The 70,508-nt window shown below is 47.2% G+C and overlaps 4 protein-coding genes across 7 annotated transcripts; 2 read left to right on the top strand and 2 right to left on the bottom strand.

Annotated features, from left to right (window-relative positions):
- Nucleotides 1–22,277: 22,277 nt before the first annotated feature.
- On the top strand, nucleotides 22,278–26,535 carry LOC109742900 (eukaryotic translation initiation factor 3 subunit B). Its single transcript, XM_020302005.4, has 11 exons — nucleotides 22,278–22,665; nucleotides 22,834–23,074; nucleotides 23,553–23,699; nucleotides 23,802–23,930; nucleotides 24,046–24,174; nucleotides 24,246–24,329; nucleotides 24,404–24,528; nucleotides 24,626–24,824; nucleotides 24,910–25,445; nucleotides 25,785–25,893; nucleotides 25,995–26,535. The coding sequence occupies exons 1-11, from the start codon at nucleotides 22,544–22,546 to the stop codon at nucleotides 26,337–26,339; spliced, it is 2,166 nt and encodes a 721-aa protein (XP_020157594.1). The 5' UTR covers nucleotides 22,278–22,543; the 3' UTR covers nucleotides 26,340–26,535.
- A 4,688-nt stretch (nucleotides 26,536–31,223) lies between these two features.
- LOC109742892 (endonuclease III homolog 1, chloroplastic) lies at nucleotides 31,224–41,424 on the top strand. 4 transcript variants are annotated; one of them, XR_012181346.1, is made up of 14 exons: nucleotides 31,224–31,560; nucleotides 32,575–32,699; nucleotides 32,980–33,088; nucleotides 33,642–33,763; nucleotides 34,018–34,126; nucleotides 34,432–34,479; nucleotides 35,370–35,482; nucleotides 35,927–35,993; nucleotides 37,008–37,099; nucleotides 37,460–37,597; nucleotides 37,676–37,780; nucleotides 37,855–37,938; nucleotides 38,113–38,325; nucleotides 41,168–41,424. XR_012181346.1 is itself a non-coding variant. In XM_020301991.3 (13 exons), the coding sequence occupies exons 1-13, from the start codon at nucleotides 31,440–31,442 to the stop codon at nucleotides 38,251–38,253; spliced, it is 1,380 nt and encodes a 459-aa protein (XP_020157580.1). In that variant the 5' UTR covers nucleotides 31,242–31,439; the 3' UTR covers nucleotides 38,254–38,492. The 4 variants fall into 4 exon arrangements, 2 of the variants coding, with proteins under 2 accessions (XP_020157580.1, XP_020157581.1); XR_002227956.3 differs by having other exon boundaries at nucleotides 31,254–31,560; nucleotides 35,364–35,482; XM_020301991.3 differs by lacking the exon at nucleotides 41,168–41,424 and having other exon boundaries at nucleotides 31,242–31,560; nucleotides 35,364–35,482; nucleotides 38,113–38,492.
- On the bottom strand, nucleotides 38,604–43,983 carry LOC109742891 (chaperone protein ClpC2, chloroplastic-like). The gene is made up of 9 exons (XM_020301990.3): nucleotides 43,111–43,983; nucleotides 41,655–41,770; nucleotides 41,426–41,554; nucleotides 41,145–41,330; nucleotides 40,650–40,865; nucleotides 40,344–40,561; nucleotides 40,136–40,211; nucleotides 39,950–40,039; nucleotides 38,604–39,866 (listed from the first exon to the last, which is right to left on the bottom strand). Exons 1-9 carry the CDS (start codon nucleotides 43,718–43,720, stop codon nucleotides 38,685–38,687), a joined length of 2,823 nt encoding a protein of 940 aa, XP_020157579.2. The 5' UTR covers nucleotides 43,721–43,983; the 3' UTR covers nucleotides 38,604–38,684.
- A 1,440-nt stretch (nucleotides 43,984–45,423) lies between these two features.
- On the bottom strand, nucleotides 45,424–55,519 carry LOC109742897 (chaperone protein ClpC3, chloroplastic-like). Its single transcript, XM_040386609.2, has 7 exons — nucleotides 54,056–55,519; nucleotides 53,777–53,966; nucleotides 47,753–47,967; nucleotides 47,448–47,662; nucleotides 47,211–47,289; nucleotides 47,020–47,109; nucleotides 45,424–46,887 (listed from the first exon to the last, which is right to left on the bottom strand). Exons 1-7 carry the CDS (start codon nucleotides 54,104–54,106, stop codon nucleotides 45,841–45,843), a joined length of 1,887 nt encoding a protein of 628 aa, XP_040242543.1. The 5' UTR covers nucleotides 54,107–55,519; the 3' UTR covers nucleotides 45,424–45,840.
- Between the last annotated feature and the right edge of the window lie 14,989 nt (nucleotides 55,520–70,508).

Raw genomic sequence — 70,508 nt, 5'->3', positions numbered from 1 at the left:
CACCGTATGAATTATGGTTTGGGAAGAAACCTAAGCTGTCGTTTCTAAAAGTTTGGGGATGCGATGCTTATGTCAAGAAACTTCAACCTGAAAAGCTAGAACCCAAGTTGGAAAAATGCGTCTTCATAGGATACCCTAAGGAAACCATTGGGTATACCTTCTACCTTAGATCCGAAGGCAAGATCTTTGTTGCCAAGAACGGGTCCTTTCTGGAGAAAGAGTTTCTCTCGAAAGAATTAAGTGGGAGGAAAGTGGAACTTGATGAGGTGATAGTCACCCCTCCGAACCGGAAAGTAGCGCAGTGCGGGAAAATGTTCCTGTGGTGCCTACACCGACTGGGGAGGAAGTTAATGATGATGATCATGAAGCTTCGGATCAAGTTACTACTGAACTTCGTAGGTCCACAAGGACACGTTCCGCACCAGAGTGGTACGGCAACCCTGTCCTGGAAATCATGTTGTTAGACAACGGTGAACCTTCGAACTATGAAGAAGCGATGGCGGGCCCGGATTCCGACAAATGGCTAGAAGCCATGAAATCCGAGATAGGATCCATGTATGAAAACGAAGTATGGACTTTGACTGACTTGCCCGATGATCGGCGAGCCATTGAAAATAAATGGATCTTTAAGATGAAGACAGACGCTGATGGTAATGTGACCATCTATAAGGCTCGACTTGTCGCTAAGGGTTATCGACAGGTTCAAGGGGTTGACTACGATGAGACTTTCTCACCCGTAGCGAAGCTGAAGTCCGTCCGAATCATGTTAGCAATTGCCGCATACTATGATTATGAGATATGGCAGATGGACGTCAAAACGGCATTCCTTAACGGCTTCCTTAAGGAAGAATTGTATATGATGCAGCCGGAAGGTTTTGTCGATCCTAAGAATGCTAACAAAGTATGCAAGCTCCAGCGCTCAATCTATGGGCTGGTGCAAGCATCTCGGAGTTGGAACATTCGCTTTGATGAGATGATCAAAGCGTTTGGGTTTACACAGACTTATGGAGAAGCCTGTGTTTACAAGAAAGTGAGTGGGAGCTCTGTAGCATTTCTCATATTATATGTGGATGACATACTATTGATGGGAAATGATATAGAATTCTTGGAAAGTATAAAGGCCTACTTGAATAAGTGTTTTTCAATGAAGGACCTTGGAGAAGCTGCTTATATATTAGGCATCAAGATCTATAGAGATAGATCAAGACGCCTCATTGGTCTTTCACAGAGTACATACCTTGACAAGATATTGAAGAAGTTCAATATGGATCAGTCCAAGAAGGGGTTCTTGCCTGTATTGCAAGGTGTGCAATTGAGCACGGCTCAATGCCCGGCCACGGCAGAAAATAGAGAAAAGATGAGTGTCATCCCCTATGCCTCGGCCATAGGGTCTATTATGTATGCCATGCTGTGTACCAGACCTGATGTAAACCTTGCCGTAAGTTTGGTAGGAAGGTACCAAAGTAATCCCGGCATGGAACACTGGACAACGGTCAAGAATATCCTAAAGTACCTGAAGAGGACTAAGGATATGTTTCTCGTTTATGGAGGTGACGAAGAGCTCGTCATAAAGGGTTACGTCGACGCTAGCTTCGACACAGATCTGGATGACTCGAAGTCACAAACTGGATACGTGTATATTTTGAATGGAGGGGCAGTAAGCTGGTGCAGTTGCAAGCAAAGCGTCGTGGCGGGATCTACATGTGAAGTGGAGTACATGGCGGCCTCGGAGGCAGCACAGGAAGCAGTCTGGATAAAGGAGTTCATTACCAACCTAGGGGTGATTCCCAATGCGTCGGGCCCGATGACTCTCTTCTATGACAACACTGGAGCTATTGCCCTTGCGAAGGAGCCCAGATTTCACAGGAAGACCAGGCATATCAAGCGTCGCTTCAACTCCATTCGTGAAAGTGTTCAAAATGGAGACATAGATATTTTTAAAGTACATACGGACCTGAATGTAGCAGATCCGTTGACTAAACCTCTCCCTAGAGCAAAACATGATCAACACCAGGACGCAATGGGTGTTCGATTCATCACAATGTAACTAGATTATTGACTCTAGTGCAAGTGGGAGACTGTTGGAAATATGCCCTAGAGGCAATAATAAATGGTTATTATTATATTTCTTTGTTCATGATAATTGTCTATTGTTCATGCTATAATTGTGTTATCCGGAAATCGTAATACATGTGTGAATACATAGACCACAACACAATGTGGCCCTAGTAAGCCTCTAGTTGACTAGCTCGTTGATCAATAGATAGTCATGGTTTCCTGACTATGGACATTGGATGTCATTGATAACGGGATCACATCATTAGGAGAATGATGTGATGGACAAGACCCAATCCTAAGCATAGCTCAAAGATCGTGTAGTTCGTTTGCTAGAGCTTTTCCAATGTCAAGTATATTTTCCTTAGACCATGAGATCGTGCAACTCCCGGATACCGTAGGAGTGCTTTGGGTGTGCCAAACGTCACAACGTAACTGGGTGACTATAAAGGTACACTGCGGGTATCTCCGAAAGTGTCTGTTGGGTTGGCACGGATCGAGACTGGGATTTGTCACTCCGTATGACGGAGAGGTATCTCTGGGCCCACTCGGTAATGCATCATCATAATGAGCTCAATGTGACTAAGGAGTTAGTCACGGGATCATGCATTGCGGTACGAGTAAAGAGACTTGCCGGTAACGAGATTGAACAAGGTATTGGGATACCGACGATCGAATCTCGGGCAAGTAACATACCGATTGACAAAGGGAATAGTATACGGGATTGATTGAATCCTTGATATCATGGTTCATCCGATGAGATCATCGTGGAACATGTGGGAGCCAACATGGGTATCCAGATCCCGCTGTTGGTTATTGACCGGAGAGGCGTCTCGGTCATGTCTGCATGTCTCCCGAACCCGTAGGGTCTACACACTTAAGGTTCGGTGACGCTAGGGTTGTAGAGATATTAGTATGCAGAAACCCGAAAGTTGTTCGGAGTCCCGGATGAGATCCCGGACGTCACGAGGAGTTCCGGAATGGTCCGGAGGTGAAGAATTATATATGGGAAGTCCAGTTTCGGCCAGCGGGAAAGTTTCGGGGGTTATCGGTATTGTACCGGGACCACCGGAAGGGTCCCGGGGATCCACCGGGTGGGGACACCTATCCTGAAGGGCCCCATGGACTGAAGTGGGAAGGGAACCAGCCCTTAGTGGGCTGGGGTGCCCCCCTTGGGCCTCCCCCTGCGCCTAGGGTTGGAAACCCTAGGGGTGGGGGCGCCCCACTTGGCTTGGGGGGGAAGCCACCCCCCCATGTAGATGGGTTCCAGGGCCGGCGCCCCCCCTCCAGGGGTCCTATAAATAGTGGGGGGGAGGGAGGGCAGCAGTGTTGGGGAACGTAGCAAAAATTCAAAATTTTCTACGCATCACCAAGATCAATCTATGGAGTAATCTAGCAACGAGGGGAAGGGGAGTGCATCTACATACCCTTGTAGATCGCGAGCGGAAGCGTTCAAGAGAACGGGGTTGATGGAGTCGTACTCGTCGTGATCCAAATCACCGATGATCCTAGCGCCGAACGGACGGCACCTCCGCGTTCAACACACGTACGGAGCAGAGACGTCTCCTCCTTCTTGATCCAGCAAGGGGGGAGGACAGGTTGATGGAGATCCAGCACCACGACGGCGTGGTGGTGGAAGTAGCGGGGATCCCGGTAGGGCTTCGCCAAGCACTAATGGGAGGGAGAGGTGTCACGGGAGGGAGAGGGAGGCGCCAGGGCTTGGATTGCTGCTGCCCTCCCTCCCCCCCACTATATATAGGGCCAAGGGAGAGGGGGGCGCAGCCTTGGCCCTTCCTCCAAGGAAGGGTGCGGCCAGGGAGGAGTCCTTCCTCCCCAAGGCACCTCGGAGGTGCCTTCCCCCTTTAGGACTCTCCGTTTATCTTATCTCTTCGCGCATGGGCCTCTTGGGGCTGGTTCCCTTGGCCCATATAGGCCAAGGCGCACCCCCCACAGCCCATGTAGCCCCCCCGGGGCTGGTGGACCCCCGGACCCCTTTCGGCACTCCCGGTACAATACCGATAAAGTGCGAAACTTTTCCGGCGACCAAAATAAGACTTCCCATATATAAATCTTTACCTCCGGACCATTCTGGAACTCCTCGTGACATCCGGGATCTCATCCGGGACTCCGAACAACTTTCGGGTTACCGCATACTAATATCTCTATAACCCTAGCGTCACCGAACCTTAAGTGTGTAGACCCTACGGGTTCGGGAGACACGCGGACATGACCGAGACGACTCTCCGGTCAATAACCAACAGCGGGATCTGGATACCCATGTTGGCTCCCACATGCTCCTCGATGATCTCATCGAATGAACCACGATGTCGAGGATTCAATCAATCCCATATACAATTCCCTTTGTCTATCGGTATGTTACTTGCCCGAGATTCGATCGTCGGTATCCCGATACCTTGTTCAATCTCGTTACCGGCAAGTCTCTTTACTCGTTCCGTAACTCACATCATCCCGTGATCAACTCCTTGGTCACATTGTGCACATTATGATGATGTCCTACCGAGTGGGCCCAGAGATACCTCTCCGTTTACAAGGAGTGACAAATCCCAGTCTCGATTCGGGCCAACCCAACAGACACTTTCGGAGATACCTGTAGTGCACCTTTATAGCCACCCAGTTACGTTGTGACGTTTGGTACACCCAAAGCATTCCTACGGTATCCGGGAGTTGCACAATCTCATGGTCTAAGGAAATGATACTTGACATTAGAAAAGCTCTTGGCAAACGAACTACACGATCTTGTGCTAGGCTTAGGATTGGGTCTTGTCCATCACATCATTCTCCTAATGATGTGATCCTGTTATCAACGACATCCAATGTCCATGGTCAGGAAACCGTAACCATCTATTGATCAACGAGCTAGTCAACTAGAGGCTTACTAGGGACATGGTGTTGTCTATGTATCCACACATGTATCTGAGTTTCCTATCAATACAATTCTAGCATGGATAATAAACGATTATCATGAACAAGGAAATATAATAATAACCAATTTATTATTGCCTCTAGGGCATATTTCCAACAGTCTCCCACTTGCACTAGAGTCAATAATCTAGTCCACATCACCATGTGATTAACACTCATAGGTCACATCACCATGTGACCAACATCCAAAGAGTTTACTAGAGTCAACAATCTAGTTCACATCACTATGTGATTAACACTCAATGAGTTCTGGTTTGATCATGTTATGCTTGTGAGAGAGGTTATTAGTCAACGGGTCTGAACCTTTCAGATCCGTGTGTGCTTTACGAATATCTATGTCATCTTGTGGATGCTACCACGCGCTATTTGGAGCCATTTCAAATAATTGCTCTACTATACGAATCCGGTTTACTACTCAGAGTCATCCGGATTAGTGTCAAAGTTCGCATCGACGTAACTCTTTACGACGAACTCCTTTTCACCTCCATAATCGAGAAAATTCCTTAGTCCACTAGGTACTAAGGATAAGTTCGACCACTGTCATGTGATCCTTTCCCGGATCACTATTGTAGCCCTTGACCAACTCATGGCAAGGCACACTACATGTGCGGTACGCAGCATAGCATACTGTAGAGCCTACGTCTGAAGCATAGGGGACGACCTTCGTCCTTTCTCTCTCTTCTGCTGTGGTCAGGTCTTGAGTCTTACTCAATACTCACACCTTGTAACACAGCCAAGAACTCCTTCTTTGCTGATCTATTTTGAACTCTTTCAAAATCATGTCAAGGTGTGTGTTCTTTGAAAGTATCATCAGGCGTCTTGATCTATCTCTATAGATCTTGATGCCCAATATATAAGCAGCTTTATCCAGGTCTTCCTTTGAAAAAACTCCTTTCAAACAACCCTTTATGCTTTCCAGAAATTTTACATCATTTCGGATCAACAATATGTCATTCACATATTCTTATCAGAAATGTCGTAGCGCTCCCACTCACTTTATTGTAAATACAAGTTTCTAACAAACTTTGTATAAACCCAAAAACTTTGATCACTCCATCAAAGCGTATATTCTGACTCCGAGATGCTTGCTCTAATCCATGGAAGGATCGCTGGAGCTAGCATACCTTTTAGCATCCTTAGGATCGACAAAACCTTTCTAATTGTATCACATACAACCTTTCCTTACGAAAACTGGTAAGGAAACTTGTTTTGACATCCATCTGCCAGATTTCATAAATGCAGCTAATGCTAACATGATTCCGACGGACTTAAGCATCGCTACGGATGAGAAAATCTCATCGTAGTCAACTCCTTGAACTTGTGAAAATACTCTTTGCCACAAGTCGAGCTTCATAGACAGTAACATTACCGTCCATGTCCGTCTTCTTCTTAAAGATCCATTTATCTCGGAATTCATGGCTTCTAACCATTTGTCGGAATATGGGCCCACCATCGCTTCTCCATAGCTCATAGGTTCATCGTTGTCCAACAACATGACTTCCAAGACAGGATCACGTACTACTCTGAAGTATTACGCATCCTCGTCGTCCTACGAGGTTTGGTAGTGACTTGATCCGAAGTTTCATGATCACTATCATAAGCTTCCACTTCAATTGGTGTAGGTGCCACAGGAACAACTTCCTGTGCCCTGCTACACACTAGTTGAAGTGACGGTTCAATAACCTTATCAAGTCTCCACCATCCTCCCACTCAATTCTTCCGAGAGAAACTTTTCCTCGAGAAAGGACCTGTTTCTAGAAGCAATTACTTTTTCTTCCAGATCTGAAATAGGAGGTATACCCAACTGTTTTGGGTATTCTTATGAAGATGCATTTATCCGCTTTGGGTTCGAGCTTATCAGCCTGAAACTTTTTCACATAAGCATCGCAGCCCCAAACTTTTAAGAAACGACAACTTAGGTTTCTCTAAACGCTGTCGTCTCAACGGAATTGCGTGGTGCTCCCATTTAAAATGAATGCGGTTGTCTCTAATGCCTAACCCATAAACGATAGTGGTAATTCGATAAGAGACATCATGGTATGCACCATATCCAATAGGGTGCAGTTATGATGTTCGGACACACCATCACACTATGGTGTTCCAGGCGGTATTAATTGTGAAACACTTTCCACAATGTCTTAATTGTGTGCCAAACTCGTAACTCAGATACTCATCTCTATGATCATATCACAGACATTTTATCCTCTTGTCACGACGATCTTCAACTTCACTCTGAAATTACTTGAACCTTTCAATAATTCAGACTTCTGTTCATCAAGTAAATACACTCAGCATCTACTCAAATCATCTGTAAAGTAAGAACATAACGATGTCCACTGCATGCCTCAGCACTCATTGGACTGCACACATCAAATGTATTACTTCCAACAAGTTGCTCTCTTGTTCCATCTTACTGAAAACGAGGCCTTTCAGTCATCTTGCCCATGTGGTATGATTTGCATGTCTCAAGTGATTCAAAATCAAGTGAGTCCAAACGATCCATCTGCATGGAGTTTCTTCATGCATATATACCAATAGACATGGTTCGCATGTCTCATTCTTTTCAAAAACGAGTGAGTCCAAGGATCCATCTACATGGAGCTTCTTCATGCGTTCCATACCAATGACTCAAGTGGCAGTGCCACAAGTATGTGGTACTATCATTACTATCTTATATCTTTTGGCATGAACATGTGTATCACTACGATCGAGATTCATTTTAGGTGCAATACCATTGAAGGTATTATTCAAATAAACAGAACAACCATTATTCTCCTTAAATGAATAACCGTATTGCGATAAACATAATCCAATCATGCTCAGCGCAAACACCAAATCTCGATGGTAGAGGGAGCATGCGATGCTTGATCACATCAACCTTGGAAACACTTCCAACACATATCGTCATCTCACCTTTAGCTAGTCTCCGTTTATTCCGCAGCTTTTATTTCGTGTTACTAACACTTAGCAACCGAACTGGTATCTAATACCCTGGTGCTGCTAGGAGTACTAGTAAAGTACACATTCATATAATGTATATCCAATATACTTCTGTCGATCTTGCCTGCCTTCTCATCTACCAAGTATCTAGGGTAGTCCTGCTTCAGTGACCGTTCCCCTCATTCTAGAAGCACTTAGTCTCGGGTTTGGGTTCAACCTTGGGATTCTTCACTAGAGCAACAAACGACTTGCTGTTTCCTGAAGTATCCCTTTTGCCCTTGCCCTTCTTAAACTAGTGGTTTTACTAACCATCAACAATTGATGCTCCTTCTTGATTTCTACTTTCGTGGTGTCAAAAATCGCGAGTTGCTCAAAGATCATCAATCCTTGATATGTTATAGTTCATCACGAAGCTCTAATAGCTTGGTGGCAGTGACTATGGAGAACCATCACTATCTCATCTGGAAGATTAACTCCCACTCGATTCAAGCGATTGTAGTACTCAGACAATCTGAGCACATGCTCAACGATTGAGTTTTTCTCCCTTTGCAGGCTTAAGAAACTTGTCAGAGGTCTCATACCTCTTGACGTGGGCACTAGTCCAAAATCCCAATTTCAGTCTTCGGAACATCTCATATGTTCTGTGACGTTTCAAAAATGTTTTTGGTGCCACAATTTTAAACCGTTAGCATTACGCACTGAACTATCACGTAGTCATCAAAACGTGTATGTCAGATGTTTCGTAACATCTACAGACGACGCTGAGGTTCAGCACACCGAGCGGTGCATTAAGGACATAAGCCTTCTGTGCAGCAATGAGGACAATCCTCAGTTTACGGACCCAGTCCGCATAATTGCTACTATCAACTTTCAACTAAATTTTCTCTAGGAACATATCTTAAACAGTAGAACTAAAGCGCAAGCTATGATATAATTTGCAAAGACCTTTTGACTATGTTCATGATAATTAAGTTCATCTGATTAATGAACTCCCACTCAGATAGACATCCCTCAATCATCTAAGTGATACATGATCCGAGTCAAACTAGGCCGTGTCCGATCATCACGTGAGACGGACTAGTCATCATCGGTGAACAACTCCATGTTGATCGCATCTACTATACGACTCATGTTCGACCTTTCGGTCTCTTGTGTTCCGAGGCCATGTCTGTACATGCTAGGCTCGTCAAGTCAACCTAAGTGTTTCACATGTGTTCCGAGGCCATGTCTGTACATGCTAGGCTCGTCAACACCCGTTGTATTCGAACGTTAGAATCTATCACACCCGATCATCACGTGGTGCTTCGAAACAACGAACCTTCGCAACGGTGCACAGTTAGGGGGAACACTTCTCTTGAAATTTTAGTGAGGGATCATCTTATTTATGCTACCGTCGTTCTAAGAAAATAAGATGCATAACATGATAAACATCACATGCAATCAAATAGTGACATGATATGGCCAATATCATTTTGCTCCTTTGATCTCCATCTTCGGGGCACCATGATCACCTTTGTCACCGGCATGACACCATGATCTCCATCATTGTGTCTTCATGAAGTTGTCACGCCAACGATTACTTCTACTTCTATGGCTAACGCGCTTAGCAATAAAGTAAAGTAATTTACATGGCGTTATTCAATGACACGTAGGTCATACAAAAAATAAAGACAACTCATATGGCTCCTGCCGGTTGTCATACTCATCGACATGCAAGTCGTGATTCCTATTACAAGAATATGGTCAATCTCATACATCACATATATCATTCATCACATCTTCTGGCCATATCACATCACATAGCACATGCTGCAAAAACAAGTTAGACGTCCTCTAATTGTTGTTGCAAGTTTTTACGTGGCTTGTATAGGTTTCTAGCAAGAACGTTTCTTACCTACGTAAAACCACAACGTGATATGCCAATTTCTATTTACCCTTCATAAGGACCCTTTTCATCGAATCCGTTCCGACTAAAGTGGGAGAGACAGACACCCGCTAGCCACCTTATGCAACTAGTGCATGTCAGTCGGTGGAACCTGTCTCACGTAAGCGTACGTGTAAGGTCGGTCCGGGCCGCTTCATCCCACAATGCCGCCGAAACAAGATAAGACTAGTAGCGGCAAGAAGAATTGGCAACATCTACGCCCACAACTACTTTGTGTTCTACTCGTGCATAGAAACTACGCATAGACCTAGCTCATGATGCCACTGTTGGGGAACGTAGCAAAAATTCAAAATTTTCTACGCATCACCAAGATCAATCTATGGAGTAATCTAGCAACGAGGGGAAGGGGAGTGCATCTACATACCCTTGTAGATCGCGAGCGGAAGCGTTCAAGAGAACGGGGTTGATGGAGTCGTACTCGTCGTGATCCAAATCACCGATGATCCTAGCGCCGAACGGACGGCACCTCCGCGTTCAACACACGTACGGAGCAGCGACGTCTCCTCCTTCTTGATCCAGCAAGGGGGAGGAGAGGTTGATGGAGATCCAGCAGCACGACGGCGTGGTGGTGGAAGTAGCGGGGATCCCGGTAGGGCTTCGCCAAGCACTAACGGGAGGGAGAGGGAGGCGCCAGGGCTTGGATTGCTGCTGCCCTCCCTCCCCCCCACTATATATAGGGCCAAGGGAGAGGGGGGGTGCAGCCTTGGCCCTTCCTCCAAGGAAGGGTGCGGCCAGGGAGGAGTCCTTCCTCCCCAAGGCACCTCGGAGGTGCCTTCCCCCTTTAGGACTCTCCGTTTATCTTATCTCTTGGCGCATGGGCCTCTTGGGGCTGGTTCCCTTGGCCCATATAGGCCAAGGCGCACCCCCCACAGCCCATGTGGCCCTCCCGGGGCTGGTGGACCCCTTGGTGGACCCCCGGACCCCTTTCGGCACTCCCGGTACAATACCGATAAAGTGCGAAACTTTTCCGGCGACCAAAATAAGACTTCCCATATATAATCTTTACCTCCGGACCATTCCGGAACTCCTCATGACATCCGGGATCTCATCCGGGACTCCGAACAACTTTCGGGTTACCGCATACTAATATCTCTATAACCCTAGCATCACCGAACCTTAAGTGTGTAGACCCTACGGGTTCGGGAGACACGCAGACATGACCGAGACGACTCTCCGGTCAATAACCAACAGCGGGATCTGGATACCCATATTGGCTCCCACATGCTCCTCGATGATCTCATCAGATGAACCACGATGTCGAGGATTCAATCAATCCCATATACAATTCCCTTTGTCTATCGGTATGTTACTTGCCCGAGATTCGATCGTCGGTATCCCGATACCTTGTTCAATCTCGTTACCGGCAAGTCTCTTTACTCGTTCCGTAACTCACATCATCCCGTGATCAACTCCTTGGTCACATTGTGCACATTATGATGATGTCCTACCGAGTGGGCCCAGAGATACCTCTCCGTTTACAAGGAGTGACAAATCCCAGTCTCGATTCGTGCCAACCCAACAGACACTTTCGGAGATACCTGTAGTGCACCTTTATAGCCACCCAGTTACGTTGTGACGTTTGGTACACCCAAAGCATTCCTACGGTATCCGGGAGTTGCACAATCTCATGGTCTAAGGAAATGATACTTGACATTAGAAAAGCTCTTGGCAAACGAACTACACGATCTTGTGCTAGGCTTAGGATTGGGTCTTGTCCATCACATCATTCTCCTAATGATGTGATCCCGTTATCAACGACATCCAATGTCCATGGTCAGGAAACCGTAACCATCTATTGATCAACGAGCTAGTCAACTAGAGGCTTACTAGGGACATGGTGTTGTCTATGTATCCACACATGTATCTGAGTTTCCTATCAATACAATTCTAGCATGGATAATAAACGATTATCATGAACAAGGAAATATAATAATAACCAATTTATTATTGCCTCTAGGGCATATTTCCAACAAGCAGTACCACAGCCCCTGGCGCCTCCCTCTCCCTCTGCAACCCCTCTCCCTCTCGCAGAAGCTTGGCGAAGCCCTGCCGAGATCCCGCTACTTCCACCACCACGCCGTCGTGCTGCTGGATCTCCATCAACCTCTCCTTCCCCCTTGCTGGATCAAAAAGGAGGAGACGTCGCTGCTCCATACGTGTGTTGAACGCGGAGGTGCCGTCCGTTCGGCACTCGGTCATCGGTGATTTGGATCACGGCGAGTACGACTCCATCAACCCCGTTGATTAGAATGCTTCCGCTCGCGATCTACAAGGGTATGTAGATGCATCAATTTCCCCTCGTTGCTAGTATACTCCATAGATGGATCTTGGTGATGCGTAGGAAATTTTAAAATTCTGCTACGATCCCCAACAGGAAGGTGTCGCTCCGTCAATCGGGGCATGTGGGACGGGAAAGGAGGAGGATGGTGTGGGTGGGGTGTGGATTACCTGACCATATCAACGAGGCCGCGCAGCAAGAAGAAGGGTCGGCGGCGAGGAGGCCGCGCAGAAAGAAGAAGGGTCGCCGGCGAGGAGGCGGCGCTGCAAGAAGAAGGGTTGCCGGCGAGGAGGCGGCGCTGCAAGAAGAAGGGTATCCGGCAAGGAGGCGGCACTGCAAGAAGAAGGGTCGCCGGCGAGGAGGCTGAGCTACCAGTAAGCAGAAGTGAAGGTTTGAACTTGGAAAGCAAGGAGGAACAGTGGAAATGTGGCTTTTGGTAGGAGGGAGGGGGCGGGGAGATAGATATTTCCGCGGTGGCCAAAAAAATTCGCTTGGTGCCGCAAGAAACTAGCGCGCAAGTGTGGTTCAAGCGGGGGCGGTGGACTGTACACGACGAAGCTTCCTGCGTAAGCCAGACAAGACGGTGCGCCAAGATATTTTATATCGCATCCCACACGATTTTGTCTAATAAACTGTTTTGTGGTATACCTGATTTTTTCATTATGTTTTGAAAGACAAAATGGTGTTACGGAGGGAAAGGATGGTGTTTGAATTGCTAGAACATTTACGTACAGTGAACATGCAACTAGTACATGAGTGTCGTGTTTAATTTCGGAATTATTCTGGGTTCGTTTGGCATTTTTATGCATTAATTGAGTTTCTCGGCATTTAATGTGCATAATTCAAATTTGAACTACAAGCACATGCTCCAATGCACCAACGTTTGCTCAAAAATCACATGTGTGTCTTTGGGTAAATTTATAGGTCCCATGCAAGAAATGAGAATAAAATTCAAACATCTGGGTGTCGTGGCTCGGCCGGAATGATTGAGAAACTTGGTTTTTAATTCCTATAAATCCAAAACACGGCTGAAAATCATGAAACTTGGCATGGTGTCATGACATGGCACCAACATGCCGTAATAATTTTTTTGGCCGAATTGGGACAAGCTTTAGTGTAAGCTTCTTGCAAACCGGAGCTTCCCTCAAAAAGGCTCCTGGTTCCGAGAGGGAACGTGTCACCTCCGTGTGCAAAATGACATAAATACACTGCTTCTCCCGCCTTAATATTTTTACACACACAGATTAGACCAAATAGAAGTATCGTGCTAAATTTGGAATTATTCTGTGTTCATTTGGCCTTTTTTATACATTAATTGAGTTTTGGGGCATTTAGTGTGCATAATTCAAATTTGAACTACAAGCACGTGCTCCAGTACACCAAAGTTGTTTGAAAAATCACATGTGTGTCCTTGGGTGAATTTCTAGGTCACATGCAAGAGATGTGAGTGAAATTCAAACATCTGGGCGTCGTGGCTCGGTCGGAAAGATTGAGAAACTTGGTTTTTTAATTCCTGTAATTCCAAAACACGGCTGAAAATCATGAAACTCGGCATGGTGTCATGACATGGCACGAACATGATGCGGTAATTGTTTTGGCCGAATTGGAACAAGCTTTGGTGTAGGCTTCTTGCAAACCGGAGCTTCCCTCAAGAAGGCTCCTGTTTCCGAGAGGGAACGCGTGTCACCTCCGTGTGCGAAACGACATACGTACACTGCCTTCTCCCGCCTTAATTTTTTTACACAGGCGGATTAGACCAAATAAAAGTATCATGCTAAATTTTGGAATTATTCCGTGTTCGTCTGACCTTTTTTATACATTAATTGAGTTTCTGGGCATTTAATGTGCATAATTCAAATTTGAACTACAAGCACGTGCTCCAGTGCACCAATGTCGTTTCAAAAATCACATGTGTGTCCTTGGGTGAATTTCTAGGTCGCATGCAAGAGATGAGAGTGAAATTCAAACATCCGGGCGTCGTGGCTCGGCCGAAAAGATTGAGAAACTTGGTTTTTTAATTCCTGTAATTTCCAAAACACGCCTGAAAATCATGAAACTTGGCATGGTGTCATGACATGGCACGAACATGTTGCGGTAATTTTTTTGGCCAAATTGGAACAAGCTTTGGTGTAGGCTTCTTGCAAACCGGAGCTTCCCTCAAGAAGGCTCCTGGTTCCGAGAGGGAACACGTGTCACCTCCGTGTGCGAAACGACATACGTACACTGCCTTCTCCCGCCTTAATTTTTTTACACACGCAGATTAGGCCAAATAGAAGTATCATGCCAAATTTTGGAATTATTTCGTGTTCGTTTGGCCTTTTTTATAAATTAATTGAGTTTCTGGGCATTTAATGTGCATAATTCAAATTTGAACTACAAGCACGTGCTCCAGTGCACCAGAGTTGTTTCAAAAATCACATGTGTGTCCTTGGGTGAATTTATAGGTCCCATGCAAGAGATGGGAGTGAAATTCAAACATCTGGGCGTCGTGGCTCGGCCGGAAAGATTGAGAAATTTGGTTTTTTAATTCCTGTAATTCTAAAACATGTCTGAAAATCATGAAACTTGGCATGGTGTCATGACATGACACGAATATGTTGCGGTAATTTTTTTGGCCTAATTCGGACAAGCTTTGGTGTAGGCTTCTTGCAAACCGAAGCTTACCTCAAGAAGGCTCGTGGTTCCGAGAGGGAACGTGTCACCTCCGTGTGCGAAACGACATACGTACACTCCCTTCTCTCGCCTTAATTTTTTTACACAGCTAGATTAGACCAAAAAGAAGTACCGTGCTAAATTTTGGAATTATTCCGGGCTTGTTTCGCCTTTTTTATACATTAATTAAGTTTCTGTGCATAATTCAAATTTAAACTACAAGCACGTGCTCCAGTGCAGCAAAGTTGTTTGAAAAATCACATGTGTGTCCTTGGGTGAATTTCTAAGTCCCATGCAAGAGATGTGAGTGAAATTCAAACATCCGGGCGTCGTGGCTCGACCTGAAAGATTGAGAAACTTGGTTTTTTAATTCCTGTAATTGTAAAACACGCCTGAATATCATGAAACTTGGCATGGTGTCATGACATGGCACGAACATGCTGCTGTAATTTTTTTGGCCGAATTGGGACAAACTTTGGTGTAGGCTTTTTGCAAACCGGAGCTTCCCTCAAAAAATGCTCGTGGTTCCGAGAGGGAACGTGTCACCTCCGTGTGCGAAACGACATACGTACACTGCCTTCTCCCGCCTTAATTTTTTTACACAACCAGAATAGACCAAATAGAAGTAGCATGCTAAATTTTGGAATTATTTCGTGTTCGTTTGGCCTTTTTTATAAATTAATAGAGTTTCTGGGCATTTAATGTGCATAATTCAAATTTGAACTACAAGCACGTGCTCCAGTGCACCAGAGTTGTTTCAAAAATCACATGTGTGTCCTTGGGTGAATTTATAGGTCCCATGCAAGAGATGGGAGTGAAATTCAAACATCTGGGCATCGTGGCTCGGCCGGAAAGATTGAGAAATTTGGTTTTTTAATTACTGTAATTCTAAAACATGTCTGGAAATCATGAAACTTGGCATAGTGTCATGACATGACACGAATATGCTACGATAAATTTTTTGGCCGAATTGGGACAAGCTTTGGTGTAGGCTTCTTGCAAACCGGAGCTTACCTCAAGAAGGCTCGTGGTTCCGAGAGTGAACGTGTCACCTCCGTGTGCGATACAACATACGTACACTCCCTTCTCTCGCCTTAATTTTTTTACACAGCTAGATTAGACCAAAAAGAAGTACCGTGCTAAATTTTGGAATTATTCCGGGCTTGTTTCGCCTTTTTTATATATTAATTAAGTTTATGTGCATTTAATGTGCATAATTCAAATTTAAACTACAAGCACGTGCTCCAGTGCACCAAAGTTGTTTGAAAAATCACATGTGTGTCCTTGGGTGAATTTCTAGGTCCCATGCAAGAGATGTGAGTGAAATTCAAACATCCGGGCGTCGTGGCTCGACCAGAAAGATTGAGAAACTTGGTTTTTTAATTCCTGTAATTTTAAAACACGCCTGAATATCATGAAACTTGGCATGGTGTCATGACATGGCACGAACATGCTGCTGTAATTTTTTTGGCCGAATTGGGACAAGCTTTGGTGTAGGCTTCTTGCAAACCGGAGCTTCCGTAAAAAATGCTTGTGGTTCCGAGAGGGAACGTGTGACCTCCGTGTGCGAAACGACATACGTACACTGCCTTCTCCCGCCTTGATCTTTTTACACAGCCAAATTAGACCAAATAGAAGTAGTGTGCTAAATTTTGAAATTATTCCGGCTCGTTTCGCCTTTTTTATATATTAATTGAGTTTCTAGGCATTTAATGTGCATAATTCAAATTTGAACTACAAGTACGTGCTCCAGTGCACCAAAGTTGTTTGAAAAATCACATGTGTGTTCTTGGGTGAATTTATAGGTCTCATGCAAGAGATGGGAGTGAAATTTAAATATCTGGGGGTCGTGGCTTGGCCGGAAAGATTGAGAAACTTGGTTTTTTAATTCCTGTAATTTCAAAACACGGGTGAAAATCATGAAACTCGACATGGTGTCATGACATGGCACGAACATGCTGCGGTAATTTTTTTGGCTGAATTGGGACAAGCTTTGGTGTAAGCTTCTTGCAAACCGGAGCTTCCCTCAAGAAGGCTCCTGGTTCCGAGAGGGAACGCGTGTCACCTCCGTGTGCGAAAGGACATACGTACACTGCCTTCTCCCGCCTTAATTTTTTTACACACGCAGATTAGACCAAATAGAAGTATCGTGCTAAATTTTGGAATTATTCCGTATTCGTTTGACATTTTTTATAAATTAATTGAGTTTTTGGGCATTTTATGTGCATAATTAAAATTTGAACTACAAGCACGTGCTCCAGTGCACCAAAGTTGTTTCAAAAATCACATGTGTGTCCTTGTGTGAATTTTTAGGTCCCATGCAAGAGATGGGAGTGGAATTTCAAACATCTGGGCGTCATGGCTCGGCCGGAAAGATTGAGAAACTTGGTTGTTTAATTCCTGTAATTCTAAAACATGTCTGAAAATCATGAAACTTGGCATGGTGTCATGACATGGCACGAACATGTTGCGGTAATTTTTTTTGGCCGAATTGGGACAAGCTTTGGTGTAGGCTTCTTGCAAACCGGAGCTTACCTCAAGAAGGCTCGTGGTTCCGAGAGGGAACATGTCACCTCCGTGTGCGAAACGACATATGTACACTGCCTTCTCCCGCCTTGATCTTTTTACACAGCCAAATTAGACCAAATAGAAGTATCGTGCAAAATTTTGGAATTATTCCGGGCTCGTTTCGCCTTTTTATACATTAATTGAATTTCTGGGCATTTAATGTGCATAATTCAAATTTGAACTACAAGTACGTGCTCCAGTGCACCAAAGTTGTTTGAAAAATGACATGGGTGTCCTTGGGTGAATTTCTAGGTCTTATGCAAGAGATGGGAGTGAAATTCAAACATCTGGGCGTCGTGGCTCGACCGGAAAGATTGAGAAACTTGGTTTTTTAATTCCTGTAATTCAAAACACGCCTGAAAATCATGAAACTTGGCATGGTCTCATGACATGGCACCAACATGCTGTGATAATTTTTCTGTCCGATTTGCGATGGCCCACACATTAACAATCAACAAAGTCATTTTGGAACAAGTGATGTCACGTTACAAATCGGAAACACAAGTATTATTGAAACCGTGAGCGTTCGACTTACCAATTATGTGAGGCCACGCGTCCCCTTTTTTTTATTAGCTAGGAGGTGTCGTGCGGGGTAGCTATTTGAGTACAGGAGGCGTGCGATTAGACCCCTGCGCGTGCTCATCGGGAGGAGAGCCCTTTGACCGCTACCCGCCGCGCACCTCCCTCCCAACGTCTCCATTAATGGCGCCCGAGCACCTGTTCTACGGCGTGGCTATATGTCTCACTGGACCGAGATTTAAGAGAGAAAAATGAAAATCTGAAAAGAAAGTTTTGCACGGATCTTGATGTAAGATCCGACGGACCTATATAGCATCGACTGCGACTTATAGCAAGCATGATGAATATAAGAACGATGACAGTGGATAATAATTGTCTTACATAGAAACATAATTAAAAAAGCCACATGCGGCAATGCCCGAAAAACACAAGGGCAAAAGAAGAAGGAAGACAACGATCTGGCTCGCTGATCTCTACTTTCTTGATGCGTTGCTGCAAGCCGCGGGAACTAGTCTCCGCGGCGAGTAGCGACGAGCTCTTTCTTGTCCTCAAGATGCTGGTTGAGAGCATCCACGGATTCCTCCACCAGCCTTCTGCGCTCATTGCGCAACATGGCATTCTCGTCCGTAAGTTTCTCGACGATGACACCGGTCCTCTTCAACAAGGCAGTGGTCTGCTCCTGCTGCTCCGCACTTCCGACGATCTTCGCCCTCAACAGGTCGCGCTCGGCCCGGAGCTTCGCATTGCTCTCATTTAGTTGCCGGATGACGTCGGTAGACTGTTCAAACGAGGCTTGCAGGTCATCCTGCAACCTCGCCCACCTGGAGATCTAATCCATCTGCCTATGGACAAGGGCACGCATGCGCCTGTAAGAGTCCTCGCCTGCCCGCGAGGCATTTTACCAAGCCGCCGCGGCAAGGGAGGACATCTCTGCTGCATTCGCGGCGCGGCGGGACATCTCTTCTGCTTCCGCGGCGCGGCCGGACCAGTCTGCTGCATCGACGGCGCGGCGGGTCCTCCGTGCTGCTTCGGCGGCACGGTGGGACCTCTCTGCTGCTACGACCGTGCGGCGGGACATGTTGGCTGCTATCGCGGCGAGGCGGGACATCTCTCGTGCTCCCGCTTCCAGGCTCGCCTCTCCTTGGTGGCAATCTCTCGACCCAGAACTCACACTGGCCATGGCGGACGCAAGGGAACGATGATGAATGACTTGTTTGTTTTTGACTTTTTGTGGATGAGGAGTTGAGGAGGAATGTGCAGTCATCTTGGAGTAGTAGTATTTATAACCACGTAGTAATACGCTCCTAAGTGGGAAACCGTTTAGGTTTTGATCGGTGTGAACAGGTTTGCAATTTAGAATGTGACGGGACGCATGCTCAAAATTTACTGACGGTTATAAGTGCGGCACTATTCCCGGAAGGCGTAACGTGGGCACGTACGCCTTCTCGGACGCGTACGTGGCGTTTGCACCATAGGGTGCACCGCAATAGGCAACGTCAGCACACGTCTTTTAATTAGAATGGGTGTGCCCGTTAAGAGCACACACGTTGATCTATCTAACTGTTTCAGCTTGTTGTGGCTAATCGCAAACAGTTCATCCATGTGAAGTGTATGCCATCAATCGCAAACACTTTGATCTGGCTTACCCATTTCTGTTCTGTTGCCTAATCGCAAACAGTTAATCCTTCTGAAGCGTATGCCCTCAATCACACACACCTTGATCTGGCTGACCGTTTCTTTTGTGTTGCCTAATCACAAACAGTTCATCCGAGTGAGCCGTATGCTGTATATCGCACACACCTTCATCTGGCTGCCCGTTTCTTTTGTGTTGCCTAATCACAAACAGTTCATCCGAGTGAACCGTGTGCTTTATATCGCACACGCCTTCATCAGGCTGCCTGTTTCTTTTGTTCCGCCTCATCGCAAACAGTTCATTGGACTGAACCGTATGCCCTGGATCGCACACACAACTAAAATCTGAACCGTGTTTGATGCATCCTCCATTGCAAATGTTTTGCACCTTTTTGATGGTTTTTTACATCCCCGTTTGTGATTGATGCATCGCACACAGTTTCGTGAAAGGGTCTCTGATCGTAGTGTCGCGTTAGCAGCATCCTGCAGTAGTGGGTCCACCCACATATCAAATTATCAAAGTAGCGAACACAAATCAAACCAACATGATGAAAGTGACTAGATGAAATTCCCGTATACCCTCAAGAATGGTTTGCTTATCATAAGAGACCGTTTTGGCCTGTCATTTGCCTCAAAAGGATTGGGCTACCTTGCTGCACTTTTGTTACTACTACCGTTACTTTCTTGTTACAAATTATCTCGCTATCAAACTACTCCGCTACTTACAATTTCAGCACTTGCAGACATTACCTTACTGAAAATTACTTGTCATTTCCTTCCGCTCCTCGTTGGGTTCGGTGCTCTTACTTATCGAAAAGAGCTATAATTGATCCCCTATACTTGTGGGTCATCACTTGACAAGGATGATGAGGCAGTATTGGTGGGGGTGGAAAATGGGAAAAGAAAGATGGCATGGCTGAGTTGGAAGAAGATGGTGGTACCCAAGTCTATGGGGGGCATGGGTTTCCGCGATATGAGAGCTTTCAACCAGGCTTTGCTAGCTAAACAAGCTTGGCGATTGTTGAACTGTCCAGATAGCCCGTGTGCGAGACTTCTTAGAGCCAAATATTATCCCTGTTGGATACAGTGTTCCCTACGAGCTCATCCGCAGTGTGGAAGGGGATTGTACATGGTCTTGAATTGGTGAAGAAAGGCATTATTTGGTGTGTGGGAGACGGGGCGTTAATTAGAACTTGGAGAGATGCTTGGATTCCGAGGGGTCATAATCTTTGGCCAATAACACCAAAATGTAAATTGTAGACTGAATTGGGTGGCTGATTTTTTGGATGAACATGGTGCCTGGAATGAGCAAAGACTGCGAGAACATTTTTGGGACATGGATGTACGTGAGATTCTTAAGATCCGTACCTCGCTGAGGAATGGCCAAGACTTCCTAGCCTGGTTCCCGGAAAGAAGCGGACAGTTCACTGTGCGGAGTGCATATAGGTTGGCTACTTTGGGCGCCGGTCCTGGTATGATAACTGCGTCCAGCAACAATCCATCAGGGGAGCGGCCGGTTTGGCAATGCATATGGGGCACTAAGGTACCCCTCAAGATGAGGATCTTGTCATGGAAGGTGGTCTCGGGTGCACTAGCCACTAATACGTGCAAAAAGTATCGTCATATTTCTACAAGAGATACATGTCCTCTGTGCGCGAAGGAGAAGGAAACAAACTTCCATGCCCTAGTTACATGTGATCATGCGCGGGAAGTTTGGCGATAAATGAGAATGGTGTGGAGCTTACCACGCCATGACCTGTTGCAGGACACAGGCTAGGAGTGGTTATTGAATGTGTTGGCAAACTGTAATGAGTTGGTGAGGGAGTGTGTGATCATGCTGATTTGGCGTATTTGGTCACTCCGGTCCAATTTGGTGCATGGAAAGGAAGTGCCAACGGTGGCTGCAACAGTTTTATATTTACAGAGTTATTTGCAGTCCTTAGATCTCTCCAGGAAATACTCTACTGAAGAGATTGTCAAAGGGAAGATACCTATGATGCGGGAGGAGCCGGCTGTCAAGCAGAAGGAGGCCTTAGTGCTTCCCTGGCCGAGGCCACCACCGAGTAGGGCGGCCCTGTCTGTTGATCGATCTTTCTTACAATCTAATGGTTCAACAGCGGCAGGTATGGTTTTGAGGAGACATGATGGGAGTGTTATTTTTTCAGCATACCGGTGCATCTTTAACTGCAATGAAGCATTGGAAGCGGAATTGCACGCGCTAATGCAGGGTATGGCTCTTGCTATCCAGCACTGTGAGCTACCTATCATAGTCCAGTCGGACTCTTCTGTCGCCCTCTCCGCTTTGTCTGGTGACAACTTATCCAGATCTGCCTACGGGCATCTAGTTGCTGAGATTCGTCATCTCATGGTAGATAGAGTTTTCATTCCCTTGAAAATTAGTCGTGTGCAAAATAGGGTAGCAGATCGTTTGGCCCTGTATAGTCGTACAGAGAGCACTACTGTTGTATGGCTTGGTCGAGGTCCACTGTGTGTTGAGGATCTCTTGCCTCTTGATTGTAACCCTATGCATATGGAATAAAACTCTTTTACCAGTGCAAAAAAAAGAATACATCAAAGATTGTGTTCAATTTTTTTGGTTGAGATAAACCCTCAGAAAATAGTTGAGGTTTTTTTGACATTTTAAAAATCATTTTTCTGAAAAATGCCGAGTATCGAGCGAATCGATAGCACTCCCGAACGGCCCGACCCAAGCTTAAACGTGGCTGGCACGAAACGGCCCACAACGGCACGTGACGTACCGGCCACGCGTGCTACTGGGCCGGCTCTCCTCACATAGCAGGTGCCCCGAGTCCCCCCGTCCGAATCCATCGCCCCCGAACCCTAAACCCTAGAGCTCTACAGCGCCTCCGCCACCTCTCGCCTCGTCTCCGCCGCTCGCTCGCCCTCGCCTGCGCTCCGCCGCTCCCTCGTCGTCGCCTGCGCTCCGCCGCGCACTCGCCCTCGCCTGCGCTCCGCCGCTCACCTGCGGGTGCCCCCAAACTCCGTGGAAGATGGCGCTTGCGATCTCGATGGAAGCCATAGATGCGCGCGCGCGGGAGCTGGGGATCGACCTTGACTCCGTCGACGTCGACTCCATAACCCTCCCGCCCGGCGAGGACTTCGGTATCCTCAGGTAGAACCAATCTTGCTCATACGCCACCATTAGCAATCTTGCTTAACAATCCAATTATACCAAGAGCGAAACTAATTCCGGGGCATCTTCACATTAATCTGTAGTTTTCCTGCCTCAGAGTATCTCTTGATTTTGTTATCTGTGTTGCCGTTCGATCATGGTTTGCAGTGACGACGAGGATTTGCTTCAGAACGAGGACATTCCAGAGCTTGAGATGGGTTTTGCAAACATTATTGTGGTGGACAATCTGCCGGTCGTTCCCCCAGAGAAGTACGAGAAGCTGGAGAATGTTTTGCGCAAGATATATGGTCAGCTTGGTGTGATCAGAGAAGGTGGGCTTTGGATGCCTACGGACCCAGAGACTAAGAAGACCCAGGGCTACTGCTTCATTGAGTTCAATACTCCGCAGGTATGCTGCTTATTGTAAGTTAAGTTTATTTATACGAACATACCTGCATGATGGAATGAGGCAATGGCTTGATTCTGTTACCTTTGCAAGGCATGTGCATTCCTACGATGAAAAAGGTCATCCCTATTCCATTTGAATTCCCTATCCTGGTTAACTTTTGTACGTGGATCTGAAGAAGATAATCAGCAGAGTGGGAACATGCATGGAAACACCTTTGTTTTGGTAGAGTGTTCTACTGTTTAATTGTTGGCATTTTTCTGTAGAAAGACGGTTGTTCAAAGCAAGACTTTGTACTTTTAGTTTTACTGGATTATTGCTAGTATGTGATAGTGTTCTACTGTTATGACCAAATTTAATTAAATGCCCATCCAAATTTAACTTCACTTTTGCTTCCATAAGTTGTTTTGCATTCTGTGACTGTGGAATTATTCATGACCGTCTTGGTTGATTGAAAGAGGATTATTTGACAATGTGCCAGGAAGCTGAGTTTGCTATGGAAAAAACACGTGGCTACAAACTGGACAAATCTCACATATTTGCTGTTAATATGTTTGATGACTTTGAGAAGTACATGAAAGTTCCCGATGAGTGGGCGCCTGCTGAAATCAAGCCATACACTCCTGGAGTGCGTATTCTCTACCCCCCACCACCATACACACACTTGTTTGTTTCTTTACATTACTAGAGGTTTTATGTAACTTGACTGTTATATGTGTGTGTGTTGCAGGAAAATCTTCTGAAGTGGTTAACTGATGATAAGGCCAGAGATCAGTTTGTGATCCGTGCTGGTACGTTCACGGAAGTGTACTGGAATGATGCTAGGCGGGCAATGCCTGAGCTTGTGTACCAAAAGCAGGTGCTTCATTTTTTTATTTACCTTTTGCTTTTAGTTTTTTTGGAAAATGGAAACTAAAGGTCATTGGCTATATCCTAAATTTTCATGAATATCCTGTATCCTTCTTCTTTGACAGTACTGGACGGATAGCTATATTCAATGGTCCCCTCTTGGAACACACTTGGCTACCGTGCATAGGCAGGGCGCGCAGGTGTGGGGTGGTGATGATAAGTTTGTTCGTCTAATGCGCTTTCTTCATCCACAGGTAATGGTTTGTGCTAACAGTTAATATATGCAATACACAATGTCCTTTTAGCTGACAGCTACCTGTCACAGTTGAAACTCATCGATTTCTCTCCCGGTGAGAAATATTTGATTACTTACAGCAGCCATGAGCCCAGCAACCCCATAGACACACATGTAAGTGAATGTTACAAGACTTCTTTCTGTTCATATCTTGTCTCCTATCTGACTTGCAAATGTTATACTTGTAGAGGGTTGTACTAAATATCTTTGATGTACGGACTGGAAAAGTAATGCGGGAGTTCAAGGGAAGTGCTGATGATTTCACTACTGGTGGAAATATGGGTGTGTCTGGTGTTTCATGGCCTATCTTCAGGTGAACCCACTACTTTTGTGCTTCGAAGTGAATGCACATCTTATTAGGTTGTCATGGTTGGATGCTTAGGATGTTTTTATTTGTGTTTTTTTTTAAGGTGGGGTGGTGGAAGAGATGATAAGTATTTTGCTAGGCTTGGAAAGAATGTTATATCTGTCTATGATACTGAGACGTTCGCTCTTATTGATAAGAAGTCCTTGAAGGTAGAAAATGTGGTTGACTTCAGTTGGTCTCCCACTGACCCTATCATATCACTCTTTGTGCCTGAATTGGGTGGTGGAAATCAGCCTGCCAGGGTAAGTACAAATTGCTACTGCTACCTCTTTTAAGATGTTTATTCAGTTAGCATCGAATGCTAAAATATGTGTTTTGTGTTGAAAGATGAGTCTTGTGCAAATTCCGGGCAAAGAGGAGATTCGGCAGAAAAATCTTTTCAGTGTGAGCGACTGCAAAATGTACTGGCAAAACAATGGAGAATATCTGGCTGTCCAGGTAGACAGGTACACAAAAACAAAGAAGAGCATTTACACTGGGTTCGAGCTGTTCAGAATCAAGGAACGAGACATCCCAATTGAGGTCTTTGAATTGGACAACAAGAATGACAAGATAATTGCCTTTGCATGGGAGCCTAAAGGTCACCGCTTTGCTGTTATTCATGGTGATGGGCCTAAGCCTGATATAAGTTTCTACACCATGAAAGCAGTCAACAATAATGTTAGTCGTGTGTCCAAGCTCACCACACTCAAGGGCAAGCAGGCCAATGCATTGTTCTGGTCTCCTGCTGGGCGTTTCATTGTTCTGGCAGGGATGAGGGGTTTCAATGGCCAGCTGGAGTTCTTCAACGTTGATGAACTTGAGACCATGGCGACAGGAGAACATTTTATGGCGACTGACATCATGTGGGATCCTACTGGAAGGTGAGCCTATCACTTAATTGAAAATTTTCTTCTCGTCACTATGTGGTGATATTTACAAAATAAGTGTTAAAGCAATAATAAACATATACTGATGAATAGGTTACAGGAATTATCACACCCTGAACACTACGAACTTTGATGCTCAGCTGAAAATTTTAATTGTCTTCACCTGTTAAAACAACACTCATCCTCAAATTGCATGGACTTAGTAGTTGAAATTAACAAATAGTAATAATAGTGTGTTTCATTTACCAAGATTCCCTTGTAATTCAGTAGAGCGAAAATGTGTTTGGTTTTACCATGGATGAACTAAGATTGTTTTGGAACTTGCTTGTTCAGATATCTCGCAACTGCAGTTACCTCGGTTCATGAGATGGAAAATGGTTTCCAAATCTGGTCCTTCAATGGCAAGCAAATTTACAAGGTTTTAAAGGATCAATTCTATCAGGTAGAGCTTCCATCCATCCCTCGTTTGTTGTTTGAGTCTATGCATTGCTGTATCTATCCCTCTGTAGTAATGCTTTGCCCTTTGCATGATGGATGGTACAGTTCCAATGGCGCCCAAGGCCACCGTCGCTACTTACTCCCGAGAAGGAGGAGGACATCTCAAAGAACCTCAAGCGGTACAGCAAGAAGTACGAACAAGAGGATCAGGACGTGCACCACCTTTTGGACGAGGAGGAGCGCAAGAGACGGACGCGGCTTCAAGAGGTGTGGGAAGCATGGGTCGCCAAGTGGAAGCAGCTGCACGAGGATGAGGGAGCGTTCAGGATGCAGCTTAGGGGCGGGGAGGACAGCGACAAGGAAGAAGAGGCGGAATACAAGGAGATTGAGGCGGAGGAGCTGGTTGATGTCACAGAAGAAACCGTTGCCTTTGACCTGGACCAGGAGTGAAAGGCCGCTGAGTGTTCGTTTTCTGTCTGTCGTGTGAATTGCTGTCGTTTTGCATGATGGGCTCTTTAGATCAAGCTCATAGTTTGTTGATCTTTCTAGTAGTGCAGTTTTAATAAATTCATAGATCATGTTATGGAGATCGATTTGCAGATGTGGTTGGAATGCTGGTCATCATATATGGTGGCGTTTGGTTCAACGGCGAGCCTGGCTTGGTTGACGGTATCCCTGTCCACCTGGTTAGGGATAGCCAATTTCTTTCGTTTGGTTGGGAGGATAAATGGTGGTTGGGATAGCCAGTTGTATGTTTGGTTAGAAGGATGAAAAGTGGACGGGTTGCTGTGCCGCACAAGAAATGGTAAAAAGATCAAATTGAGAAGGACAAGGCCATGCAAAGACATGCATCCGTGTTAGATATGAAAACCACGACACATCTACGTCCTTGGATCGAACGGCCAGAATGAAGGGGGAGAGAGAGAGAGAGAGAGAGAGAGAACAGCCAGCCGTCACTCGTTGTCCTCCGCCATCGTTGACCCAAAGAAGAGAGCGTAGGCAGCAGCAGACGCCGCCGTCGCCGTTGTAGCTCGTCCAACAACGGCCGCCGGCAGTTCACCCAAGGAAAAAGGGAGAGAAGTAGAGGTGCAGCACCGATTTCACCGCGCCGCCGGCCGCCATGCACGCATCACCGCCTGATGCGAAATCGCCGGCAGTGCCTCCTTTCTGTTCGTCAGCGAGAGATGGATATGTGAGGGTACATGCGAGAGATAAGAAGAAAACGTTTCAGAACGTCACGAGCACGGGTGGTTGCCACCATCCGCAAGATTTTCACGGACGAGGCCGACCAGCTTTTGGGGAGAATATTCCAAAATTGTGGCTGCCTTCAGCCACTCCATCCCCACGACCAAACGCTCGGCATCCTCCTAAAATCTGGCCATCCCTCAACCAACTATGGATAGTCAACCAACCAAACGGCCCCATAATCTCTTTCTGGGGCTCTTCTTTATTATCGTCGGAGTTTGCTCATCAGACAGACTGGAAAAGATCAAAATAATCTAGAAAACCCAATGTTTGAATCATAACACAATGTTGAGATGCTAATTTAACCCTTAAACCAATTAAGTACAACAACATTTTTAGATAAATATCTAGAACTATGTATTGTTGTGGTTGTCTAACTAAAAAATTAATGTATAAAAAATCTTCCACTACTCTCAACGGACCTGGTCACTAATTTTTAGGTCTTTGATTCGACTAGCGAAACATGTGTTGTACTTCAAATTTAATTTGACGAACTAAAATACCATGCCCATTAAAGATTAATGCATTGAAAGTGTCGTAAAGGCATCTCCAATGCGGATCACTAAACTTCACCAACTATCTCTGGACAGCCGGCGGAGCGGAGGCCCTCCAACCATGATCATCAAATTTCCAACCCATTTGAAACGAACCAAGCACAAAGAGCTAAACAAACGAAAATTAACAAAGTTTAAAATATTTACAACCAAACAGACGAAATTTAACAAGTTAAAACTAAACTGAAACTTAAAAGCTAAATAAACTAGGCCAGGAACCGGAAGGTGACTTCCTAGGCACGACCATGGAGGCCACCGACATCTCGTCGTCATCCGCGTCGTTGTTGTCGTAATGTCGTTGGCGTGCCAGTGGCAGAAGGCCCACCAGGCGTTGGAGCATCCTTACCCGGCCACCGCCGCGAGCTCGTGGTGCAGATGCTCCGTCGCATCCTCCACTCCTTTTGCGTCACTTGTGTTCGAGGCACGGTCAAACTCCACCAGCCCCACCTTTGAGGAGCTGGTCATTGAGCCGACGTTAGTGGTGGGCGTTCGATTGCTCGGTGGTCTTGGACCGGTCGATGGCCCAAGCCTGCACGCCTTTGCCATGACTTTGGACTTGGACGAGGAAGCGCTCCTGCGACCCACGCCCTCGAGGTAGTAGTAGAGGTGCGGGGGTGGCTTTGACGACGACGGGGAGGACCGGGCACCGCCACTCGTTGCCCGACTGGCGACGGCGGCGGCTCCTTCATGCGGCGTTTGATCGAGACGTCGTGGTTGAGCGGAGGGGACGACACCTCCTTCTTCACGCGTCGCCGTTCGATTGGATACCGCGACTGCGAGCAGTGGCGAAGCCACGTTGAGAGCAATGTGGTCAATTGACCACACAGGTTTTTGGCAAATCCTTTGTACACAAATAGAAATCATGTAATATTTTTTTTATAAAATTGGTGAAAACGCATGTATTTGACATCACATATTTGAAATGACATCACAGACTTCTGATCCTGGCACCGCCACTGGCTGCGAGGATGGGACGACCGCCATACCCCGGTCGACCAGGGACTGCGCATCACCTTCTCCATTTGTGTGGTGGACCCATCACCCATCACATCAATGAGAAGGGGCGGCCTCTGTCCCTCCTCGTCCAAGGGGAGCACTCCACCTTCAAGGTGGACGAGGACGGGTCCGACGACTGTAGGCGCTGGTGAGAACTCGATCCGGAGCTTCCTCCGGATCCTTCTTGAGTTTTTGGATAGGCTTTGAGGGGAGGAGATCGTCCGGCTCTAAAGCCAGAATAGGCTTATCGGCCGCTGCGCCAAAATGAATGCGAGTAAGCGGGCAGACGGTGTGAATGCAGAGAGGTTCTAGAGTCGGGCGACATAAGAGGATTTTTGGGATGGGTCCGAGGTGTCAGCGTGTAACGTGGTGGATGTTCGGGCTCCTTCCGATCTCCCTTGATTTCGGGCCGGGCTGCGGGATTTCATATGTCCAAATCCGACCTGATCGAATTTGGTGACCTATGTTGGCGGGCTAACGGTTTGAATATTTGCGGGGGATTTGGTTTAACATTGGAGGTGCCTAACTCTTAATATGGATGTATCTTTTATTATTTTTAATGGTGTTTGTACTATCATGACACTTGATAAATAGACTGAAAGTTTTTTCGAAACACAAAAAGATGGTCCAAATACTTGCGGTCGTTTTGGCGATCCATGCTGAAGAAGCCTAACACTCAATTACTTGTAATTAGTTTAACCAGTTTTGGCGATCCTCGAAAAAAAGAAGTTTAAGAGCAACTCCAATGGGGCGACCCATTTCGTCCGCCCGCGTCCGTTTGGGTCGGCGCGGACAAAAGTGGCGGCCCAACGCGCCAACCCAAACTTAAATCGTGTCCGCCTGGCGTTCGCGCCGACCCATTTCCGGCCCAAAATTGCGCCTGGAATGCGTCAGCGCGGACGCGAAGCGGACGCGCCGCGCGTCTCCTCGCCGTCCGCCGCGTCCCCATCTGGCGGCCGTCCAACCGCCACCGGTCGTCTTATTTATGACGGTCACCGACAGCAGGCCCACGCGTCAGCCAGTGAAAGCGTCCTTTTTTAATCACGCGTGCGGCGGGGTCAGCCTCATCCACTTCTCCCGTCCACATCTGCCCCCCACCACTCCATTTGCTTCCTCGCCGGCGACCGCAAACCCTAGCCATGGGCCTCTTCGGCAGCAACAATGGCAAGGGCAAGGGCACCCCCGCCGCCTCGTCCTCCCGTGCTCCCCTCCCCCCCTCCTCCGGCGGCGACGCGTTTCCGCCCTGGTCGCCGACGCCTGCACATCCCGGTGCAGCAAGCGTGGTGGCACTGGGAGTACAGGCAGCCATTGCCGTACCCCGATGTCACGCTGCCGCACCGTTGGCATCTGGATCCGCAGCGGATCCCGGTGCTAGCGGTTCCTCGTACCCAACGGGCGCACGACGACGAGGTGCGCAGGCGCCGCGCGCAGCTCACGCCGGAGCAGCGTCGGCTGCCAGAGTACGCCGCCGACTCCCTCAACTGGGAGGCGTGGTTCGCCCTCGAACATGAGGAGCAACGGCGCTCGGGTGTCGACGCCGTCCCGCCGCCGCCCCCGCAGGTACAGCCGGAGGACATGGAGGCGGAGGCGGAGTACCAAGCCGCCCTCGAGTAGGCCCTGCAACACGCGCTGGAGGCTAGCCGCCTCGAGGACGCACACTGGGATGGGCTGGAGCAAGCCCTTGCCCTGTCGGCAGCAGGGGACTCTGTCCACACCCCGCTCTTCGTGCCGCCACCGCCACCGTCGCCGCCCGTCCAGCCCAAACCGGAGTCGGAGCCGACGCGTAAGCACTCCCCGCCTCCACCCACTTGGCCGGAGGAGGCCTACTCGTGGACGGGTCAGTACCGCAAGTGGGTGAGCGCGCCTCCCGTCCACTTCGCCGCGACGCCGGAGGAGGAGGCGGCCCACCTCGAGCGATGGAAGGAGCACTGGCTCCGCCAGGAGCAGGCCGACGGCGAGGAGCAGAAGCGCTATGACGCCATGCTCCAACGCGACGCGGAGGCGCTCCGGCTCGAGGAGGAGGAGGAGGAGCGCGCGCGGCTTGCCGCAATGCCGCCGCCCCAGCAGACGCCGGAGGAGGCTGTCCTGGCAGCGTACCAGGCGGCGTTCGGGGTGGGCTGGCCCTGCTCCGGTCTTCATCGACCTCACCGACGACAGCAACGTCGACGGCAAGGGCAAGAGCAAGGCCGACGACGTCTAGGGCAGCGTGCCGGGTGACAGCAGGCGGGCGCAGACTTTTTTTTAATGTTTATTAGATTTAGGTGGACTTTGGCCGGCGTTTGACCGGTCACTTTATGTTTATTTATGTTTATTTCGTGCAATTTATTATTATTTTTCACGACGGCACATTTGGGTCGGCTTCCCTGTTGGGCGGTCAAGCCGACCCATTTTAAAATGCGGACGCGCACGTCCGCTGGCCGATCCAAACGGATAAAAAACGAATAAAACACGCGTCCGTTTGGGTCGCCCCGTTGGAGTTGCTCTAACCAGTTGACACGGCAGTGATCCACTCGGAGGCCAACAAACAACCGGATTACGAGAGGCGACGCAGTATCCCACGAGACAAACCTGGCCGCCGCAAGAAGGGAGCCACGCATCGCCGTGGAACGCCACTCGCCGCAGGGGAAGACCCCACCCACCAAGACCAAGACAGGGGAAAAGTTGGAAAGCAACCAGCAGCCCTGTTCCTCCAATCCTCCCTCCCTCCCTCCCGTTGCTCATAAAACCCTAACGCAGTGGCGCGCGTCAGCTGCCCATGCCCTTCCGTCTCCTCCCGCACCGCATTGGCCTCTTCTCGTCGATCTCCGCCATGTCCAGTTCGCGGCGCGCCTCCAGGCTCATCCGCGCATCCCGCCCGGAGCTCAACCCAGCTGAAAGTTCGCCTCTTTCCCCCCTTTTTAAATTCAGTTCTGTGCTTGTGTATTTCCTTGCTCCATTTGCTGCTAGTATTATGGAAATACATTTAGTTGGTTATTTCTCTTAAGCCTGTGGAGGAAGTGGTTATTCCTTGAAATGCTAGTACTAAAGTTGGAAGCAACCCCACCCGCCCAAAACAAATTTTTTCTTATCAATAAAAGCTCAGTGGCTGGAATTGTTCATTTCACTTGACAAATTGTGTGAAAACAGTGTGCTCTCTTGAAGATTTGGTGATATTCCCGTGGGTCATACACTTTTAGTAATCATGTGCTTGTTTGTTGAATTGAATGTAAGGTTCCCTAAAAAAGGAATGTAAGGAAGACATTGCGTAGATGAGTTATTTCTGCATTTTCATGTTGCCTGAACCTTTTAATTTGAAGACATAAATACGATCCAAAATATGTTAAAAAGATGTCATACGCTTTTAATTTGTGTGAAATATGTTTGCAAAGTCGCAAAGTTTCAGTCCTTTTTCCTCTGGCACACCTTTTTCTGGAAATGCTACAAAAGATGGAAGCAGCCCCACCCGGACACCATTTTATTTTCTTATCACTAAAAGCTGGTGATGTTCTTATGCATCATAGTCTTTTAGTTACCATGTGCTTGTTTGTTGAATGCAAGGAAAACAATTTTTCTGATGAGTTGTCTCACTTATTTCTGTATGTTCATGTTGCCTGAAGGCTGAAGCTTTAATTTCAAGGCATAAACACGATCCAAAATTGATTATTTTCTTCTTTCGTAAAATGCAAGAAGTTTGCTTGTCACTTATATCTGCTTAATTGACAAGAAGAAAAGCTCAAGTATGATCACTAACATTTTTTCAGCCTAACTACGCATCAATTCACTTCAACTACGACTCACTACTTCCCATTCTTAGTCATATCTACGACTGTTAAAATCTACATGTCTTAATTCCGAAGTTTGTTTAGTATCATTATTCGTTTTCTGTAAAGCATGAATTGATGCATTTTCAGCTGTAAGGGAAGTGAAGTGTGAACCCGGTGTTTCTTTTGACTACTCCAAGTCTGAAATGAATTCCGTCAGGAGGAAAAGGCTGAACCGGGTGCTTGAAGTGAAGGAGGACCTTCCTAAGAAGCAGGTACCTGCTGCGTGCTGACTAACTATAATAACGTTTTTCTTCATATTAAAAAGGAAGCGTTGTGCATATTTCGATTTCTTTCTGGACTTCTCAAATTCTTGGTTTAAATTACTGTCCGCTTGAGTGTTCAATTATTCTGAGATTGTAATTGCACAACTGCAGTTTAAACCTTTCAGTGCATTTGTGCATTCGTGCTGTCAGTTTAGCAGTGCTTCCTTTTCTACTATTGGTTTTTGGTCCAATTCATGTCCGACTGAAGAAAATATTTCCACATATGCAGGTTGGTATTGTTCCTGACATCGAAGATTTTCGATATGTGAAGACCGGGGCAAAAACGTCAGTAACTGCAAAGCGGGTACCAGCATCATTAAATAAGAACAGTTCACCAGGTAATTTTCGATGTTTCCTCTAAATGGTTTGATTGATAATCATAGTAAGTCAATCAATTGCTCTACATGTACCATGTGCTTATATTTTGCATTGCGTAAGGACTATTACGAATGCTAAAAGTCTATCATAGTTCGTCAATAAATTGCTCTACATGTACCATGCGCTTATATTTTGGCATTGCTTAAGGACTATTATGAATGTTAAGAGTCAGTTGTTGCATGTTTGTGTTTGTTTCTTAAAGCGTGGCTTGTACATTATTCTGTGCAGTAACCCCCCTTAAGGAAAACATTTTTTAGATGAGTTATCTCACTTATTTCTGTATGTTCATGTTGTCTGAACCTTTTAATTTCAAGACATAAGTACGATCCAAAATATTTTCTTTTTTCCTTTCATAAATAAGATCACTAAATTTTGTTTCGCATCGATTCACTTCAGCTACGACTCGATACTTTCCATTCAGTCATATCTATGACTGTTAAAATCCGCATTCTTGTTTTCATAGTGTGTTTACTATTACTTGTTTTGTCTAAAGAACGATTGGTGCCTGTTCAGGTGTAAAGGAAGTGAAGTGTGAACCCAGTGTTTCTTTTGACTACTCCAAGTCTGAAATGAATTCCGTGGAGAGGAAAAGGCTGAACCGGGTGCTTGAAGTAAAGGAGGAGCATCCTAAGGAGGTATATGCTGACTAACTATAATAATGTTTCTCTTCATATTAAAAATGAAGTGTTATGCATCACTAATTCTTCTTCCTGACTTTGTTTAAATTACTGCGGGCTTGAGTGTTCGGTTATGCTGAAATGTAATTGTACAGCTGCACTTTAACCCTTTCAGTGCATTCGTGCTCTCAGTTTAGCAGTGCTTCCTTTTCTACTATTGGTTTTTTGGTCCAATTCAGGTCCCACTGAAGAAAACATTTACACATATGCAGGTTGGTGCTGTTCCTGACATCGATGATTTTCGATATGTAAAGACCGAGGCAAGAACATCAGTATCTACAAAGAGGGTACCAGCATCATCAAATAAGAACAGTTCACCAGGTAAGTTTCGATGTTTCATCTAAATGGTTTGATCCATAATCATAGTTCGTCAATCAATTGCTCCACATGTACCATGTGCTTAAATTTTGCATTGCTTAAGGACTATTATGAATGTTAAGAGTCAATTGTTGCATGTTTGCGTTTGTTTCTTCAAGCTGGCTTGTTATCATTATTCTGTGCAGTAATCCCCCTTTTGTGTTTCCTGCATATGGTTAATCTTGTTGTAAATCTGCACGTGTCATTTTACTGTAGGAGTAAATTTTGCCCTTATGTCCTATGAAAAGCTTACCCTTTCATGTCTTCAGTCAGGTTGGAGAAAAAGATCAGAGTTTCATCTGTTGTGAAAGTGGAAGGTAATTAGACGTCAGAAGATTAACAGGAAAGATAAATTATGTCATATTTGTCCACATTATATTGATGTTATTCTTTTTTTTTGAGATGATGTCGCTGTTATTCTTACTATAGATTATTTCTATTCTTGCAACCTGATTTTTTTTTGAGGAAGACAGTAGATATCCCTACTGCGTGTATTTATATTTTAAGTTTAGAAGGATGTACAGGAAATAAAATAAAACTAACACAAGGCAGTGCCCTTTACTAGAATGCACCAAGTCAGATGAACGCCTCAACCCAAGGTTGCAGCCCTGAGTATGCTTTCCTTTTAGCTCTGTGAATAAGCAATCTCATTTCCTCCTTAAATCTATTCCTGCATCTGCATAGATTTGGCTGAAGACCTTTAGAAGTAAATTCATTTCTAGTGTTCCAGATGGCCCATGTTACCAAAATGGTGATCTTTAAAATAGACAGACGCAGCTTATCAAGTCAAACCTATATAATCAGTATCCACAATATTTCCTCATTTTTTGAATTAGTGAATTGCATCATTTTGTCCATGTAGTGTTTACATTCTTTTGTGGGATCAATTTAACTATACATGTTGCTCCTACATTCTGGCCTTTTGATTCCTGCAGACATCATTATTGGGATGCCTAATTTTTCACGGAGTTCAAATTCTTTCAACTTAGGCTCTTGAATAGATTCGGTCCACTTTTCCTGACTTCAGATCATTACATGCGTACCAGTACCACTTGAATAGTTAAATGTTGCACCATGCGAAGCAATTGTGTCAAAACCAGATATTTTGACTGCTCTATTAAGAGTTTTTGCTCCTACATGTAACTGTGTTGATCCTCATGTCCATTTGCTGATCAAGAAGCTAACATAGTAATGTGTGTAGTTGCAGCTCCAGAAAATTGGGAAGCAGTTCTTGCAGGTATTAAAAACATTAGGTTATCTGGCCAGGCCCCCGTAGATACAAAGGGCTGTGAAAAGGCTGGTTCTCTTCTTCCACCCAAGGTATTCGTCAGAGAGTTGTTCAGATTCAAAGTGTAGTTTTCAAAGCCCATTTACTATGAACAGTACATGAGGATGTGATCCTCTTTGGCTTAATATGTCATACATAGGGAGAGTGTGGGTTTTATGTAATTTGCAAATTCCCCTAATTTTCTTGTGCTATGTTACCATTTGAAATGTTTACTAGCTAGGCAGAAAATGCAGTCTGTACATGGCTTCATGGCTAATGGATTGCAGATTGGCCATTGATTTGGGCCTATTGATCCATTCGATTGATCTCATATCACTGCATATTTGTTGTAAACAAAGTTTTGCACATTGATCTGCTATTTTCTTTTGGTGGATCTAATATTTGTTTTCCACTGGCTCCAGTTGCATTGAATGATGCTATGCAACACTATTGATCCTCATTAGTTAACAAACCATAAGCTACATCTTCCTGTGCAGGAAAGAAGGTTTGCAGTTCTTATATCAACAATGATGTCAAGCCAGACAAAAGATGAAGTTACGCATGGTATGACTTAGGATTTTTTTTTTGCAACTGGTTTTTACTATATGTATCTTCCAATTTTGTAGTGGAACTGAAGTAACTGAATCAGTGGTTCACTTAGAATCGATTGTTGAAAACGCTCGGCAGTTCAAATCGCTCAGTTCAGTTTCCACGGCCGTGAAATTATGACCTCAGCATATGCATCTGAGACTTAATTCTCTTGCAATTACTGCTCGGAGTATAGTACATTGTGGAACTTGACTCAACTTATCATTTCATGCCTATTAGTGATAGCCTGTGAATGCTGAAGCTGGTAGTAATCCATGTTCTGCTGAAAATTGTTCAAATGTGACGGTGTTCTTACATAGATGTTCAACAGCAAGTCCAAAGCATTGCTGGAATACACACTAGTCTGTTCCTTATCCTCTCCCCATCTCTCCAGAAACATGTAATTTCACCCTGTTTTGACAATTGTTAGAAACACAAGTTTGTTAGCAATTAGCAGAAAACTGATCGTATTGTTTGTCTGGTTTGCTCATCCCTTGTTGGTATAAAGTACTTGCATGGATCTAACCATTATGGTCCGTTAATAAATGTGCTATACTGTTGGATGGAGAGGGGCACTGTGGAAGAATTGAGCATGCTTACACCTGTGAGCTCTTTTATTATTCTATACAAATTTGTTTTTTTACTGCAATATGAATTTGAATTTAGTAGGAATCTTTTATATGGTGTTAATATAGATTAGTGAATGGCGGTTCAGATTTCCGAACTTGAGGTGGATTTTCAAGCTGTTTGTCCACTGAATTGATTTTTAACCACTGAACAGTAGGGGAGCCCCCTACGGTATATTTTCTATTAAAGAACCAAAATAAGTTACAATATTTACATGACTACATATTCCACTGAATTGATTTAATCTTGTCATGAAAAAGTCACTCTACTTAATTATTTTCCCTAGCTGTAACTGTACTTAGTAGCGTTTCTCTTTCTTACGATATTTACATGACTACCTATTTTGGACTGAATTGTTATCAGCTGCTGTGGAGCGTCTCGGTGAGAACGGTTTACTTGACCCTGATGCTATCGTCAGAACAGATGAGGCCACACTGGCAAATCTTATCAAACCTGTAAGTTGCCAGGGCCTTTTTCTTAATTAGGATCAAAAGTAATGGCACCTTCCTGATTTAGTTTAAACGGTGACTGTTACTTTATTAGTATCTGAAGCTATGAACATGAAAAATAGAATTTGATCATCTACTTTTGTTGTCACATCATTGGCATAATGCCAATAGATAACAGACTAGACCTGTGTGGCCCTGCTTTAGACTTTGTTACTGTCTCATGTGGGTAATTGCAATTGTTGCTAAATTAGCTAGTCGGAGGCAAGCGCCTTAACGGTTTTGTTAGCTTCTACTGTCATCTTTGCACCGCTTACATTAAGCTACTGAGGTCAACTATTTATACAGTACTGTGCATAATTTAATCAGGTTGGATTCTATCAGAGGAAGGCCCAATTCATAAAAGAAGCTTCCAGAATTTGCCTTGAGCGATTTGGAGGAGATATTCCAGATACTTTGACTGATCTGCTTGCTCTGAAAGGAGTTGGCCCTAAAATGGCTCATCTGGTAATTTATCTACTAATCATATAATCCATAGTTGGAATTTAAACTTAAGTTTCTTCACAGCTATTTTTCACTAAACAGGTGATGAGCATCGCATGGAAGAATACTCAAGGAATCTGTGTGGACACTCATGTGCATCGCATTTCTAACCGTCTTGGATGGGTCTTCCGAGAAGGAACAAAGCAGGTTGTTTGTTAAGTTCGTATTGTCTACTCTTTCTGCTTGGAAACAAGTTATATTTACCATTTTTTTTTGCACAGAAAACTACTACACCAGAACAGACAAGGATGTCTCTTGAGAAGTGGCTGCCCAAGGATGAGTGGGAGCCGATAAACCCACTACTGGTAATGCTCCACTGAATTGGTTCAACTTTGATTACAGGGAATGTTTTCTTTCCTATTTCCAAGTAACCATAAGCTCTTCTTTGTTTGGTGGGGATCGAGCAGAACACGTTTGGATTATACCTTCGTAATTCCCAGAAATGCTTGTCTTATGTTGGAGCTGAAAATCTCATGTAGGTTGGATTTGGTCAGACAATCTGTACTCCGCTGAGGCCCAAATGCGGCAGCTGTGGCATAAACACCATTTGCCCATCAGCTTTTAAGGAAGCGTCAAGTCCCAATCCGAAGCAAAAGAAGCGAGGTCTAGGTCCAACCTAGGCGGGGTGCCCTCTGAACCTTCTTAACATGCGTTAGCTACTGATGTGGTGGTATGGAAGGTATATAGTACAGGTACTTTCCTGGGTTCTTTTGGTTGGCCTATATTGTTCGGATAGCCTCCTTTCGCAGTGCCATTGGAGAACTATAGTAGTATCATCATTTTGTATAGAAGTAACATATTATCGACCCTGTCAAGTTGCAATATTTTCCGTGATCGAAGGAAAATCGTCCAAATTTAATCCTTGTCTTGTATTGCTTGCCAAATGGCCAGTGTTTGCCGAGCAACGGTAATCAGGAGATCTCTCTTTCATTCATTGCTTACGAAAATGCTACCATGTCTGGCATCTGAAATTTAACTATGCAACTGCTTAATCCCCTGTAGTACAAAATATATAGAAACAAAAAAGAACTTCTTGATTAAACTGTACTAGCTAGGCAGGAAACGCCAGTGGCTGGTCCTTCGGCAAGTCGCTGTGCCGGCTGAGGACGGCGACGTTACCCATCGGGTCGGCGTCGATGATCACATAGTCTCCCTCCTTGACATCCTCGGCGAGCATCTTGTCCGCAAGCTTGTCCTCGAGCAGCCTCATGATGGCCCTCCTCAGCGGCCGGGCGCCGTAGCTGGGGTCGTAGCCTTCCTCCACGACCAGATCCTTGAAGTTCTCTGTCACCATCAGCTCGATCCCCTTGGCCTTCATCCGGCCGGTCACCTCCGCCAGCATGATGACGGCGATCTCCTTGACCTCCATCTTGGTGAGCTGCCGGAACACGATCATCTCGTCGAGCCGGTTCAGGAACTCTGGCCGGAAGTACTGCTTCATCTCCTCGTCCACCAGGCTCTTGATTCTGCCGTAGCTGCTGCGGGCCTCGCCGTCATCGTGGTCGAAGCCCAGCTGCTTCCCGCCCTTCTCGATCACGCTGCTGCCGACGTTGGAGGTCATGATGATGAGCGTGTTCTTGAAGTCCACCGTCCGCCCCCTGCTGTCCGTCAGCCGGCCGTCCTCCATGATCTGCAGCATCAGGTTGAACACGTCCGGGTGCGCCTTCTCGATCTCGTCCAGGAGGACCACGGTGTAGGGCCGCCGCCGGACAGCCTCCGTCAGCTGCCCGCCCTCCGTGTACCCGACGTAGCCAGGAGGGGAGCCGATGAGCTTGGCCACCGTGTGCCGCTCCATGAACTCGCTCATGTCCAGCCGGACCATGGCCTCCTCCGAGCCGTAGTAGCTGGTTGCCAGCGCCTTGGCCAGCTCCGACTTGCCCACGCCCGTCGGGCCGGCGAATATGAAGCTGGCCACCGGCCGGTTGGGGTTCCTGAGCCCGACGCGCGCGCGGCGGATGGCGCGGCCTATGGCTCTGACGGCCTCGTCCTGGCCGATGACGCGCCCGTGCAGGGTCTCCTCCATCTTGAGCAGCCGGCTGGACTCGTCCACGGAGACCTTCTCCACGGGGACGCTGGTCCACGACGCGACGATGCGCTGGATATCGGCCTCTGTCACCATCGGGCCAGCTGATGCTCCCGACTCCATCTCCGCCTTGCTCACCTCCTTGCTCTTGTCCACCAGCGACATGATCTGGGTCTTGAGCTCAAGCTCTTCCCTGCGAAGCTCTCCGGCCTACATCATTCGGGGAATTGACGTTCTCCTATAAGATGTGCATTTCAGGTTGACTCTTGTTGAATCATAGACGAAAAGATTACCGTCTCGAATTCCTGGGAGCGGATGGCGTCGTTCTTCTGTCTGGTGATTTCCTTGAGCTTCTTGTCGAGATCTTTAGCTTCGTCAGGCAGCTGTCATCATAGCTCAAAATTCAGATTCAGATCTTGTAAGCGCAGCAACTTGGAAAAATGTTTAGGCGCATCATCATTCAAGAACATCTGCACTACCTTGGCATGGCGTAGCCTGACAAGAGATCCTGCCTCATCAACCAGGTCGATTGCTTTGTCTGGGAGGAAACGATCACTGCAAACAAAATAGTCTGTCAGAAACTTCATCGTACGCTGGGAACTGCTCCTATCCAACGCTGAAGTTTGCAAGCGAATCTGACCAACTACTCAGTATGTGATAGTACAAGCGCTCTTGGAATTCACAAACCTGATGTATTGATATGAGAGCTGGGCAGCGGCAATCAGCGCTTCGTCGCTATATCGGAGTTTGTGGTGGATCTCGTATCGCTCCCGGAGCCCCTTGAGGATTCCTATGGTCTCATCAACTGTGGGCTCCGGAACTTTCACCGGTTGGAAGCGCCTCTCCAGCGCAGGGTCTTTCTCAATGTGCTTCCTGTATTCGTCGATTGTAGTGGCCCCAAGACACTAACAAAAATGTTTGATTTATGAGTTATGACATTTTCCTTGAATCAGACTATACTAGTCACTGCATGAAAAGTGTACATATCTGTACCTGAAGTTCGCCTCTCGCCAGTGCTGGCTTCAGAATGTTAGCAGCGTCAATAGCACCTTCTGCTGCTCCTGCTCCCACCAGAGTGTGGACTTCATCAAGGAAAAGTATTATGTCTCCACTCTGCTTGATTTCTTCCATCAGTTTCTTCAACCTTTCTTCGAACTCTCCACGGTATTTGGTCCCGGCAACAAGAAGTCCCATGTCAAGGGTGATAACCTACCATGACAGGTTACAAGAAGAAGATCCATTATTCATCTCACCTAGTGATATCAAACAAAATCCAGGACGGCTCAAACAAAAGAAAACATAGCCAATGGTGATCATGCCTCATATCGACTTCGCTTTGTGTACCAGACATATATAGAGCTACTCCCTCCGTCCCATAATATATAGTGTAAAAAACACCCTTATATTATGAGACGGAGGGAGTAAAAGAAAGATACACAGAGCCAATATCATAGCATATTTAGCACAAGAGATGTGATTAACACAAACCGTTTTCCCTTCAACTGTTTCAGGCACATCCCCGGTGGCAATGCGCTGCGCAAGGCCTTCCGCGATAGCCGTCTTTCCAACACCGGGTTCTCCAATTAGGCAGGGATTGTTCTTTGTACGTCTCCCCAAAATCTGCAGCACGCGCTCGATCTGCTTGTTCCTTCCGACGACGGGGTCTAGCTTCCCCTACAGAATATATCAAGATTCACAAGTTATTTACTCTATTTCCTTGCATTCTGAGCTAGTGCTATTATTATGGCATGACGGGCCTAGTTCAGTACCTCCTGTGCTAATTTTGTTAGATTAGTCCCGTACTCCTCGAGTGTTGGCATCTTTGCCCCACTGCTTCCTCCCCCGACGCCGGCGCCGACAGTTTGATCTTCAGACATGTCAGTGATCATTTTGATAACCTAAAAGAAGCAACACATAACTCATAGCTGTGAGGTTTCCAACTGAGAATGGAAGTAAAAAGACTGACCGTTTGGTCAGCACTTCTCAGTGTAAATCTACCTCGTTGCGTATGTCGCCGAGATCAGCCTGAAAGTTCTTGAGTACAATGGCTGCTGCACCATCATCCTCACGGATCAACCCAAGAAGCAAGTGTTCCGTTCCAATGTAATTATGCCCTGTACAGTTTTAAGGCGATTTAGTGCTAAAAATACATAACCGACTGTGTAAGTTCTTTAAGAAAGTATAATGCGCAGCAGCAAACAATAGCAACAAAGAACAATGATAATAAGAGAACTAAATATGTACTCCCAATTCTTAATAATGCGCCAATGATATTCTATATCACGAGAGAATACAGTTAACCATGCTGTACTTTGCATCTATGGAATGCCTGACCATGGTTCATATTCTCGATTTTGATCAGAACTGGCTCATCGCTGAAATCACTGACATTGTTATTTCGGTTCAGTTTGGCTGAATGACAAAAATTCTCCCTTGACTTTGACTGAAAAATACTGCTGAAATTCACGTTCACTGAAATATTTTGACGGTGATGCAAATTTGACGGAATAAAAATATTCTTATGCCTATTGAAATATCGGCAATTTTCATGAAATTATATTGAAAATGAGAAACATATGTGTGGACAAAACAGTCGCTAAGAAATTCTTTGGGAGTAGTCTGCACGATGTTACACAGGATGGCTGTTGTGGAGTGCCATCTGCGGTGTTCTTGTTGGCTTTTTGAGCATGTGTGTGGGTTTGGCTCTTGATGTATTATTTTTGCCCGGTTTTCCCGTAATTACCCGTGCAACTATCTTCTTAATTAATGAAAAAAGCAAAGCTTTTGCCTCCGTTTGAAAAAAACCCAAAGAACTTTACAAAAAGATAACCTAGCTGGCGCAAGAACATATTCTTTGGATGAACTTGTAATGGGGCATACCTAGCTGGCGCGATAAGAAAACTAAAGGAAAGTCACAATGTTTAATATTTCGCGAAGGATATTCGATGAGAGGGATTACAGTTAACCATAATGTACATTGTATCTATGGATTGTCTTGACCACTGTTCATATTCTCGATTCCAATCAGAATTGGGCCATCGCTGAAATCACCGACATCGTTATTTTGGTTTCCAGTTCGGTCGGATGACAAAAAAAACCTTGAATTTGACTGAAATACAATCAAAGTTGGGTGAAATTTTGAGTTCTGTTTAAATTCTGCTGAAATTCATGTTCACTGAAATATTTTGATGGCGATGCAATTCTTGACCGAAATACAAATATTCTTATGCCTACTGAAACATGTCTGCAATTTTGGTGAGATTTTACTGCATATGAGAACCATATGTGTGGACAAAACAAAAACAGTCCCTAACAAATTATCTGCGCTGATAAATTGCTGTGCGTCAGCATTAGATCAAGAGAAGAACTTCACTAATAACAAAAAGATAACCAAAAGAAAACCTAACGCAAGAACATCTTCTTTGGATGAACTTGCAATGTGGGCATAACATACCTAGCTGGCGCGATTCTTCAGTTGAGGACTCGATCACCTTCTTGGCCGACGCGGTGAAGGGGATCTCGATGGGGATGAGGCCAGGGCCCCTCCCGAGGACCTTCTCCACCTCGGCGCGAGCGTCCTTGAGGTTCAGCCCGGCGGACCTGAGTACCTTGGCGGCGATGCCGGTGCCCTCGCCGACGAGGCCCAGGAGGATCTGCTCGCTGCCGACCGTGTGGTGCCCGAGGCGCCGCGACTCCTCCTGCGCCAGCATGATCACCCTGATGGCCTTCTCGGTGAAGCTCTCGAACATAGCCCTGGCGACGAGGCGACGTCGGCCCCTCGACGACGACCCGCGGGACGACAACGACGATGGCCCGAAGCCGCCGCCACCGCCGCCGAGGAACACGGACGCGGGCGTGGGCGTGGCCGGATGGGTGTGTAAATCCCGCCGGTGGCCGGCGAGCGCTGACATCTTGACGGGGCGCCAGCGTGCCGGCTTGGGAAGCGCCGGGACCACGGAGGGAGGCGTCGTGGCGCTCCGGGACCTCCAGCCGGCCGTGCCGCCTCCAAGCCCGGCGGGCGATCCCAGTCCTAGAGCGGGTGGCCTCAGCAAGGTGCTCTCCATGGCCGGAGCAGATTGCCAGACAGGTAGATAGCTTCCGGCCGGCGACCTGGGCAGATAATCAGTGGAGGAAGAAGACCTGGTTAGCAATAAAAAAGTTGACGATCCTCGGCATTGTTCCGCAGTCGGAATTGGATTTGGAATCTCGGTGGAGAAAATTAACGGCGTGATCCGCGGGATCGATCTTCAATCAAGGGCGAGAAGAAGAACGTAGCGTGCATGGAATCATGGGATTAGATCGACCTGTTCACGTACCAGAAACAATCACCAAGGGGATTATAGGGCTAGCAACGGAAGCACAAAAAGAGATCACGTCCACAAGATGGGTTCTCAATGCACGACAATCAGGTACCCAGTTGGCTACGAGAGAGAGGGGGAGTTCCGCCGAGGGTGCCGCGCTTCCATGGAAGGGGACCCGCGGCCAGTTGTGGGCCAGAGGCTTTGAGACGGACACCACTGCACCAGCTCAGGCGGATCGCGGACATTTTTTTTTTCTTATCGGTTATTATGCTATTCGGCGAACGTTCGCTAGGGAGCAATGGTAGATGCAAGCGTTTTCTATGGCAAGTCGTTTAGAGCAAACATGGCAATTCCTTCAAACTAACACGATAATGTATGCTGGCTAAGCCGGTCCTTTATCGTGAGTACCATGAGGTTCACCTGTGCCGCGGGGCCTTCTTTTTAGAACGAAGACGCAAGAAGCGTCCGGCTTTAAATTAATAAAGCTCAACATAGACAACATCCAAACAAAGTCTAAGCGAAGTTTACGTCACACAAACATAACAAGTATGGCACAAGCGCCGGGTAGAAAACTGGGCCAGCTAGAGACACAAAATGAAGTTGTCAGGGAAGTGGCCCTAGTTCCACCAGGGAGTGCGCAGACTCCACCAACAAAAAAAATATATCAGGAGGGTAACGAAGAATGGCGCGTTGACCTGAATCGCCCTAATCTGCTCCATGGCCTCTTGCATGAGCTCAACATCCCGTTGTTTCCCCGATGGCATCCAAGTCTGGAGGAAAGGGTGACATTTGAACACAACATTAGCCGGATGAAAGGGAAAACATTTCTCAATAGTAATCTTATTCCTAATGTTCCATATCGACCACAACAACGTCCCTACTCTACGCCAGACGATCCTAGCGAAGTACCACACTGAGCCCGAAGGATGGCTAGAAGATCCGCGCCCGATGGCTGGTAGGTGATGCCTTTCCGATGGCCGGTAGGCGATGCAGAGGTGATTGAGGCCCATCAAAGGAGAAAATCCTCGTCACCTGCCGGCACCGACGGTGGTCCGACACCACCCAAGCGTGCCATGCCAAACCTACCAGAGATGAGGCACCCAATGAGGAGGTGTTGCATGGTATCTGACGCTTGGTCACAGAGGGCACAATAATCATCGTGCAACAGAGTGTGTTGTTCCAATATCGCCAAGGTCTAACACCTGATGAAGAACCACCTGGGGAGGATACCCAAGTTTTCATGTCAAGGCCGGTGCAGGGAAGTGGTGGAGCCGATGAACAACGCCGGGTAGCATGAACTAACCGAGTAGCATCCATCGCACACCCATCTCCTAGAGCACGTCCATCTCCAAGAGAGGCGGTCGGGAGTAGTGGATAGTGCCACGTGGCGGAGGCGGCGCCAAAGCTATACATATTTCATAAGCGCAGGCGAATCGAGGGCTCTATGAATATCACCTAACCTGACATGGCCAGCGAGCCCCTCAACAACCGAAGGCGAAGTTTTTGTTGATAGTGAGGTGTTAGTCTCACCTCTGCCGAGCTTCAACAAGGCCGAATGGGCCGTGGCCTGCTCAACCCATGAAATTTTATATAGTATACGGCCCGCCCACCTTTGGGCCGCAAGCTACATCAACAAGCTTGAATCTTTGCGAGTTTCGATTCTTAGTACGTGCGTGTCTATATTGTAGTCCGTGTTTCATCAACTTGTTCAGATCTACTCATGACTATGGAAGCATCACAAAATATTCAGCTAGGCATCTCCACATCAGCATTCAACCTAAGGCCGATCACGAAAAGAAATACTTGACAATTTGATAGCAATGCTTAAAAAAAAAAGACAATTGTTGATAGCAAGAGTTAAGGAGTTCTCAAAAAAAAAGGCCCTAAGAGAAACACACGGGTCGGCCAGCCCGTCGGTTGTGGACGACCACGTTCCCATCGGAGTCAACATCTACAGTCAACGAATCCCATTCGCTGGCCTCCCCGGCGAGCATCATGTCTACGAGCCTGTCCTCCAGCAGCCTGGTGATGGCCCTCCGCAGCGGCCGCGCGCCGTAGCTGCGGTCGTAGCCTTCCTCGGCCACCAGCTCCTTGAACCTCTCCGTCACCCGCAGCTCCATCCCCTTCTCCCTCATCCGGCGGACGACCTCCTCCAGCATCTTGGAGGCGATCTCCTTTATTTCCGGCTTGGTGAGCTCCCGGAACACGATCACCTCGTCCAGCCGGTTCAGGAACTCCGGTGGGAACCCGTGCTTCTCCTTCATGTCCTTCTCGACCATCACGCCCGTCATCTCCCCGTCGCCGCCGCTGCCGGCGTTGGACGTCATGATGATGATCGTGTTCCGGAAGTCCACCGTCCTCCCCTTGCCGTCCTCCAGCACCTGCAGCAGCAGGTTGTACACGTCCTTGTGCGCCTTCTCGATCTCGTCGAACAGCACCACCGCGTGCGGCCGCCGGCGCACCGCCTCCGTCAGCTGCCCGCCCTCCTCGTACCCGACGTAGCCCGGGGACGCCCCTACCAGCTTCGCGGCCGCGTGCCGCTCGCTGTACTCGCTCATGTCGAGCCGGACCATGGCCTCCTCCGAGCCGTAGTTGCACGCGGCGAGCGCCTTGACGACCTCCGTCTTGCCCACGCCCGTCGGGCCGGCGAACACGAAGCTGGCGATCGGCCGGCCGGTGTCCCGGAGGCCGGCGCGCGAGCGGCGCATGGCGCGGCTCACCGCCTTGACGGCCTCGTCCTGGCCGACGACGCGCCGGTGTAGGGTCTCCTCCATCGTTCGCAGCCCGGCCGACTCGTCCGCGGAGACCCTCTCCACGGGGATGCCTGTTGATGAGGAGACGACGCGCTGGATGTCAGCCTCGGTGACCATCGGCACGGCAGACGTGATCTGGGACGTGAGCTCCAGCTCTTCCATGTGAAGCTCTTTCGCCTGTGAAATCATGATGGAAATTTTAAACGAAATGTGAAATCATGAATGACTAATTTTGGATTCTACGTATATAACAAGAAATAAGTTACAGGCTGATTGATTGATTGTTCGCAAGAGAAGACGATTGATTACCAGCTCGAAATTCTGGCAACGGACGGCGTCGTCCCTCCGTTTGATGATTTCCTCGCGCTTCTTGCAGAGATCTTTGACTTCCTCAGGTACCTGTCAGTGCCAGTAAAGTTTAAAATTCAGATTCTCGGATCATGAAAACTAAACTGCGTGCAGGTTTACACTTAGCTGCATCATATGAGAGAAAATGTTACCTTGCCATGACGTAGCCTGACTTGACATCCCGCCTCATCAATCAAGTCGATGGCTTTATCCGGGAGGAAACGATTACTGCAAACAAAAGACATTGTTAAAAGACACCAAACAAAATGAAAATATCTAGCACCAAAATACGTCCGGTACAATGACAACTAATATGGGACGGAGGTGGTACTAAATTGGAACCATCAGAGAGGAACACACCACAGGTATCGGTGGAATTCACAAATCTGATGTATCGGTGCGAGAGCCTAGCGGCGTCGATTAGCGCTTCCTTGGAATACTTGACCTTGTGGTGTTCCTCGTACCGCTCCACGAGCCCTTTGAGAATTCCTATGGCTTCATCAACCGTGGGCTCTAGAACTTTCACAGGCTGGAAGCGCCTCTCCAGCGCAGGGTCTTTCTCAATGTGCTTGGCGTATTCGTCGAATGTGGTGGCTCCGATACACTGACAACCAAAATTACGGTGAGCAATTTTTCATCACCGACGATGTCGGCACGACCAATTGACCAACTATGTAGAACATTTTTGGTGTACCTGAATTTCACCTCTTGCCAGTGCCGGCTTCAGAATGTTGGCCGCGTCGATAGCACCTTCTGCTGCTCCTGCTCCTACCAGAGTGTGAACTTCATCAAGGAACAATATTATCTCGCCGTTCTGTTTGATCTCTTCCATCAAGTTCTTCAGCCTTTCTTCAAACTCTCCGCGGTATTTGGTACCAGCAAGTAGGAGCCCCATATCAAGACTGATAACTGTTAGATTGATCTCCTCCCGATCGAGCCCAACGGCTCGACGGGCCCTTGACCCGCGCCCTGATCGGGGGCGCCCAACCAAACCATGGTTGGTGGGCCCCTATCGCCGCGCTATATAAAGGGGTGGGGGAGACGGCCGCAGAAAATAGGTGATTCACCGTGCGTCCAGAACCCCACCTACATCCCTACCGATCTAGGGTTAGCGCGATACGACGGGAAGCTCCACCGCCGCCACCACCCACGCACACTCGCGCTCACGCCGTTGCTCCTCCACCATGGCCACTGGCGCGAGTTCGTCTGGAGAAACAGAAGGTAGGACCACCGATGATCTAGCCTACTCGATCCCAAGGTCTATCAATGGTATCAGACAGGTTTTGGCTCAGATTTTCGGTAGAAAGAAATCACAGGAAAAGTAAACCCCTCCCAAAGAACCCTAATCTACAGGGCAAAGAACGAATCCTCAACGGAAAAAGTAAGCGCCGCCGCAAGGCCGCCCCGTTCCTCTCGATTCGGACGGGCATCGGCAAGCCGAGCCGTTCGGAAGAAGAACACATCTTGCAAAGGGAAAAGGGGCACCGCAGCCACGCCGTTCGACGGCGGCGCGCTTCCGCTGAGGGAAACGCGTCACCGGCGAAGGGGAGGCAACGGCGCCACGGATCGTCAGCAGACGCACAGGGAAGGGCTCTGTCGCGCCTCACTCGCCTCTCTTTGCCACTGGATTCGGTGGATGGGACGAATGGAAAAGGGAAGGCCGACTCGCGCGCGGCTCGCGCGGTGCGGTGGCTTCACGCCGTCGCCGGCGGAGCCCCAACCCGGCTGCAGGGAAGCAGAGGGCTTGGCCGTCCCTCTCTGTCGCTCTTTCTGTCACAGGAAGGAGGAAAGGGAAGGGAAAACGAGAGGGCGGCCCCACGCGGCGCGGTGGCGCGACGCCGTCGCCGGCGGCCGGGGCGACCCACTCTCTCCCTGCTGTCTCCGACGAGGAGAGCAACAGAGAAGAGGGAGGGAGCGGCGCACGAGGGGGAAATGAGGCTAGGGTTCCATCGCGCGACCGAGATCTGAGTTTTGATCGGGCGAAAGGTCCGGGTGACCGTTGGATCGCGATGGACGGCTCAGATGCAAACCCTAGAGTCGCGCGGGCCTTTTGGGCTGGCTGGCCGGCTGGACCGCGCTAAGGCCAGGTCGGCCCGCGCGAGCGTGCTACTGCAGGCCGTGGGCCGGGCAAGAGGGCAGGCTGGCGCTGTGCTACTCGGTTTTTATTTTATTTATTTGTCCAGTTTTTTGGGCATATTTACAATAGTTTTTTCTATACAAATTTTTCCAATGAAAATTTTGTTTTAGAAAATAAAAAAGTAAACAGAAAAAGTTCTGAAAATGAAAATAGAAAAGCTCATGAATTTTATAAAGAAAATTAAAAAGTTCATGATTTTTTATTCGGTCAAAGAAAAGTTTCTGTAAAGAATAAAAAGTTCATGAATTTTTTATTCATGTTTTCCGCTGCAAATAAAAATAAAAGTGCTCTTTTAAAAGTGAATAGAACAAAGTAAAAGATTAAATTGTTACTTCTTTAATGCATTTTTGAACCAATCGGTTAAAATTGCTTAAAGAGTAAAAGAGTACATAATTGTTTTTGAATAGAATATTGTAAAGTTCCCACTGTAAAGTAAAAGTTTTATTATTCAATTAAATTGGAACCAACGGGAAAATTTAATTGGAAGAAATGTTCTTAGCAATGTTTTTCCCCTGTGGGTGAAATAAGATGCAAATAGTTAAAATATGGTATTGTTATTTTCTGACCAACGTTGATGATAACAGTGCTATAGTTCTATGAGTCTTATGTTCGAAGTTTAAATCCCGGATAAATTTTGTATCAAAGTGATCAATTTTCAGAGAATGGATAAAGATCAAGAAATGCTCTTGAACTAGAGAAATGTATATTTCTTGTTCCCGCTGCAATAAAGTTGATGATGATGATTTATTCTTAGCAAAGTTGTTTAATAGAAATACTATCATCACATTGTTAATGAATTGTATGCATTATTTCCATTTCCGCCCAACGGTGATATGGAATTAATGTAGAAGGATGATGTTTATTCTAATTCTGCCACAACGGTGATTTAGAATATAAAAGAAAGTTTCAAAAGTTTAATGTGCATTTTTTTAACCAAACCAACGTAGGGTTATTTTTATGCCCATTATTGTTGATTATTGGCTATGTTTTCTCAGACTAAAAGTTTTCCATGCTTTCATTCGTGAAGGCGAATGGCTGGGTACTTGTGACCCGAAAGATGACCAAGAAAGGTCATAACGTGAGGGAGTATGTTCTCTCTAAAGAATGGCTTCAAAAGAAAAGAGATAGATCATTGAGAGTCTTGGTTGACGAATGTGTTTCATGTACTCTCTATGAATAAGATTTTTTCAGTCAACATGATTTGAAATGAAACAAGCAACATGCATGTTTAATTTGACCAACGTCGGATCAAGCATGTGTGTTAAAGAGCATTCGGATTTATTTCTGAATTTGATGATTGAATATGCAGTCAAAAGAGCCAATTCCGGCATTTATGTCCCTTACAGGGAATTACCCGCATAGCGGGAAAAGATGATTATGATAAAAATCGCATGGCGGGAAAATTCTGGGAAAATACCTGCGTAACCGGGTAAAGTTGACATAGTATTATGTCACAAACCCTGTATGGCGGGAGAAATGTAGGCAAAGGACTTATCCTGTATGATAGGAGAAAGATATGATGACTCATGTGCGTTTAATGTGTCCCACTCCGTGAGAAAAGTATGGAGTAGCTATTATGCTTTCCTAGTATCGACCATACACCTTATGTGTAACGGAAAGGCGCAATCGTACACTTATGGATATGGTGCGCAGCATGATGAGTTATTCCAACTTGCCAATGGGATTATGGATGGAGGCGCTTAAAACCGCCATTCACATTCTCAATAAAGTACCAAGCAAGTCGGTGCCCAAAACACCGTACGAGCTATGGACAGGAAGGGTGCCCTCCCTACAACACTTCAGGGTGTGGGGGTGCCCTGCTCAGGCCAAAAGGTTTAATCCAAACATTGCAAAGTTAGATCCCAAAACAGTGAGTTGCCACTTCATTGGCTATCCAGACAGATCAAAGGGTTTCGTTTCTACTGCCCAGACAGATATACAAAGTTTGTAGAAACAAGACATGCAGTCTTCTTAGAGGACGAAATGATGAGGGGGGCTTGGTAGTTCAGAAAATTGATCTTGAGGAGAAAAGGGTGCATGCACCTAATCCGATGATTCAGGAGCCATTTTTCTCACTACCAGTTGCAACTCCACCCATGACAACTATGGGAGTAGACCCGGAACCTGTCCGTCAGGAGCCGACTAAATCCGTTGTTGAGCATGAAAGGGAGGTGCAGCAACAAATTTTAGAAGAAGTGCCAGAAGTTGAGGCATAGAATGTGCCAGAAACTGAGGCTCTTAGAAGGTCTACAAGACCAAGAAAGTCAGCTATTTCTACTGACTTTAAAGTTTATAACACAGAAATGGTTCATATGGAAAAAGATCCCACCTCATATGAAGAAGCCATGAGAAGCCCTCATTCATCAAAGTGGATGAAGGCAATGGAAGACGAGATGAAATCGATGAGTTCCAAAGATGTTTGGGACTTAGAGTAATTTTCTAAAGGAGTCAAAACAGTAGGCTGTAAATGGGTCTACAAAATTAAGTATGACTCTAAAGGGAATGTAGAAAAGTATAAAACATGACTCGTGGCAAAAGGATTTACTCAAAGAGAAGGGATAGACTACAATGAGACTTTTTCCCCAGTCTCATGTAAGGATTCCTTCAGAATCATAATGGCATTAGTTGCACATTTTGATTTAGAGTTACATCAAATGGATGTTAAGGCGACATTTCTGAATGGTGATTTAAAGGAAAATGTCTACATGAAACAACCCAAGGGTTTTATCATGGAAGGCAAGGAAAATATGGGATGCCGCGTGAAGAAATCCATTTATGGATTAAAGCAAGCCTCTAGACAGTGGTATCTAAAGTTTAATCAAACGATTAAAAGTTGGATTTAAAGAAAATATTGAGGATAACTGCATTTATGCAAAGTTTAAAAATGGGAAATATATTTTCCTAATCTTGTATGTGGATGATATTCTGCTTGCTAGCAGTGATGTTAGTCTACTACAAGAAACAAAGAAGTTCTTATCCTCGAATTTTGACATAACAGATCTTGGTGAAGCATCATATGTTTTGGGCATAGAAATTCATCGAGGTAGAAACAATGGAGTCTTAGGACTATCGCAGAAAGCATATTTAGAAAAGGTTCTTAAAAAGTATAATATGCATGCGAGTAAAGCCACACCTGCTCCTATAGTTAAGGGCGATAGTTTTGGGAAATTCCAATGTCCCAAGAACCAGTACGAGATCGATCAAATGAAAGCAGTACCATATGCTTCGGCAGTTGGCAGCTTACAGTATGCACAAATGTGCACTCGCCCTGACTTAGCTTTTATCGCCGGGGTACTCGGTAGATATCAAGAGAATCCAGGCATAGAACACAGGAAGATGGTAAAGAAAGCATTGCGTTATGCACAAGGCACGAAGGACTACATGCTAATATACAGGAGAAGTGATTCCCTAGAGATAAAAGGGTATTCCGACGCAGATTTTGCGGGGGATAGAGATGATAGAAAATCCATGTTAGGATACGTATTCACTCTCGCTGGTGGAGCTATTTCGTGGAAAAGCTCCAAACAGTCAATAGTTGCATCATCCATAATGTATGCAGAATTCATAGCATGCTTTGAAGCGGGGCAGGCGATATGACTAAAGAAATTTGTACCCGACTTGAAAGTGGTAAATTGTATTCACAAACCACTAAAGATGTACTGTGACAACCAGCCCGCAGTATTTTACGCTCACAACAACAAGTCGAGTAATGCTGCCAAAACAATAGAGATAAGGTATTATGTTGTGAAAGACAAAATTCAGGATCAAACTATAAGTCTCGAGCATATAAGGACAAAAGATATGCTTGCGGATCCGCTAACGAAAGGCTTACCACCCAATGTGTTCAAGGAACACTTAGCCGGCATGGGTTTAAGGGAAAGCCTTATGATTCCTGGATAGGCCCAAAAGGAACAGAATTTGTTTCTGAACAAAACGTATGTTGTAGCTGTATGATTCTATCGGCGATTAAGCTGTGACGATGAAACATGCTCTATGTACCAATATATGATGAAACAAATAAACTAGAAAGTATAAGGTTAAAAGTAAAGTTGAGATCAAGGGGGAGAATGTTAGGTTGATCTCCTCCCGATCGAGCCCAACGGCTCGACGGGCCCTTGACCCACGCCCTGATCGGGGGCGCCCAACCAAACCATGGTTGGTGGGCCCCTGTCGCCGCGCTATATAAAGGGGTGGGGGAGACGGCCGCAGAAAATAGGTGATTCACCGTGCGTCCAGAACCCCACCTACATCCCTATCGATCTAGGGTTAGCGCGATACGACGGGAAGCTCCACCGCCGCCACCACCCACGCACACTCGCGCTCACGCCGTTGCCCCTCCACCATGGCCACTGGCGCGAGTTCGTCTGGAGAAACAGAAGGTAGGACCACCGATGATCTAGCCTACTCGATCCCAAGGTCTATCAATAACCTGCCATGATATAGACTATACTTAACAAGAGCAGCTAACTAATTGTTCATCTCAGGACTGCTAAAACTAGAGAAATTCAAGATCAGAACATTTTTAGTACAAGAGAGGTCATCAATTTCGTCAAAGGGAAGAGATGTCATCCCAATGGACACGAACCGTTTTCCCTTGAATTGTTTCAGGCACATCCCCGGCAGCGATGCGTAGAGCAAGCCCTTCGAATATCACCGTTTTCCCAACACCGGGCTCTCCAATCAGGCAGGGGTTCTTCTTCTTCATTTTGCCCAAGATTTGTGTGACACTCTCGATCTCCTTTTCCCTTCCGACAACAGGTGCTAACTTTCCCTGTAGAAAAATGGCATGTCTCTTCTCTTACAATATCCTTATTTGTGTTGAATTGATTTGCAATGCACAGTCAGTCTAGTATATAGCACCTCCTGTGCTAACTTTGTAAGATTCGTCCCATACGCCTCGAGTGTCGGCATCTTAGCTTCACTGCTTCCTGCCACAACACGAGCACCAACTGCTTGACCACGTGTGGCTTGAAAAATCCTTCGGAAGATCTGCGATGCAAGACAAATTTACGACAAAAATCAAGCATGAACCACAGCTAGACATACATAAGTAGGACTCTAAAATCTAAATGCACTTTAAGCGCATAGCCCACCTCAACTATAACAACGGTGTGTGCGACGATACGCGCTACGTTGCAAGGTTGTGTTGGCCTAAAAAAAGCCGTGTCTCCTCTTGTGCGAGAGCCATGACATCTAACGCGTGCTCAGTGAAACCCTCAAGCATTGCTCTGGTGACGAAACGAGCATCCTTTTTCCTCTCGACGATGAAATCCTCAAATGTTGCTCTTTTGACCTGAATCCTTGGCCAGGAGTAACCGCGGGAGGGTGTGCTGCTCTTAGACCCGACACCTTAGCATTGTGGCGTTGAGCCATCGAAACCACCGAGGGACGCCTCCTGGTTATTTGGGGTGATCGAAGAGAAGGTGGCCCAAGCAAGGTCGTTCCTGCCACCACTGCAAGTGCAGCTCCATAGCCTGTGGATTGCAGATAATTAGATCAAGACAAGCAACGGTCAGATACTTCCCTAGAAAAATTCAATATGGTTCCTGCATTCTGATGATCAGATCACATCGAGACACCGATATTTTTAATGCAGAATCCTGGAAAGTTTTCTTCCATTTGGAGAAGAAAGGTTTCGGGAAAAAAGTACTAAACCGTCTAGTATTTTGAAACATGGCAAATTTATAGTTCAACTTTGTTCAGCTAGGTTTCAAGTAAACAACAATTACCATTATTAAGATGACAAATGAATCCCCCTATGGTAGTAAAAGACCCCAGAAGAAACAATCCCCGTTATTTAGAGCTCAGTGTACAAATATGCACTAGCATATATATATTTCTCACAAAATTAAGAACGGGGTTCAAATTTCCATTTGACGCAACGGCACAAAAAAGAAACAGGATCCCTAAAAACGTCCTCAAACATACACAAAAAATGGTGGCACATAAAAAGTTAGCAGGCATGATGCAAGCAGGATGAAAAATGAAAAAAATACTAGAGGTTACTAGCTTATGCAATGAGCATGCATACTGGTGTAAGGCAAACCTGCAATCTGTATCGCGCTTAGAGAAGGGCTGGCCGAGACTCTCGGGCCAGCTGGGGCTTCATCAGAGGGGCGTAGCACTGACTCTGGAAGGCCATTATTTCGTGTATATTCAGAGAACCTGTCAATGCAAGATAATTGGATCAACTAGTCTTAAACTAGTGCTTCCACACGTGCTATATATATGATGATATTGCCAAGATGTTCTAACACTTCAAATCCCTAAAATCTGCTACCCTTGAACATACACTAAAATTTGGACAGAGCTGGCATGAAAATATCAGAACCAACACCATCCAGCCTCTCGAGCAATCAGAAAATGACCATCGGTTACTCATGAACAAGCATATTCGTGTGAGGCAAACCTGGAATCTGTATCGTGTTAAGGGAAGGGCTGATGTAGACTTGGGCCAGTTGGGGCTTCACCAGAGGGGTGTAGCACTGTAAGGCCATGGTTGCGACTTGAGATTACGTTCAGAAAACCTGTCAATGCAAGATGATTAGTTCAACTAGTCAAAAACCAGCGCATCCACAGATGCTATATGCTGATGATATCACAAGTGTGTGTACTGTGTAGTACGATTGAAGTGTAAAACACCAGAAGCAAAGGACTGAAATTTTAGGTTAGAATATCATGTCGGATCAGTGATCATCAAACCATGACAATTCCGGTGGCCATTGATCTCCCACGTCCCAGCTGCCGTATGCATGCATGCAAAACAATTTTTTGCAAGAGAACTGCATGTTTATTTATAGATAAGATAGATAGAGGGAGAGTGTAGAGAGTACAACCTCTAATCGAGACAACCTTGAAATAGGCTTTCACCCCATTTTATAAATAAAGCAATCATCCATACAACCATCCTTTTCTAAAAATCCGTACAACCAACAAGCAAGATAAAGCAAGAAAGGGAAGGACCAAGAGCTCAAACATACTACTACTACACCTATAGGGTGCATGCATGGATCAAAACGACCTAGCTACACAGGACCGAAGCAAGGATCAGAATCATACTGTAACAAATTCCGGCCGACCGACCGAGCTGTCTCTCACCTTCCTAAACCAGGCGATGGAGTAGCTCCTGAACAAATTCCGGCCGTCCTGCCCGCCGGCGGCTGCGACCCCTATCCTCTCTCTCTCTCTGTTCTGTATCGTACGTGTCCGGCAAAACGAGCGCTGAAAGATTGTGCCAGCTACGATAAGGAAACGTAAAATCCTAGGCCAAGGCTTTCCTTTCCATATTTTTTGCGGGAATAGGCTTTCCTTTCAGGAACTGGACCGATCGAAGCTGAAAGATCCACGCGTGCGCATACTACGAATCTCAAAGCACACACGCCCGACGCTGCGCGCGCGTGAGGTACCGGATGCGTGAACGGGCGCTGCGCAATGTTCGGACATACAAACCTGGTCAAACTCCAATCAGATCACAAGGTACTCCTACATAATTGGAGCACTAATCGGCCTCGTAGGAACCTCAACCTCTGCCGATCGATCACCTCGATCGATCCCAAGCATGGCGCCCAACAAAAACTCACGGACGGCGCCGGTGGCTCCGACGACGACGACCGTGCACCACGTCCCCGACAAGCTCCTCAGGCTCATCTTCGAGCGCCTCGGCTGGCCACTCTGGTTCGTCCGCGCCGCCGCCACATGCAGGCGATGGCGCCGACTCATCGTTCATGTGTACATCCCCCGTGGCGAACTACTACACCCCCTCGTCGTAGGCAACTACCGCAACAACCGCGCCGCGCCCGCCCGCGGCCCCGTCTTCGCCCCTTCCCCGCTCGCGGTGGCCGCCGTGGACCGCCGCCACTTCTCCCTCGACTTCCTCCCCGGCGGCGGCGGACCGTGGGAGCTCCTCGACAGCTCCCACAGCGTGCTGCTCCTGGCAAAGAGGAAGACAGGGTGGATGCGGCGCTGCTTTCCGGACCTGGTGCTCTGCGAGCCGGCCACGCGGCGCTACCAGCTCATCCCGCGCATGGAGGAGGTGAAGCACGAGCGCTACTTCGGCGCCTTCCTCTATGTAGACGGAGCCATCAACGTGGGCTCGTGGGAGGAGAAGAGCTATAACCAGTCCACGTTCCAGGTGGTCTGCCTACTCTACCAAAGGCACGACCGCGTGTGCGAGGAAATTGGCAGGGCCAGGGTCTGCGTGTTCTACTACTACACTCATTGTGGCAGATTGGTCTTGAACCGTCCGCCGGGATGGTACCTCAAGAAGGAGTACCATGGACCGTCGTCTCTTAATCTTCATGGTCCAGAATCTCTCTATTTCTTGGGGCGCACGACACATTTTCCGTATTGGGGTATCAAGCATGATGATCGAGCCTTGCTGCTTTTTAAAGGATATACCAAAGTCTACAGTGTGCCCGACGTCGCTCGAGGGTCGGTCTTCCGTCTTGTTGATCATAGCAGTCAGTACGACAAGATTCGTGTTGTTTGCTTGCATGGCAGCACTCTACGGATCTTTGTGGCGCTGTTTTATAATATGGAGAACTCGGTGCTTGAAAAGAGCATCCAGTTGACATCCAGTTGACAGAGGCTACAAGTGAGCTGGTAGGATACAAAGAGGAGTACTTTGGAGCTGGTAGCGGTGCCCTGGAGATTGTTGCGGCCGACAAGGGGTCTGTAGTCGTCACCATGGCAACAAAGGCATGGATGTTCTCGGTCGACCTTGAGACCATGGAGGTGGCGGAGTACAAGTGCAAGAAGAATGACGACGTCGTGGCCTATCTGATGTAGGGCGGAACCCTAGATGGCCGACTTTCACGAAAGGAGCGGATCCCTACGACGAACGTGATGAACACGAGGGGAAACACGAGGGAAACACGAGAGAAATCACTCAACCAACAAAAATAGATCACACATGCGCTAGATCGATGAACACAAAGGTAAGATACAAGATCCAAAGTCAACAACGGACGATACAAACGGTAACCGGTTCTTCTCCGTGAGGAGGTCTTGAATCCACGAGGGGATCTTCCCGTGAGGGATCTTGAATCCAAGGTGGATCTTCTCCGTAGAGGGGCCGCAGTCTCTCTCGTGGAGTAGATCCGATATGGATGAGCAAAGCTCTATCTCTAAATGAGCTAATCCTTTGCTAACCCTAGAAAGATGGAGGAGAAGGAGTATATATAGTCTAGGGGGTCGAAGGGGTACACGGGCTTCAGCCCTTTACTGTGCGCAGACAGACGGAGCCGGATGTCCGGGCGACGGGCCGGATGTCCGGGGCTTCAGGAGGGGCCGGATGTCCGGGCCGGGGGCCGGATGTCCGGGCTGGCGGTGCAAACTTCTGTAGTCTCTGGATAGGCGGGGTCGGATGTCCGGGCTGGGGGGCCGGATGTCCGGCGGCTCGGGAAGAGCAGGATGTCCGGGCCTCTGGCCGGATGTCCGGGCTGATGTGGTTCAGCTTCGGGTGCCTTCTGTGATGGGCGCCGGATTTCCGGGCTGGTGCCGGATGTCCGGGCTTGCGGGAGGGGCCGGATGTCCGGGGCCTGGCCGAATGTCCGGGTCCTGTAGCCTTTCTCCGGTTCCTCTCGTCGTGCTCCTTCATCCTTGTACTTGGGGACTTGTCCATCATTCCGAGCATCTCCGAGAGGGTCTCCTTGTTACCTAGGCATATGTAGTGTCCTTGCATTAGGTAGCAACCATGTCTCACATGAATGGAAAGGGAAGATTCGGAAAGGAGCGAGTTCACCTTAGGTCCAATGGCGTAGGCTCGAGTGTACATGGGGATGATCGTCGGATGCTCCGCATCATCTCCCTCCCTTGGGAAAGATCCGACCTCGGATCGAAATCCTCATCACCATGGAAACGGTTGTCGTGGACGGACTTGTAATTGGACGGAGTGGAAGTCATGGCGCAATCCAAGTACTCCAAGGTGTTTCCGGAGTGGTACACATGCAAAAAGAGCAAACACAAACGACACTTGGAAATACAATGGTTAGCGCACACAAAGTGTCCATCATTGAAGAATGAGTCCGTGCGGCAAGATTGTTCGTGACAAAACACATGAAGCTTATCAAGATGATAGAGAATGATATGCAAAGCGTTCATGAGAGAAAAATCATACATTGTGCACACAAATGTGTTGTGAATATGATCAATGCAACCACGGTGCAAAATGATGTCATAGTGAGACGGTTGATCAATAGCATGAATATGACAATGGATGCTCAATTATGAATAAGTTATCATGCAATTGATGGTAGGCAATATGATCATGATGTATGAATATGCCATCAAGAAAGATCACAACAAATTTGCTAAGGAAGTGTACAAGCTCATATATCATGGATGACATCGAAATACAATATGCAACAAGGCAATCATAATGTGAGTCAATCCATGCATAAGATGCAAATTTGCTATGGGTATGATATGTCCATCGAGCATGACATGTATGAGCACAATCAACAAATATGAAGGTGGGGGTGCAATGTGTCAAAGGAGTGTTGATGTACCAATGCTCGATGTCGTGGCATGAGTGGAGGTTGGAAGGTGCATCCAATAAGTGCGAGCGCTCCTCAATGTGAAGGTCCATAGAGCCAATCTCCAATGTCGCTCCTCCATTTGCGAGATGTAGTATGTAGACAACAAGAAGGAAACAATAATGAAAGAATGACCCATCCAATATGCGTATTTGAGGATGGCTCAAAGGGAATGAGTTCACCTTTAGGAATTTCTCAAGGATGATGGAGTTGCACATCTTGTATGCCTTCACATAACCAATATGTCTCGTGATGGTACCTCCTTTTGAATCCTTCAAAATGAAAGAACATGACAAACACTCGGAAAAACAAATGAGGTTAGCGTAAATGCAAAACCTATCATTCGAGTGGTAAGATACCCAACAAGTGTTCTCATCATAAGAAAGGACAAGGGAGCATTTCATGGTATGTAAGCATATGATGCAACTACAACCAAAGACAATAGGCTCAATCAACCAAGTATGCATCACAAGTGAAGTATCCAAGTATCCAAGATCATTAAGCATAGAGGCAACTATTGGAGGCAAGCGACAATAAACGAGATATATCATGTGAGAGGCATGAGCATATATGTCATCAACCCAAGAAAGCGAGTAATGGAACATGGGTGATGCAACCAAGCAAGTAATCATAGTGATCAAGTCAAGCAAGCTAGTAGTGCGAAGATGCAACATACTAGAAGGAATCATGGCAAGCATGTCATGTGTGCAAATAGTGGTCATGAATAATGCAAGACATATCACAAGCATGAAAGCAGGATATGAGCAATATATCATCAATGTATTGGCGCGAGGCCATATGTAAATAGCAATGGGACATCATGACTCTCCCAACACAACAATCAGCAATAGCATGAGGCACATGATAAACATGGCAATAGCAACAAGGATCTCCACCAAGCATGCAAATACTCATAGAAATAGCATAATGGTGTTTCATGGGTAAATGCAAGCAAGGGTCACAATTGCATGGCAAAGGCATAGAAGCAAGCATAACATGCAAAGTGAACACGATAGAATGGGCATAAGGTGACAAATGGTAAATAGCCCAAAGCCGTGTGAGAGACAAGTAAAAGGAATGCACGAAGTCGTTGGGCGAAGGGAATGGTGGGAAGGACAATCCACGGGATCCCAAGTCATCTTTGCTCTCAAGAGCTCGTTTCGTCAACTCATGGGATTGTGAGGTTGACGAGTGTTCATAAGTACCTACACAAAACAAAGACAAAGGGAAAATTGTGTGTGCGTGGTAGATGTACACATCATCCATCATGATGCATACGTGCTTGTGTCGGTTAGCACAAAATATCCAATGCTCAAATAAATGAGATGCGTGATATAGAAACATGTCATCCATCATGAGAGGTTTGTTATTATGTATAGCATAAGGGAGACTCAAATTTTGTAATGCATCACTAGTGATATCTAGAGCATTGTTATGTATGGTATGCATATGGTGCAAACAATTATGGGAATCATGCAAAGTATGGAATGCATCAAGATCTCCTAATATGTATGAGGAAATATGGGGGTTGCCTCATGAGCATTAGTAGAAACATCACATGGAGAATATTGACAACATCCAAAACAATGCATATTTGGAACAATGTGATCATGGCATGGTATAGTAGAAGAATTGCACAAATCATGTAAAGGAAGCATAGCAATATCATCACATGAAAAATAAAAGCCAATGACCATCATCTCGTCATCTATGCCATAAGTGCAAATGGGATTTATTTTAATGGGATATGCATAGTTACTATGTTGAGATTGAAATGATGCAATATGGGAGATCTCATTCATAGCATATGACAAGTTCAATGGGTTGTCGAACATGATGTGACCAAAAGAATTTTCACAAGATATCCTATGGAGCATAGCATCACAACTAGGCAACTCAACATGCTCATCAGCATATTCATCATAAATTGGTAAGTCAAGACATGAAGAAGTCACACTAGCATGAAGCATGGGAATAGGTGGATCAACATCATGCAAGCAATCATTGGGAAAATAGTCCACTAGTGGGACAAGAGAAGCACTATCACCTATGTTACCTTTGGAGCGTAGCTCATGTGTTGTAGGTGAGGTTGCAACTTGATGGTACCATGTGGGGGGTTCATCATCGTCCACCATGGCCATCGGTTTTCCCATTGGAGGTATGGACTCGTCGAGGATAGGCGTGTCGTCATGTAGGAGACCTAGCACCAAAGAAAACACACTCGGAGTAGAGGTTAAGTCGTTAGAAATCATAGTGGCCTCACATGCCGTGTCAACTACCTCACTCACTAAGTGTTGTGGCTCACTCACTCCCTCAAGGATGCTCTCACTCATATAGTTGGTGGAGTCACTCAAATGGCTCTCAACCTCACATAGGATGTGTGGCATGCTCTCAAGTGTGGGACTAGTGGTGGTCACACTCATCCTCTCATAGGAAATGCTCTCCTCACATGGCAATTGGGTCATCCCATGATATGTGGGTGTCGGAGAGATGTTGGTGCAAATGTCTCCATGCTCAACTCCTATCGCCGCCTTGGTTGAAGGGATAGTCCCATGCTCAACCTTCTTGTCGCCGTCTTGTTGTTGGAGGCCCATATGATGTGGCACCTCGTAGCTCGTCTCCATGACCGAAGGGAATTTCCCATGCTCGGCCATCTTCCTTGAGGGGCTTCCGAAGATGGAAGTGTCGCCCTCGCTCGTAGGTGGTCGCCTTGGACTTGATGAAGTCCTTGTAGGCGTACTCGTGGGAAGTAGGCGAAGATGCCGTACATCCGAAGGCGAAGATGCCTTCATAGCACTTGGCGAAGATGCCGAAGTGGTTGTTGTAGCCGTAGCTCCGTCTTGGTGGTGCTCGTCTCGCGGTCTTCTCTTATGCTCATGAAGCTTGGACTTGTACGTTTGCGCTTGTGGAGCATCTTCATGTTGATGGTGTCGTTGTCGCACTTGAGCTCGTAGTAGATGTCATTCGTCGTCGTTGTGCACATGATGCTTGGAGGTGTCTTGCCCTTCATGACGATGTTGGCGATGGTCGCCATGGAGATGTGGACGTGGACGACTTGCGCTTGCATCTTGTTTGCGCTCCAAAGATGATCGACTTTCTCGCCGCCGCCTTGAGGATGATGAAGGGGCAGAAGACTTGTAGTCGGCCACCATGTCTCGTAGTTGATCCTTTAGCTCACCCAACTTGGTGTCGATGTAGTCCCTTTTCCTTGCTTCGGAGTGTTGTATGTCGATGGCGAGGTTGTCGAGGCGCTCTCGCAAGGTAGATTGTGCGCCTTGCATTTCGTGTTGTAGTCCGAAGATGGACATTTTGGTGATGTAGTTGTTCACGCCGTCGTTGTTGTCGAAGACCGGAGATGAAATGCCTTGCCTATCCATCACAAGACTCGAGCAAATATGAGTGGGAGAAAGAGAAGAACTTATACCAAATGTACCTTGACCGATGTTGAAAATGGATCAATGATCACTCAATGTGTAACAAGGAAATAGCACAATTGGTACCAATTCTTGTCGATTTCTCGCACCTACACAAGTAAGGCTTATAGTGGAGCTCGGTGAGGATAGTGGCACAAAAATTTGATGCAAAATGTTAGCAAGAGTCAATAATGTTGAAAAAGATTCACAAATTCGCAGGTGAGACAAGCAGACCAATAGAAATATGTGGCACACGGAAACACACACACGGATAGATAAATGGGGTCGTGCAACCAAGGAATGAGCACAAAATGTGGAGTCCACAGAAAACGCTCGTGTTGCACAACTCAAGAGAGACGCTAGCACGATTGCTCAATAGGCGGATACGACACTTGTGCACAACCTATGATATGCAAAATGGATAAACTTCTATCCCAAGTGTTGAGGATATAACCATTAGAGTCACCCGCCCAGGAGGGGCCGGGTTACTCATGATGGTCGTCACGCGAAGCCCAGTACCAAGCTTGAAGACGGCGGGTTAGATAATGGGCTTAAGACCCGGAGGAGGCTTAAGGCCCATAGTGATGAACCGCCTTATGGCAAGACTTGTAGTGTAAGGCAGGAATAGTTGAGAGTCCGAGCCGGACACTCTTATGAGCCGGCCGGGACTCTGAGAGCCGCTGGGCGTCGACCTCTCTATATAAAGGGACGACCCGGTGGCGGTTTAGGGACAAGGAAGATCTCGTCGAGAGCCAGGCATAGCAATTAAGCTCCCTGGTCATCGAAACCCTAATCAATACCACCTCAACTGGACGTAGGCTTTTACCTTCACCGTAAGGGGCCGAACCAGTATAACCCTCGTGTTCCTTGTCCCGTTTAACCCCTTTAAGCTTCCTAGTTGCGATGGCTCCACGACTAAGTCCTTGCGCGAGGACATCTGCCGTGACAATTCCACGACAGTTGGCGCCCACCGTGGGGCCAGCGCACGGTGGATTTGAGTTCTTGAAGGGCAGCTTCGAAGGGCTCAAGGGATACGCTGTGGGCCGGATGACCAAGAGTCATCGCGGCAAGCTCTACATCGACGATGCAAACTGGGGCCCCGACGCCGGCTCAGTTGAGTACGGGTATCGGGTCCCCTTTGGCGGAATTCATGTCTTCATTGGCAAGATTGGTGAGCCGGGCCCTGCGCCGGATCTCTGCGCCGATCTCATCGAGACGGCTCAGCGCGCACGACCCGCCCGGGCTCTACCTGCCTTGAAGCACGCTTTTGTGGGATGTGTTCATGGAGGACTCTCTGAAGGGTCTGGATCTGGTGATGAGACGGCTGCCGGCTCTGATGGCGAGTCGTCCACGGATGAGTCAAACTCGTTGTATCAACTTCAAGATGACAGGCTCAGGGGTTGTTCCGACGGCGACAGTATTCCGGACCCCTTTGAACCACCGAGCCGGGTTGGAATCTTCATGGCCGGCGCGCAACCTGTTCAAAACCCCGCCTCCGGGTCAGGAAGCCCGGTGCCTTCGCCGGCTCAGGTGCTGATGGATCTCACAGACAAGATGACGGTCCTGTTGACCGCTACGGTGGCTCCGGCGGATCAAGTTCAACATGACGCAGAGGTGGCACAGTTAAAGTTGGATCTAGCAAAGGCCAAGGAGGATCTGGCGGCGGAGGGGATCAGGATGGCTGCAGAGAGGGCGGCTCTCGACGCCCAGACTCAGCTGATTCAGGCACAGTCCTTCCGGCTCACGATGGATCAAAATGCATCCAATGAGGTCATGAGAAGGAGGCATCAAAAGACCCAATCTCGACTCCCTCCGGTTTACGATCCTCGAAATCTCTTCAACACGCCGGGTGCAGGGTCTAGTAACCCGCCGGAGATCATAGTGCCCGGGGCTGGGACACCAATTCAGCCCCAAGTGATGGGACCTCCCCGGGTGAACCCTGCCCCGCCTCAGTACGTGCCAATACCACCGGGCCATTATGCCAACCCGCTGGAAAACATGGTTGCCGCGGCGGCGCGGCTGGCGGCTCTTCCAATTGATGGCGACTCTCCAACGGCTGTTGAAACCCGCCGGGTCAGAGAACTCCTTCAGATAGCTCTGGCGCAGCAAGAGGCGTACTCTTATAGCCGGGACAGGATCCATTCAACCCCTCGTCCAGGCCGGAGCCCGAGTTATAACAGACACATGGTCTCAGCGACCGGCTCAAGTAATGTCCGACGCCGTGACTTGCCACCTGGCCACGGCCCGGCTCATAACGGAGCCTTTCACGCAGCAGACCAAGACAGAGCACGGCAAGAGGCGGAGCAGGTGCCTCAGTTGACGGCTTACCAGACACCCCGGCTTATCCGACGACTTTCGTCGACGTGGGTATCCCTACGAGGACTGGAGGTGTCCCTTGTTTGGTGCCGGCTCTCCGCAACGAACGTCTACCCAAGGACTTCAAAGGGCCTAGGAAGGTGCCCAATTACACGGCTGATTTACAACCCGGAGCCTGGATTGAGAGTTACGAGATGGCCATGGAATTGCTGGAGGTCAGTGAAGCGGCGATGGCCAAGTACTTCACCATGATGTTAGATGGGACTGCCCGCACTTGGTTGAAAGGGCTGCCGCCGAATTCTATCGGGTCTTGGGCTGAACTGAAAGCCCGGTTCATACAAAACTTCAAGGATACCTGTAGGCAGTCTATGTCAATTGTGGATTTGACTAACTGTAAACAGCAGGAGGGTGAGTCTACGACACATTGGGTTCGCCGGGTCGGAGATAATACATTCATCTGATAAGATGGATGCCGGCTCTGCAGTCTTGATGTTGGAGCAGAATTGTCGCTTCCTGCCCCTGAAGATGAAACTCGGGCGGCTCAAACGCGACTGCAATGACATGGGTACGCTGATGGCGGCTCTCGTCAAGTACGCCGACTCTGATAGTACCAAGGACCCCGCTTCAGATGATGAAAGGACAGGGAAGGGAAAGAAGAACGGCAATGGCAAGGGCCCTCAGCATAACCCGGCAAATCAAGGAGGTAACAAGCGTAAGGCTGATGGCAGCGTGGAGTTTGTGGCCAATGCCAGCTCACAGGGTAACAACCAGCGACGTAAAGGGAGGCCACCTCCCCGAGCCGGCAGTTCAGGCCCAACGCTTGAGCAGTTGTTGAATGAGCCTTGTCCAAGGCATGGCTCCAGGGAGAAGCCAGCTACTCATCTATGGAAAGATTGCGCAATCATGAAGGACTTTAAGAATTCCAACGCCTTTAATGGCAACAATGGCCCGGGCAGCGGCTCAGGCGCCGGCGGCTTTCATGGCCCGGGCGGCGGCTCAAATTCCAATCCTCAGAATGTTCAAGGGGGCTTTAATCAGCAATCCGGCCAGGGTCATCAACAGCAGCAGGGGGGTTACCAGACCAATCCAAAGCAGCTTAACGGTGGACAGTATCACGTGTTCACCACCAGTCTGTGTAAGTGAGATCAGAAGCTTCATAAGAGGGCTGTGAATGCTGTTGAGCCGGCGGTTCCACGCTATTTAAGATGGTCTGAGCAGCCTATTGTGTGGAGTAGGGAGGATCACCCTCCCCGGGTTGACAATCCGGGTCACTTGGCCTTGGTGGTGGCTCCTCAGGTGGGAGGATATAAGTTTACTAAGGTACTCATGGATGGAGGCAGCAGCATCAACACCCTCTATTATGAGACCTTCCGTCGTATGGGGTTGATTGATAAGAACCTCAGCCAGTCCAATACTGTTTTCCATGGTGTGGTGCCTGGTAAGTCGGCTTATCCAGTTGGTAAGATCGAATTGGAAGTGGCCTTTGGAGATGAGTACAACTACAAGGTGGAAAAATTGACCTTTGAGGTGGTCAAGATAAGAAGTCCGTATCATGCCATATTTGGGCGGCCGGCTTACGCCAAGTTCATGGCACGGCCGTGTTACGTATACCTATAGCTCAAGATGCCGGGTCACAATGGGACCATTACGGTTCATGGTAGCCGAAAGGTAGCCTTGGAATGTGAGGAAGGTGACGCGGCTTATGTAGAATCTGTTTGTGCAACAGAGGAGCTGAAGTTTTACAAGGATAATGTTGACCCAACAGATATGACATCTCTGAAAAAGCCGACCACGGAGCATGAGCCGGCAATGAAATTTAAGTCAGCTGATGAGACTAAACTTGTTGATTTCGTTCCGGGTGACTCGTCTCAGCAGTTCAGCATCAATGCCAATTTGGATCCGAAATAGGAAAGCGCGCTCATCGAGTTCATCCGTGAGAACAGGGACATCTGTGCATGGAAACCTTCTGACATGCCAGGTGTACCTAGAGAACTCGCTGAGCACACTCTCAATGTTGATCCGAAATTTAAGCCGGTCAGATAATTCCTTCGACGGTTTAATGAAGAGAGGCGGAAAGCCATTGGTGAGGAGGTGGCCCGGCTCTTGGCGGCCGGGTTTATTGTTGAAGTCTTTCACCCAGAGTGGTTAGCTAACCCGGTGCTCGTGCTCAAGAAGAATGGCACCTGGCGGATGTGTGTGGACTACATGGACTTAAACAAGGCGTGTCCGGCTGATCCTTTTGCTCTCCCCGTATTGATCAAATCATTGATGCCACGGCGGGTTGTGAGCATTTAAGTTTCTTGGATGCGTATTCTGGATACCATCAGATTAAAATGGCAGTTAAGGACCAGGAGAAGACGGCGTTCATCACCCCCTTTGGAGCCTTCTGTTATGTGTCTATGCCTTTTGGACTCAAGAGTGCACAGGCGACTTATCAGCGTTGTGTGCAGAACTGTCTTCATAACCAGATTGGGCGCAATGTTCATGCCTATGTGGATGATATTGTGGTTAAATCCAGGGAGAAGGAAACCTTGATAGATGATCTGAGGGAAACCTTTGATAATCTCCGGGTCTACAAGATGATGCTTAACCCGGCCAAGTGTGTTTTTGGTGTTCCTGCAGGCAAGCTCTTGGGTTTTCTGGTTTCTCATAGAGGCATTGAAGCTAACCCGGAGAAGATCAAGGCAATCACCTCTCTGGCTAAGCCGGCGTGTATAAACGACGTCCAGCGCCTGGCGGGTCGTATCGCTGCTTTAAGCCGGTTTATAAGCCGTTTGGGTGAGAAGGCCATGCCACTGTACCAGTTGATGAAGAAAACTGATGACTTTGTCTGGAATGATGCTGCTAATACTGCTTTTGAGGATTTGAAGAGACAGCTGGCTGAGTCCCCAGTCCTTGCTGCTCCGGTTGACAAGGAGCCCTTATTACTGTATGTAGCTGCTAACACACGAGCCGTCAGTGTGGCTGTGGTGGTGGAGCGCAAGGAAGAGGGTAAGGAGTATCCGGTTCAGCGGCCGGTTTATTACGTCAGTGAAGTGCTCATCGAGTCCAAACAGCGGTATCCACATTGGCAGAAGCTTGTTTATGGTGTGTTCATGGCAAGCCGGAAGCTTAAGCATTATTTCCAGGGTCACCCTATCACAGTGGTTAGTTCTGCCCCCCTTGGAGATATCATCCAAAACAGAGAAGCCACAGGAAGAGTGGCTAAGTGGGCTATAGAGCTTGGGCCTCATGGTCTGAAATACGTACCGCGCATGGCTGTTAAATCTCAAGCTTTGGTGGATTTCATCAACGATTGGACAGAGCTACAAGTGCCTGAAGAAAAGCCAGATAATACATATTGGACTATTCACTTTGATGGGTCTAGGCAATTGGAGGGCTCGGGGGCTGGAGTTGTATTGGTTTCCCCTAAAGGTGACAAGTTTCATTATGTGCTACGTTTGATGTTTCCTTGCACTAACAATGCGGCTGAGTACGAGGCCTTGCTCCATGGTCTTCGGATGGCTAAGGAGATGAGCTTGAGCCGGGTAAGGTGCTTCGGCGACTCAGACTTAGTGGCTCAACAAGTGTCAGGCAAGTGGGATTCCAAGGACCCTCTCATGGCGGCTTATCGCCGTGAAGTTGATGCCATTGCTGGACACTTTCAGGGTTACCAAGTAGAGCACATCGATCGCAGGAAGAACGAGGCGGCTGATGCATTAAGCCGGCTGGGCTCTCAGCGAAAACCGGTGCCGCCTAATACCTTCTTGGACATCTTGCATAACCCTTCTGTTAAGGTACCTACAGAGGAAGATTTGGCTGTCCCTGACCCGGAGGCACAGTTGGTGGCGGCTCTCCACATCACCCCGGACTGGACGGTGCCATACTTGGCTTACATGACCCGGGGAGATTTGCCTGAGGATGAAACTTTGGCCAGACAAATAACCCGGCGGTCTAAGTCAATGGTTGTTATCAATGGTGAGCTGCATCGCCGCAGTGTTACGGGAGCGTTCCAGCGTTGTATTTCCCCTGAGGAGGGTCAAGAAATCTTGCGTGAGATTCACGAAGGGGATTGTGGCCATCATGCCGGCTCAAAATCCCTTGTGGCCAAGGCTTTTCGTCATGGTTTTTATTGGTTGACGGCTCATGCTGATGCGGAGGACTTGGTCAGTAAATGTGATGGTTGCCAGAGGTTCTCGCAATGGGCTCACGTGCCGGCTCAGGAGCTGAGGATGATTCCAATTACTTGGCCATTTGCGGTCTGGGGGCTTGACATGGTTGGGCCTTTTAAAAGGTCCAAGGATAAAAAGACCCACCTCTTGGTGGCAGTTGACAAGTTCACAAAGTGGGTTGAAGCAGAGCCAGTTAGTAAGTGTGACGCAGCCATGACGGTTCAGTTCATGAAAAGGGTGATATTTCGCTTTGGCTTTCCACACAACATTATAACTGACAATGGCACCAATCTATCTAAGGGCGCTATGGAGGAGTTTTGTCAACGAGAGTATATTCAACTTGATGTTTCATCAGTGACTCATCCTCAATCCAATGGTCAGGCTGAGAGAGCTAATCAGGAGATCTTGAAGGGCATTAAGCCCCGGCTTTTAGTCCCTTTGCAACGGACGCCGGGTTGTTGGGTGGAGGAGTTACCCTCCGTGTTATGGAGCATCAATACTACTCCTAACAGGTCTACGGGTTACACGCCCTTCTTCATGGTTTATGGAGCGGAAGCAGTCCTCCCCAGTGACATCCATCATGACTCGCCTCGAGTGGCGGCTTATGTTGAGGCGGATAATGAACAGGCGTGCCAAGATGCTCTTGACTTGTTGGACGAACAGCGTGACGTGGCAGCAGCTCGTTCGGCAATTTACCAACAGGACCTGCGTCATTATCACAGTCATCGGGTTTGATCTGGTGCTCCGGCTCATCCAAGATCAAACAGATGCACACAAGCTATCCCCGCCTTGGGAAGGACCCTTTGTGGTCAGCAAGAACTTGCACAATGGGTCATATTACCTTATTGACATTCGGGAGCATAAAGATTCACGCAAGTCGGAGGAGGAGACCCGTCGG

Source organism: Aegilops tauschii, chromosome 4 (genome assembly GCF_002575655.3).
Source record: "Aegilops tauschii subsp. strangulata cultivar AL8/78 chromosome 4, Aet v6.0, whole genome shotgun sequence".
NCBI lineage: Eukaryota > Viridiplantae > Streptophyta > Magnoliopsida > Poales > Poaceae > Aegilops > Aegilops tauschii.
This window is presented reverse-complemented; position numbering and strand designations above follow the sequence as displayed.

Coding starts and splice junctions, on each gene's coding strand:
- LOC109742900 (XM_020302005.4), top strand. CDS start 22,544: ATGGCGCTTGCGATCTCGATGGAAGCCATAGATGCGCGCGCGCGGGAG. Junction 24,330..24,403: donor GCAACCCCATAGACACACAT/GTAAGTGAATGT, acceptor TTATACTTGTAG/AGGGTTGTACTAAATATCTT. Junction 25,446..25,784: donor ATGTGGGATCCTACTGGAAG/GTGAGCCTATCA, acceptor TTGCTTGTTCAG/ATATCTCGCAACTGCAGTTA.
- LOC109742892 (XM_020301991.3), top strand. CDS start 31,440: ATGCCCTTCCGTCTCCTCCCGCACCGCATTGGCCTCTTCTCGTCGATC. Junction 32,700..32,979: donor AGGACCTTCCTAAGAAGCAG/GTACCTGCTGCG, acceptor CCACATATGCAG/GTTGGTATTGTTCCTGACAT. Junction 33,764..34,017: donor AGGAGGAGCATCCTAAGGAG/GTATATGCTGAC, acceptor ACACATATGCAG/GTTGGTGCTGTTCCTGACAT.
- LOC109742891 (XM_020301990.3), bottom strand. CDS start 43,720: ATGGAGAGCACCTTGCTGAGGCCACCCGCTCTAGGACTGGGATCGCCC. Junction 41,555..41,654: donor TCGGCGACATACGCAACGAG/GTAGATTTACAC, acceptor TGCTTCTTTTAG/GTTATCAAAATGATCACTGA. Junction 41,331..41,425: donor TAACAAAATTAGCACAGGAG/GTACTGAACTAG, acceptor TATATTCTGTAG/GGGAAGCTAGACCCCGTCGT.
- LOC109742897 (XM_040386609.2), bottom strand. CDS start 54,106: ATGCCGACACTCGAGGCGTATGGGACGAATCTTACAAAGTTAGCACAG. Junction 47,968..53,776: donor AATTCAAGGGAAAACGGTTC/GTGTCCATTGGG, acceptor TCAATCTAACAG/TTATCAGTCTTGATATGGGG. Junction 47,110..47,210: donor TCAGGCTACGTCATGGCAAG/GTAACATTTTCT, acceptor TGGCACTGACAG/GTACCTGAGGAAGTCAAAGA.